This window comes from Lynx canadensis, chromosome X (assembly GCF_007474595.2).
Source record: "Lynx canadensis isolate LIC74 chromosome X, mLynCan4.pri.v2, whole genome shotgun sequence".
In the NCBI taxonomy this organism is placed as follows: Eukaryota; Metazoa; Chordata; class Mammalia; order Carnivora; family Felidae; genus Lynx; species Lynx canadensis.
This window is the reverse complement of record NC_044321.2, coordinates 12,042,711-12,114,799: the sequence shown is the minus strand read 5'-3', so window position 1 is coordinate 12,114,799 and position 72,089 is coordinate 12,042,711. Positions and strand designations below refer to the sequence as shown.

Genomic DNA, 72,089 nt, shown 5'->3' with positions numbered 1-72,089 from the left:
TTTGTCCTTCATCAATATTTTTTTAGTATTTTAATTTTTTATTAAAAGATAATTAACCTACAGTTTTATATTAGTTTAAGGTATACCATACGATGATTCAAAATTCTATCGGATAAAGGGCTAGTGTCCAAAATCTATAAAGAACTGACCAAACTCCACACACAAAAAACAAATAATCCAGTGAAGAAATGGGCAGAAGACATGAATAGACACTTTTCCAAAGAAGACATCCAGATGGCCAACAGGCACATGAAAAGATGCTCAACGTCACTCCTCATCAGGGAAATACAAATCAAAACCACACTGAGATATCACTTTATGCCGGTCAGAGTGGCTAAAATGAACAAATCAGGAGACTATAGATGCTGGCAAAGATGTGGAGAAACAGGAACCCTCTTGCACTGTTGGTAGGAACACAAACTGGTGTACCCGCTCTGGAAAACAGTATGGAGGTTCCTCAAAAAATTAAAAATAGACCTACCCTATGACCCAGCAATAGCACTGCTAGCAATTTACCCAAGGGATACAGGAGTGCTGATGCATAGGGGCACATGGACCCCAATGTTTATAGCAGCGCTTTCAACAATAGCCAAATTATGGAAAGAGCCTAAATGTCCATCCACTGATGAATGGATAAAGAAGACGTGGTTTATCTATACAATGAAATACTACTTGGCAATGAGAAAGAACGAAATCTGGCCATTTGTAGCAATGTGGATGGAACTGGAGAGTGTTATGCTAAGTGAAATAAGTCAGGCAGAGAAAGACAGATATTATATGTTTTCACTCATATGTGGATCCTGAGAAACTCAACAGAAGACCACGGGGGAAGAGAAGGTGGAGGGGAAAAAAGTTACAGAGAAGGAAGGAGGAAAACCATGGGAGACTCTTAAATACTGAGAATAAACTGAGGGTTGATGGGAGGTGGGGAGGAGGGGAAAGTGGGTGATGGGCATTGAGGAGGGCACCTATTGGGATGAGCACTGGATGTTGTATGGAAACCAATTTGAAAATAAATTTCATTAAAAAAATTCTATATATTCTTAGTGTTCATCAAGATCATAAATATTTTTATTAATTCAGTATTTGTGAAGAGTATGGGCCAGTTATTTTACAGAATATCCCTTGATATGAGTTTGTCTAATTTCTTTTATTAAAAATTTTTTAAATGTTTATTCATTTTTGAGAGACAGAGAGAGATAGAGTGTGAGCAGAGGAGAGGCAGAGAGAGAGGGAGACACAGAATCTTTGGCAGGCTCCAGGCTCTGAGCTGTCAGCACAGAGCCCGACACAGGGCTCGAACCCATGGACCACGAGATCACAACCTGAGCTCAAGTCAGACTCTCAACCGACTGAGCCACCCAGGTGCCCCTCTAATTTCTTTTTTTATGTTTGTTTGTTTGTTTGTTTGTTTGTTTGTTTTGAGAGAGAGAGAGAGAGAGAGAATGCTTGCACATGAGCTGGGAAGGGGCAGAGGGAGAGGGAGAGGCAGAGAGAGAATCTCAAGCAGACTCCATGCTGTCAGCATGGAGCCCAATGAGGGCTCAATCCCACAAACCCCCGAGATCATGATGTGAGCAGAAATCAAGAGTCAGGCACTTAACCAACTGAGCCACCCATGTGACCCTAAATATATATTTCTTTCAATGTTTTTTTTTTTTTTTTTGAGAGAGAGAGAATGCTCATGTGTGAGGGGAGGAGGGGCTGAGAGAGAGGGAGAGAGAGAATCTCAAGCAGGCTCTGTGCTGTCAGTACAGCACCCAACACGGTCCTCGATCCCACCAACCATGAGATCATGACCTGAGCTGGAAATCAAGAGCCAGATGCTTAATTGACTGAGCCACTCAGGTGCCCCTGTCTAATTTCTCATGATCTGATTGAAGTAATGCATATCTGGTTGGAATACTACATAGGTGATGTTGTGTCTTTGTCAGAGTCTCATATCTGGACGCACATGATGCCTTATTGGTGATACTGACTTTGGTATTTTGTTTTGTTCATTTGGTCTGCTTCCTTCCTGTTTACAGGTTTTCCTTTTGTAACTTAAAGGAATTAATGAGGAGATACTTTGATACTATATAAACATCCTATTCCTCATTAAGCTTCCTTCCTCCTCAATTTAGCAAGAGAATTTAAAATAAGCCTCACGATTAAAAATAAAATAGTCTCAATGACACAAAGAAATGAAAAGATTTTTCATGCTCATGAATTCAAAGAAGAAAAATTGTTGAAATGTCTATACTACTCAAAGCAATCTACAAATTTAATGCAACCCCTAATAAAATACCAATAGCATTTGGCACAGAACTAGAATAAAAAAAATCCTAAAATGTATATGGAACCACAAAAGACCCCAAATAGTTGAAGCAGTTTTGAAAAAGAAGAACAAAACTGGAGGTATCACAATTCCAGACTTCAAGTGATGTTACAAAGGTATAGTAATCAAAACAGTATGGTACTGGCTCAAAAACAGATACCTAGATCAATGAAACAGAATAGAAACCCCAGAAATAAACCCACAATTTTATGATCAATTAATCTTTGACAAAGCAGGAAAGAATATGCAATGGGAAAAAAGACAGTCTCTTCAACAAATGGTTCTGGGAAAACTGGACAGCTACATGCAAAAGACTAAAACTAGAGCACTTTCTCACACCATATACAAAAATAAACTCAAAATGGATTAAGGACCTAAATGTGAGACCTGAGACCATAAAAATCCTAGAAGAGAGCACAGACAATAATGTCTCTGACATCCTATAAGGGGTTAGTATGCAAAATATTTAAAGAACTTATACAACTCAACACCCATAAAACAAGTAATCAAATTAAAAATGGGCAGAAAACATGAACAGATGTTTCTCCAAAGAATACATCCAGATGGCCAACAGACAAATGAAAAGATGCTCAACATCACTCAACATCAGGGAAATACAAAACAAAACTATAATGAGATGTCACCTCACACCTGTCAGAATGGCTATAATCAAAAATGCAAGAAACGAGTGTTGGTGAGGATGTGCATTGTTGGTGAGAATGCAAACTGGTGTACCACTGTGGAGAACAGTATGGAGGTTCCTCAAAAAGCTAAAAGAACTACCCTATGGTCCAGTAATCACACTACTGGGTATATACTCAAAAAATACAAAGACACCTATTCAAAGGAATACATGCATCCCTATGTGTATTAGCAGCATCACTTACAATAGCTAAATAATGGAAGCAGCTCAAGTGTCCACTGATAGATGAATGGATACAGAAGTGGTATGTATGTGTGTGTGTGTGTGTGTGTGTGTATATATATATATATATATATATATATATATATATATATACACACATATATCATGGAACCTTATTCAGCCATAAAAAAGAATGAAATCTTGCCATTTGCAATGACATGGATGGAGGTAGACAGTATTATGCTAAGCAAAATAAGTCACTCAGAGAAAGACAAACACCATATGATTTCACTCATATGTGGAATTCAAGAAACAAAACAAAAAAAAGGAAAAAAAATAAAAGAGACAGAAAGAGAAACCAAGAAACAGACTCTTAACTACAGACAACAAACTGATGGCTACCATGGAGGAGGGGGGGAGGAATGAGCTAAATAGGTAATGAGGATTAAGGAGTGCACTTGTGATGCACACTAGGTGATGTATGGAATTGTTGAATCACTATATTGTACACCTGAAACTAATAAACACTGTATATTAACAAAAAATAAATTAATTAATAGTCTTGGGGCACCTGGGTGGCTCAATCAGTTAAACATCCAACTCTTGATTTTGGCTCGGGTCATGATCTCACAGTTCATGAGTTCAAGCCCCACATTGGGCTCTGCACTGATAGCATGGAGCCTGTTTGGGATTCTCTGTCTCCCTCTTTCTCTGACCCTCCGCACTCACGCTCTCTCTCAAAAATAAACATTATATAAATAAATAAATAGATAAATAAATAAATAAATGTCTCAGAACTCTTGACATGCACAGAAATTATCTTCTTGCTACATGTTTGTATTGAAGTTGTCTTAGATTATATATACTCAGGTGGGCAGGAACTAGACTGTGAAACTTACTTGATAAGAATGCAACAGTGATATGGGTTCATAATAACAATGAAAAATTCTTAGCAGCAGTGAGATATGAGCTTAGGTTGAATATTTCAGGTATGATACATCCATTCTATGAAATGCTATGCAACCATTTTTTAAAAATCAAAATAATTTTATATATATTGAAATTGAAATATCTCCAAGGAATTTTCATGGGAAAAAAGCAGGATATATAAAAGTATGCACAGTATAATCCCATTTACGCTTTTTAAAACTATATTTGTACTTTTACATATTAATGTATGTAAATGTATAATGACTTGCCTGAAAGAATACACACCAAACTGCCAACAGTAATTATCTCTCTAGAGGCAAATGGAAAATTGGAGAGGGCATGGTGCTTGCTTTGTGGGGAATAAGACATTCACTTTTTAGTCTAGATACCTCTGCTTATGGAACAGGAATGTATCTATGTTTTACTAAGATATATATATATATATATATATATATATATATATATATATATATATTTGAAACATTTATTTGCTAAAAACACCTACATTAGCATGATTTTTAAGACCTACATTAGCATGATTTTCAAGATTTCCTTTTTTGACAGTCTGATTACTATTTATATGAATAAAAGACCTTATAGATAAATGAAGTCTCCTTTGCCTCTATCTCACTGATATATATGTGATATATATATGTATATGTTATATGTATACTGTGATATGTGTATTTATACACACACATACACACACACAAACACACACATATATATGACATGTATGTGGTACTCCTGAAAAATTAAAAACTGAAAAACAATTTTCTACCATTCTCTAATATTCCCAACTATTTAACCTATAGAGATTTCAGTTCATCAAATTTAACTTGTCAGTGCTCTAGCAAACCACTAATGTAATTAGCCTCCAAGAACATTTACTAAACAGACTTCAGACATTTGCTCAGGGAAGTAGAGATGTGAAATAGTGCAGAGTTAACACAGTCACTTTTGGTCTTTTTTATTGTGATTTATGTGGAGAGTGTCACATAGCACTTAGAGTGGCTGCTATTTTTTAACTTGTTATTCATGGAAAATTTCAAAAATATACAAAAGTAAACCGTACTTCAATGTATCCATCATCCAGTTTTAATCCATCAACTCAGTTAATTTTGTTTCAGCTTCTACTGTTGGGGTACAATTCCCCATAGGTCTCTTGTGTTTCTGTAGATTTTGTGACCAGAGGTGCTGACTGCCTTGTTATGAACTATCTTTTCAAGGATGCTTGTATAGTAAGCAGTATTGGAGAATTAAGATAGTGTCTCTCTTCAGAGCAGAGGGCAGATTTGTTTACTGACCAGTATGGCAAAGATAACAGCTCCCAACAAGGCAAGGTCAGGCAAGTGCCCATTATATAGTGCCCATTATAAAAGATTCAGGGGGTGCCTGAGTGGCTCAGTCGGTTAAGCGTCGGCTCTGGATTTTGGCTCAGGTCATGATCTCATAGTTCATGAGATCAAGCCCCACAGCCAGCTCTACACTTCTGCACGGAGTCTGTTTGGAATTCTCTCTCTCCCTCTCTCTCTGTCCCAATCCCCCAAGCCAAAAGAAATAAATAAACTTCAGAAAAAAGATTCAGGCTCTCTAAACTCAGTGAACTGCCTGCTTGCACAACATCCACCTGGGCCACTTCCCATTGCCCACTGGGACTTGGAAAGCAAGAGGGATCTAATGTGAACATGAAAGTCATGCTGGTTGCTGTTCAGTGAAAAATAAAGTCCTTTACCTCTGACCCAGCTTCTTCTGCCAACATTTATGAAACTGTGGCCAACTAACTTGTGAGCTTGCAAGTCAGGTAAGATCTAGGACTCTTCAAAGTTCTTGACATCCACTTCCTCTTTCCCATTTTATTTTGAACAAATCACAGACACTACATTATTCCATCCATAAATATTTTGGTAGGTAGAAACTATTTTGAATATTCTTTGAAACTATTAAAATCAAACGTGATGGAACTTAATTCCATACAAGTGTTTATATACATATGCTAACACTCCAGGGATCAAGTTTGGTAACTACAGGCCCATGATCTCTTCTCCCAAAGAGATTCTTGGGACTAAATATATTTCAATATCTAGACTTCTCAAATTTTTAGAATGTCATAGAGAATGTAAACTCTGTACTAAATAACGTTTGCAGTGGGCTTGGGGCAGCCCACAGTAAGTGAACACTGGCATTTAAAAAAAATTTTTTTTAAGGTGTATTCATTTTTCAGAGACAGAGACAGAGCATGAGTGGGGGAGGGGCAGAGAGAGAGGGAGACACAGAATCCGAAGCAGGGTCCAGGCTCTGAGCTGTCAGCACAGAGCCCAACGTGGGGCCGAACTCACAGGCCACGAGATCATGACCTGAGCCGAAGTTGGACACTTAACCAACTGAGCCACCCAGGTGCCCCTGAACACTGGCATTTTTGCCATGAAACACGAATATTCACGCAAAGTAGGATAGAGACTATAATCTTTCTTCAGTTTAGCTCAAACTTTGTCACCAAATATGTTACAAAAAACTATTGCCTGCCAGAGTTTAAGAATTTTCAGGACTGCAGATAGGAAACTATGGACCTGAACTTCTTTCATCAGGTTCAGGATTTAGGCCCTCAGCATCTTGATAAGCAGAACCATTAAAAAAAAAAAAAAAAAAAACTTTTCACAGACTTTTTGTTAATGACTTTGGCCTCTTTTAAAAATAGGGTCAAAATGAAGTTCTTTAAGGCATTGATAAGATTTCAAATCACATGTACTATATTTGACTATATTATGATGTGTGATATTTTATCATGTTTCCATTTTGTGAGCATTAAACATTTGTGAGTTCTCCTGATCAAAGCAGAAAATGAATGATAAAGTCATTTGATGAACTCAGATTTTTAAAAAAGTCACATACAAAAATTAGAAGGCAGGATGTTTAATCAAGGATGAAGAAAAACGGGACCTGGCCCAGATCAAATCATGTCTGTAAAGTTAGGGGTTATTTATAGCTGTGTTCACACAGCAAAAGGAACAAGACTGACAGTCTGTACACAAATTGTGTTCATGTAAGACAGAGAAAGCAGAATGCCCGGGAAGCCTTTTTTCTTCTGCTGTCCTGCGAAGGAGAGGGATGTAGAGATTGATACACTTAAAGCTAACATGGATGAATTTAGAACAGATAAGAACATGGTCCCAGAACACTTGACTTCTCTAAATAATACCTACCTCTTCAGCTTTCATGGATTACATCTTTGAGTAGGAGGAAAGAATATCACATTATTTATTGAATATCTACTATGTATCTGACAACTTGCCAGGTGATTTTTGTACTGTTATCCTAATAAGAATAAAGAAAGTAAAGTTCAGAGAGATTGAATAATCTGAATGAATGAATGAATGAATGAATGACTATGTGGACAAGCATTTGTTACAGTTTGCTAGGTGCCAGACATTGTTATATATATATAACAATTTATATATGTGTATTATAACTATATATATATGTGTATGTATACATTTCAAATAAAAAAAATTTTTTTAATGTTTATTTATTTTTGAGAGAGAGGGAGACAGAGCATGAGCAGGGGAGGGGCAGAGAGAGAGGGAGACACAGAATCCGAAGCAGGCTCCAGGCTCCAAGCTGTCAGCACTGAGCCCCATGCAGGGCTCAAACTCATGAACTGCGAGATCGTGACCTGAGCCGAAGTCGGATGCTTAAGTGACTGAGCCACCCAGGCGCCCCTCAAGTTTTTTTTTTTTTTTTTTTTTAACATTTATTCATTTTTGAGAGTGAGAGAGACAGAATGTGAGTGGGGGAAGGGCAGAGAGAGAGGGAGACACAGAATCTGAAGCAGGCTACAGGCTCTGAGCTGTCAGCACAGAGCCCGACGTGGGGCTAGAATCATGACCCATGAGATCATGACCTGAGCTGAAGTTGGACGCTTAACCAACTGAGCCACCCAGGCGCCCCCATATATATATATATTTCAATACACAGATGAATGTATTGAATGAATGAATGAATGTATACATAGATAAAAAGCCCAGGACTCCAACTTTCAGAGAGCTTCCAATTTAGCAGGAAAGACAGATATATCAGCACATAATTAGAGCATAATTTGACACGTGTAGCTGTTGTGGCTCATGATTTAAAAATCAGACTATGGCCCTTAGAGATTCAGCGGGAAAAAAAGAAGGGAAATATTTTACCAATCAGAAGCTGGTGATAACCTATCCGAGTTCCTAAAAACACAGAAATTTAAGGTGTTCTTTTATATTTATATACACAGTAAGATGCCTTCTGAGAACTGCACTATGATGGACACAGAAGAGAGTCTTCGTGACCATTGAGTAGGCAAGGGGATACTGGTGTCATAAACAGGCAAATTCAAAAAGCTACAGAAAGGGGTGCTGATAGCTGTGAGGGTGTAGAGGGTTACAAGGTCAATGTCATTCCCTTTTATAAGTTCTCCTAGCTTATTTTATTCATCTCCTCATTCCAAGGATTGACAGAAAGCTATTCAACCTATAGTTTGAAGAGTGCTCCCCCTTATTGGAAAAGAGAAAGATCATTTGCCCAACTCTCACCACTCAGAAGCTCTGCTGATACCACATATTTCTCAAAGATTCCAGACAATAATTTCATCTACTGGCTCTACTGGCTCTTTTGCTTGGCTTCATGCAAAGAACACAGGCTTTAGGTTAGATTTCTCACCCTCTCTGAAGTACAGTTCCTCCCTAGTATACAGAATTTTTTTTATATATAACCTAACATTTAAAAAAACCCAAAAACTTAAACATGAGACAATGACTTGGCAGAGAACTCATTGATCATTAGATAATGGCATCCTGGAGTTATTATTTTGAAGAATGTAAAATTGAATGATGCCAAAAAGAATTAAACTCAGAAATAAATACAGGATCCTGTCACAAGAAAAGAGGCATATTTGTACAAATGTAATTGAGGTGACAGCAAAAGCAAAAAAATAAGATAATTAAGAGCAAAATAATGCAATTACAGTTGACCCTTGAACAACACAGGGGTTAGGGGCACTGACTCCCTGTGCAGTTGAAAATCAGCATATAACTTTTGGCTGCCCAAAAACTTAACTACTAATAGCCTACTGTTGACTAGAAGCCTTACTGATAATATAAACAATCAATTAACACTTATTTTGTATGTTATATGTATTATATACCATATTCTTATAATAAAGTAGACTAGAGAAAAGAAAATGTTGTTAAGAAAATCACAAGGAAGAGAAAATAAATTTACAGTAATGTATTTATATAAAAAAAACAACACACATGTAAGTAGATCTGCATAGTTCAAACCCATGTTCAAGGGTCAACTGTATAATCTACAGTCAAGCACACCTCCCTCACCACATCACTATGGGTAATTTGTGCTGCTACCTTAGATGCTGGCCTTAAAATCAGGTGACACAGGTATCAGTTTCTTTGCCAGTTTGGATGCTGGCCCCAAGTCTCTTCCTTTACTTCCCTCTGGAGAGGAAACATGTTACATAGGCTTTGATAGGTAAGAGGAGGGAGACCTTCCCAGGGAGCCTGGAAGGCACACTGCCTGTCAAGATTGGCCTGGTGAAACCTCAGATGACAAGAAACCACCCAGAACTGACCAAATTCCTGGGGTTGGAGAAATACCACAGAGCAGGAGAGGGGCTTCAACTATGACCCAAATGACAAAACGTGCATGTTTCAAAGTTTCATCAAGGACCAGTCATGAATTCAGAAAAATCCAGCATAGGGGCACCTGGGTGGCTTAGTCGGTTGAACATCTGACTTTGACTCAGGTCATGATCTCATGGTTCGTGAGTTCTAGCCCCATGTCGGGCTCTGTGCTGACAGCTCTGAGCCTGGAGCCTGCTTCTGGTTCTGTGTCTCCCTCTCTCTTTGCTCCTCCCTCACTCATGCTCGGTCTCTCTCTGTCTCTCAAAATGAATAAATGTTAAAAAAAATCAAAAAGAAAAGAAGAAAAATCCAGCATAACTAACCTTTAAGGAGACAAGAGCAGTTGCCAAAGATCATGTTCACAAAGTCATCTCTCCTAACTGTGGGAGTTGAGTCACCTCTGCTCCCCTTGGCACTGACATTGAGACTTGGGGGACAGTTGGTATAAGTTCTTTTCCAGCCACTTCATGATTTTTTCTTATGTATTTATATGATCAGCAAAACCTTGATTTCATTCATCTCAGATAAGCAGTATTTCTTCCTTTCCACAAGCTCTTCCTCATGTCACCACTGTCTGCTTAGGAAATTCTTCCTCATCACTCACCTCCCCAAACAACTTTCAGCAACACAACTCTCAGTAAACTTTCCTGACATCTACTCTACTCCTATACTCCAAAAACCACACTCAAGTACTTGCATTATGAAATTTTCCTTAATGGTTTTTTCCTCCGTGTGTATTTCCTTCACGAATCTCTAAGCTCCTTCAGTCATTAACAAAGTCTTATTCCTTTCCGGGGTGCCATGAGTGTATTGTGAGGTGTGGCACCAAGTAGACAGAAAATTAATGTTTTGGACTAAAGAATAAAGCATTAAAAAGTCGGGGCTTAAATTGTTTAAAATCACATTAGTGTGTTTCATTTTTGTGTCCCCAATATTTTGTGTTATACATTTTGTAATTTTCTTAAATTCTTATTTAGGAATGGTAGGAAGCTTCTGATACAGCTCTCAATGATTCCTACCTCCTGGCATGCATACTCTTGTGTAATACCCCCTCCCCCACTTTGAGTGTAGGGTGGACCTAGTAACCAGTACAATATAGTAAAAGCAATGGGATCTCACTTCCAGGTTTAGTTTACAAAACGTCGTGACTTGTGTGTGTTCTCTTGTTGGCACCCTCTCCCGTCCTCCTGCGTGCTCCCCATGATGAGGCCAGTCACCATGAATGAGATGTTCTATGGAGAGGCCCACATGGCAAGGAACCAAGGGAGGCCTCATGAGAAACTGAAGGCTCAGTTCAACAACTCATGAGAAACTGAATCTTGCCAACAGGCACACGAGTGTGAGCTTGGAAAGTAGGTCCTTTACAGTTGGGGCCTCAAGAGAACTGGAGACCGTGAGATGCTGAGGCAAAGTGTCCAGTTAACCATGCCCACTTGCCTGACCTACAGAAACTGCGGGATCAGAAATGTGTTTTGTTGTAAGTCACTAAGTGTTGGGTAATTTGTACACAGCCATAGATAACTAATACATTATTTATCAATCAGCTAGGGTTCACAGATGATAAAACCCAACAATAGCAAAATGCAGTTTGCTTTATTGTTAAGCATAATTATTGGTTTGCAATATGTATCAGCAAATTGTTCTTCAAAAATTCAAAACTGTGTTTTTCATTCACCAAAATGCCTCAAAGCTCACTTTATCAAGTCAACTTTGCATTGATTTGGGCTTCTGAAAAGCACCAGTTAAAAATTCAGGGTACTTGTACACATTCGTCCCCTAAGCATTTATCAGGTGAGTATCATGTGCCCTGAGTTTGAGGCACAATTTCTCCCTAGCTTATATAATTTTCTTTGAATATGGAGGGTACACTGTTGAAAAAGAAAGTTCCTGTCCTCAGAGGGCTAATATCTAGTGAGGTGACAGACATCTAAACAGATAATTACTTACTTTCATTTCAAGTGATAGAAACCGTAGAGGAATGTGTGCATTGAAGGCCTATGCCCGCTGCAGCAAGGCAACTAATCCAACCTGAGAAGTGGAAATGTCCTTCAGAGCCTCATCAAGGATAGATGAGAGTCATAGAGATGAAGAGGAACAGGAAGAAGACAGCAGGCCAAGTGGATGGAATAAACCAAGGGATTTATCTAAATAAATTCTCCAGAACATTACCTTTGGTCAAATAGCACTAAACACACTCTTAATAAGTCAGCTATTCTTTACAAGAAATGTGTGCCCCATTATTAAGAAGAAGAAGCAAAAACAAATGGGGGTAATTCATACAACTGGATCAAGGCAATTAGAAACTGGACTCAGGATGATTTCCTTAAGTGCTTGAAGCCAGGGCCTAGTTCATAAAACTAGACTTGTCATCTCTCCTTTATTTATGATTCTGAAATGAACTTTAAACTCTGAATGAGAAGATAATCAGGAGCTTCACAAATTAATGGCCATATAATTTCATTTCTGAAATACTTAGGCCCTGACTTCCCTCAATTAACTTAATAATTACCACAAAGAAAGCTCAAAGAACAGCATCCAAGGTGCTTTGAAAACTAAACAAAAACCAGCTCAGACTAAAGATCAGTAAATGAAATAAGCTTCTAGAGCTGGTGTACAAATTAATCTTTAATTGGATGTTAAAAGTGTTAATCAAATAATGATTAAATATGATATATTTAAGTATGATATGTTTAAACTCTGGTCTCTCAAGGTTCAATTTCCTTAGCAAAATGCTTAACTCTTCTTATATTTCTTGAAAAAAAAAGCCTTCCCTATTCTCCAAATGAAATATATTTAAACCAAGGAATCCTTGCTTGATTCCCAACATGTTTTTTACTTTCATAGTAATTACATTTTATACTAATTAGCAATAAACAAGATACCTTCCTGTGTTTCAGTTGAACTAAGTTCATAAGCTTTAGAGGCTGAGCCACTTAAGCATGGCTGGAACCAAGTAAAATACATAGCCTCACCTATGGTATATTTAATTATTGCTGCACAACTTGGTCGTTAGACATGTTCTCTCATTGAGGACTGAATGATTGTGTGATACAGGACCACACAAAAATCTCAGATTACAAAGAAGCTGGAGGTGGAGATGGATAGGATCATGTGAATTTCTCTCTCTTCTCTCTAGCCAGGAGGGAGAGGAACCTCTGGGAGATTCTAGGAATCATTAAATTGTTTACATGCCGCAACACACACACACACACACACACACACACACACACACACACACACACAAGCACACCTCTACATATCCCACAGTCTCCAATCCCACAGGTCAGCCTTATATACTCTACTATAAAAAGAATAATGTGCTTCACCTGAAATCTGTTTGCTTGAAATTCTGAATTCAAAATTCCTTTGGATGAATGTAATATTTACCGTTAGGTACTCTACTATATGTTTGGCACCTTTTAAATGTTATCTCTTAAAATACCTTCTTGGAGGGCCTTCATCCATCATGTAATAAGCCTGGTTGTCTATACCACCATGTTGGAGAGGTGACATAGAGACAGAGACGCCCAGGATCCCCATCTGTTCCAGCCCCCAACTGTTTGAATTTCCCCAGCACAAGCACCAGACCTAAGAGTGAAGGAGTCTCTGAGATGGCCCCAACTCCAACCACTATGACTGAAACCATCTGCTAGGTCTCAAGAGAAACTGCCTGGCTGTGTCCAGTCAACCCCCACTATGGGTAAGCAAAATAAGTGATTGTTATTTTTTAAGCCCCCGTTGTGGGGTGGTTTGATACCCAGCAAAAGATAGCCAGAATAGTCTTTGAATAAGAACATCTGTGTGGATCTTCTGTCATTGCACCGTGTTTGTGGTCATCTCAAAGATATGAACTGTTTGGCAGCCACATCCTAACTTCCACCTCCAGCACTCAGTGTATATTCCTCTTTTAGCTGCACGTTGAGCCTACCAAGACAACCTTGCCAGAGAGAAAGGGACTGTTGTCAGGTTAATGAGGAATGTAGCTGCACTCACCCTCCCAAATGCATGGGTGCCTGTGTTTATCAGCATTTCACCTTGGCTTCCAAGATTTTCCTCCCGGACATATTGCTGTTCTGAGACACTCTTTACTTCTAGCCCTTCCAGCCCCATTGCCCTTAACAGGAACACACACTTCCAGACCTTTATCTGTTATTATATTCCACTTGAACTACCGCCAGACTTGAACTGGCAATGCAATTTGGGAACCCGTTCTAAAACTATTCACCAAGAAAAAAATGCAGAATATTTTATCTTTTAAGAAAACATCCCAAATTAAAAACTAATCTGCTGGCTCAAGGAGGTGTATTTCTCAGTTTCAAGAAAGTGTTCATACATGCTATAAGAGTTTAAGGTTACATTGTAACCATGAAGAATTATTTTGGCTTCAAAGAAGCATTTCTGTTATAAACTGTTAAACACACAGGCACACACATACAAGAATGTACAAAACTTAACAACAAAAACTTGCCTTGCTAAAAGGCAAACAGAAGCTATGCCAAATGTCCCTCTAGTAGACTACATAAATGAATAAGACACACATTAACCAACTGATAAATGGTAGGTTATCACTGGAGGAATCAAGGCTTACTCAGTAAACTTTCCCAGCAGGACCAATCCAATGTGACCCAGCGGGAATCTCACAAGCTCCAGGGAGCACTGCAGAGGCATGAGGCTAACTGCTGTAAATGGCAGGCTGTTCTCCTGTAAGGGTCTCTATGAGGAGATGGGGGAGAGAGCGATAGAAAGAAACACTCTAGTTTATGAGAAAATTCTCATTTTAGTGTTTAGCTCTTTTTTATTTTCCAAAGTGTTTTTGAAGTAAATAAATGTGTGCCTCATTGGGGCACAATCTCAGCCTGCTAATGTCAGGTTTAGAAAGGCAACCTGGCATATGGAGAAGAATGGGCTTTCAAAACAGCAGGGCTCTCTGCTTCCTGCTCCTGCTACCCACCTGCTGTGTAAACTTACATAAGTTATATAACCTCTCTGATCTTTGATTCTTTTTCAGTAAAATGGGGATTATAAGGCATGTGATTGTGGTAGGGCTTAAATGAGAGAATATTATAGCCAGTAGAGTCTTCTGTGTGTACTTGAAGAAAGTGTGTATTCTATTTTTCTGCGATAGAATGTTTTTTTAATGTTTATTTATTTTTGAGAGAGAAAGACAGAGTGCAAGCAGGGAAGGGGCAGAGAGAGGGAGACACAGAATCCGAAGCAGGCTCCAGGCTCTGAGCTGTCAGCACAGAGCCCGACACGGGGTTTGAACCCATGAACCACCAGATCATGACCTGAGCCGAAGTTGGATGCTCAACTGACTGAGCCACCCAGGTGCCCCTGGAATGTTTTATATATATCTTTTAGAGTCACGTATTCCCAAGTATGCTTCAAGTAAAAAATTTTCTTGTTGAAAAAAAAAAACTTTTACTGAGGATATTTGTTTAAAATAAAGCATATCAGAGGGGAGGCCGTGGGGGGATGAGTGAAATAGATGAAGAGAATCAAGAGTATACTTACGATGAGCACTGAGAATTGTTGCATCACTATCCACCTGAAACTAACAGAACACTGTATGCGAACTGTATTGGAATTAAAATAAAAAACTTAATAAAAAAATACTGTAAATTGCCAGTTTTGTACTTAGAACACACGAGATATTAAATTCTTAATTATATACAATTAATTGCTAATGTTTCTTATTAAATTTTATTATTCTATTTTTCCATTTTGGAACATTATTTTATACTATTAATAAAAGGTATTATTTAAAGTAAACTTTTAAAAACTGTCTGGTCAAAGAGTCAAGAGACCTGGTTCTAATCCCAACCCTGTTCTTTTCTACAACATATAATCTGCCCAAGTTGTTTTCCACTCATTTATGAGTCCCACTTTACTTTTGGTTAAAAACAAATAAGGGGTTTGGATTTGATGATATTGTCTCTCCTGACACAAACATTTTATTTTTTATTTTTAAAAGTAGGCTCCACATCCAGTGTGGAGCCCACCACAGGGCTTGAACTCATGACCCTGAGATCAAGACCTGAGCTGAGATGGAGAGTCAGACATTTACTGACTGAGCCACCCAGGTGCCCTGTGACACAAACATATCAGCAACTTGATAACTCTAAGTTCATCTGAATCTAATTTGTTTTCTTTGTCCAAGAAGGTTGACTTGAGCAATAAAAGCAAAAATTAACAAGTGGAACTATGTTAAACTTAAAAAGCTTCTACACAACAAGGAAACCAACAAAATGAAAAAATAAGCTACTGAATGAGAGAAAATATTTGCAAATCATATATCTGATAAGGGGTTAATATACAATTATATATATACATATGTTTATTTATTTATCCATATATATTTATTTATTTATCCAAATATATAAAGAATTTATATAACTCAATAGCAAAAAACCCAAACATTCTGATTAAAAATTGGGCAGAGGATCTGAATAGGCATTTATCCAAAGAAGACATACAGATGGCCAACAAGTATATGAAAAGATGTTCAACATCACTAATCATCAGGGAAATGCAAATTAAAACCATAATGAGTTATCACCTCACACCTCTTTTGTTAGAATGGCTATCAACAAAAATACAAGAAATAAGTGTTGGTGAGGATGTGGAAGAAAGGGAACCCTTGTATGCAGTTGGTGGGAACATAAATTGGTGTAGCCACTGTGGAAAACAGCATGAATATTCCTCAAAAAATAAAAATAAAAATAAAAATAAAAATAAAAATAAAAATAGAACTTCCTTTTGATCCAGCAATTCCACTTCTGGGTATTTAACTGAAGAAAACAAAAACATTAATTAAAAAAGACAGTACTTGGGTGGCTCAGTCAGTTAAGCATCCGACTCTTGATTTCAGCTCAGGTCATGATCCCAGGGATCCAGCCCTGTGTCAGGCTCTTTGCTGAGCATGAAGCCTGCTTGGGATTCTCTCTCTCTCACTCTTCCTCTGCCCCTCTCCCCTGCTTATGCACATGCTCGCTCTCTCTCTAAAATAAATAAAATTTTAAAAAGATATATGTACCCCAATGTTCACTGCAGCACTTTTTGCAATAGGCAAGACATGGAAACAACCTAAGTGTCCATTGATACATGAATGGATAAAGACATTATGGTACACACACACACACACACACACACACACACACACACACACACTGAAATATTATTCCATGAAAAAGAAGGAAATCTTGCCATTTGTGACAACATAGATGGGCCTTGAGGGGGCTTTGCTAAATGAAATAAGTCAGAGAAAGATAAATACTATGTGGAATCAAAAAAAAAAAATAGTTGAGCTCATAGAAACAGAGAAGATGGTGGTTGCCAGAGACAGGGAGGTTGGGTTGGGCAAAATGAGTGAAGGTGGTCAAAAGGTACAAACTTCAAGTTATAAAATAAATAACCCATAGGGATGTAATGTAAAGCATGGTGACTATAATTAATAATGCTGTTTTGCATATTTGAAGGTTGCTAAGAGAGTAAATCTTAAAAATTCTCATCACAAGAAAAAAACTGTAACTATGTATGGTGATAGATGTTAACTAGACTTATTGTGTCGATTATTTTGCAATAAGTACAAATAACAATTCATTACATTGTACACTTGAAACTAATATAATTTATTGGTCATTATATGTCCATTTTTTAAAAGTTGCCTTAATAAAGCATTAATTAGTGGCTTATGCTAAGGCCAATGGTCTAGAGAGCAGCGGTATGCCGGTAAACCTTAAAAATGTTGGCTCTCTGGGAAAAAAACAAAAAGAAAAAACCCTGTTTATAGTGTTTGCCACTTTCCATGTTATAAATATTCCCACCATGGCTAATTTGAAGCTATGAGTGAGACATCACTACAGGTGGAATAGGAAAGAGATATATACAACTGGCTCTCATGGCGCTTTCTCTAGCATATCACTGTGCCAAATCCAATGGACTGCACTGCTCACCCTTCATTCAGTTCCTGAGTAGTAAGGACATCACAAAGAAGAACAGCTCCAGGGATCAGGACACTTTATATTTTCAGCTTCAATTTAGGGCAGATACATAAATAAACCCTTGTTACCACACGAAATGCACCACTAAATTCACTGCCATTTTGGAAAAAAGAACAAAGGTTCTGGAGACCATGAAATACTGAATTGCAAACTCAATCTCCTTTTCTTACACTCCATTTTAATTCTTCACCTACTTTAAACTGATAAGAACAGATGCTACACTTGACCTTAGCCTAAAGGCCAAGAAGCAATTCTTCACCTACTTTAAAACATTCCTTAACATCAGACTATAAAAGCAACAAATGACTTCTAAAAGTTCTAAGTCAGAAAATTAGTAAAAGCAAATTTTGTCTTTTCAATTCCTTAATGCCCATATGAATGAAATTTGTCAAATCAACTCTCTCATGTGAAAAGTCAATCATCAATTGAACCATGGATGGACTCTGATTACAGGGTTCCCACAGATGTTGAAGTTTAGAAAGCCCCAGTCTACAGGGCAGGGCTACGAATGAGAAGCAAGCATAAGCATGCTTTAACACCTCATACATCATACAATCTGTCAATTGCCAAAGAACTAAAGCCCTGCAATCCATTCTAGGAGAAATCCTCAGGATGTAATCCACACCTTATTTTCTCACAAACTTGACATCTTTGATCATCAGACTTCTCAGTCCTCAGAGATGTGAAGTTGAAGAAACCTTCAAGAACCCAGTGTACTATTACGGGTAATGACAGATGATATCTGACAGCCCAGCATACTGCCTTGTACAGTAGCTCCTAAAATTCACCTAAAGATTTAGAAAGGAAGATCCTACTAACTTGCACCCCTGCAAAGTGTTTAAGGTTCCTAAATTATCACCCTGAGTCAACATGGAAAGACCATTTTGATCTCACTATCTTCTGTGTGATGTAAGGAAAATATATGATATATTTTAGAAACATTCTCATCAAGAAGTTTTTAAAAGTACAATTTTTAATCTCTAAAAAAATTGACCCATATGAAATAACTTATTCCTTGGAAATGTGCTATTGCTGTAGCTCTATACATTAAGGTACTAACATATAGAATGCTTACTGAGTACAAGGCATTTTGGAGATAAAGACTCCTAAAACAATATAGGGAATGTTGCTGTTGTTCTTCCCAGATCCCTTTACTCAGTCCATATATCCAACCCATACACACTGTGAATGTTGGTTATTAATAGCTTGCAGCTGCCTCCTTCCTTAAAAAATACAGTCATTGCTTGATTGGGAGCTGTGTCACTGGGGAAGTCATTTCCTGCAAGAAGCAGCTTATTCTCATTAACTTAGAGACAAGGATGTACAAAAGTCCTCCCATTCCCACATTCACCTAAAGATGGAACCAACTTTGTGATACAATTTGTGCTCTAGAACTCCCCAAAGGATCAGAATGAGATAGTCTCCAGCTGATATCACAACCCTGCTTGACTCCTTCTCTTGTCCTGTACTGCTCCCCTCAATTCCCTTCTGAGAAAACTTCCTCAATAAGGTATTTGCAAAAAAAAAAAAAAAAAAAAAAAAGTCTACATCTCAGGGTCTACACTTGAAGTATCCAACCTAAAACAGACTTACATCTTTTTTTTAAAAGAATATAAGACATATGTAAATGTTAGCTCAACTATTAATTGACTACTGATTGCATGTAGAGGATTAAAAATGAAAGGGGACTTAGATGATATGTCCATTTCCAGCTAAGACAGAATAATAGGTGCCAGATTTAATTTCTTGACAGATACACCCAAAAAATGGAGATAAGGTATAAAAAATGTTTTTTATGACATTAATATCAGGCAACAAAAGACAATGATCTCCAAAAGATACACAAATAAGCAAATGAGATGCACCCTATGATTGCTCAAGCTTACTGCAGGAAGGAAAAAACCCAGAACAGTCCTGACAGGCACCCAAATTTAGAACAGAGAGCTGGGATCCAGGGAAGCCAAGGCAGTAAGTTATCAAAGAAGAAAAGGCTACATAGAAAGAGAACTCTGGAGATCTGCAGAGGGTCCCCTCTGACTATTCAGCTGAGTATAGATCAGTACATGCACATGAGGAAAGGAACTCCAGAGAAGTTTAAAGGGATAAATCTCTGAAGAACTCACAGGACCAGGAATAGTGCTCATTCCTACCAGGCTGGATGGAAAACTTGAAATTCATAGGGAAGTGGGTAGAATACTGAAAAGGGTTTTGTCTCAGTAGTAGGGGAGAAATAACACTAGACTACTTAATGCTCTGATCTCACCTAACAACACTCAAAAATCAATACTCAAAAGTATAAAACTGTTTCCAAGTAACTTAACTGCCTCCCAGAACAAAGCTCAAGAATATTTACAGTAATCCAAAAATATATGGCACCCTATAAGACAATAGCAAAGAAGCAGGAAAATGACCCAAAATTAGAAAAAATTCAATGAATTAAAACTCATGCAGAAGTAACACAAACACAAGGAAAAAATTATAACTGGATTCCATATATTCAAAATATAGAGGAAAGACCGAACATATTAAATAGACACATGGAAGATTTGAAAAAGACCCAGTTCAAATCCCTAAAGATTAAAATTATACTGTCTGAGATGAAACATACACTTGATGGAATTAATTGGAATTAATTAAGTAGCCACGTTAGCTACTGCAGAAGAAAATATTAGTAAACTTAAATACTTACTAATAGGAACAATTCAAAATGAAACATCCAGAGTTGGGAGTGTGTGTGTGTGGGGGGGAAATAGAATCAATGGTCTGTGAAACAACTTCAAATGGACAAATATATATATACGTAAAAAGAGAAGGGGAATGCAGAACACAAAAAATATATTTGAAGAAATATGGACAAAAATTTTCAAATCTGATGAAGACTTTAAGCCCACAAATTCAAGAAGCTAAACAAATCCTCAAGTGCAAAAACATGAAGAAAACCACATACGACACTTATAATCAAAAATTTAAAAACCAGTGATAAGGAGAAAATATTAAAAGCCGCCAGAGGAAAAAATACATAGTAAGTATGGGAGAAGAAAGATAACAATGATAACAGATTTCTTTTCGTAAACAATGCAAGCTGAAGGAGAGTGAAATGATATCTCTGAAGTACCAAAAGAAAAAACTGTCAACCTAGAATTCTATACCCAGCAAAAATATCTTTTAAAAAAAATGGAGGGAGCACCTGGGTGACTTAGTCAGTTAAGCGTCCGACTTCAGCTCAGGTCATGATCTCACGGTTTGTAGGTTTGAGCCCCACATTGGGCTGTGTGCTGACAGTCCAGAGCCTGGAGCCTGCTTCAGATTCTGTGTCTCCATCTCTCTGCCCTTCCCCTACTCGACTCTATCTCACTCTCATAAATAAACGTTAAAAAAAATTTTTTTAATGGAGGCAAAATATTGTTTTCAGCATTCAAAAGACGAAATAATTCATTGTAAGCAGGCCTTATATATATGAAATAGTAAATAAGAAAAATGATTATGATGAAAATCTTGATCTACACAAAAACAGAGTACTGGAAATGGTAACCATATGGGTAAATTAAAAGAAATTTTTGTCATTATGTAAGTCTCTTTATAAGATAATCAGCCATTTAAAGCAAGAATATAAAAAATGTATTTGAGGTTCATATTATATGTAGAAGTAAAATATATGAAAATGATAGCACAAGAGTCAGAAGGGGAGAAATGGTAAGTTGTGGTAAGATCTTTATACTATATAGGAAGTAGTACAAGATCACTTGAAAGCAAACTGGGGTAATATTTTGTATTACTCGTGTGGGTAACTTTTTGTGTTATTTATAATACTTTATAATATAAATAAGATAAAAAGCCACAAAAGAGATAAAATGGAATCATAAAAATTACTCAATGAATCCAAAATATGAGAGAAAAGGAGAAAAAAGGAGCAAATAAAAGATGGTAAAAATAGAAAGATGGTAGATATAAGTACAGCCATATCTATCATCACATATGTGGAGGAAAGACTCTAAGATGGCCCCCAATTATCCCTGTCTCCTTGTATTTATGCCCTCCTCTTGAGTGTAGATGGAACCTGTGACTTATTTCTAACCAACAGAATATGAGATGTTACCATCACGATTGTTATATAAGACTGGAACTTCCATCTTGCAAGCAGACTCTCTCTATTAACAGTTTCCTTTGCTAGCCTTGATGAAGGAAGTCATCATATGAAGAAGTCCATGTGGCAAGTAATTGAAAGTGGCCTTCATCCTGACAGCATGCAAAGAACTGAATACTCTCATCACATTAGTTTAGAAACGGATTCTTTTTTGTTTGAGCCTCAGATGAGACCTCAACCCTGCCCAATACTTCAATTGCAACCTTGTGTAGAAAACTGAAGTAGAAAGTAGAAAACTCAGCTAGGCTGTGCCTGAATTTCTGACTCACAGAAACAGCGAGATAATAAATGTGTGTTGTTTCAAGCTGCTAAGTTTGTGACAGTATTATTCTACAGCAATAAATAACTAATAAAACATTAAATGTAAATGATTTAAACACCCAATGAAAATGGAGATCATCAAATTGGATTAAGAAAAAAAAAAAAGAGGGGCGCCTGGGTGGCTCAGTCGGTTGAGCATCTGACTTCAGCTCAGGTCACAATCTCACGGTCCGTGAGTTCGAGCCCTGCGTTGGGCTCTGGGCTGATGGCTCAGAGCCTGGAGCCTGTTTCCGATTCTGTGTCTCCCTCTCTCTCTGCCCCTCCCCCGTTCATGCTCTGTCTGTCTCTGTCCCAAAAATAAATAAACGTTAAAAAAAAAAATTAAAGGGGCGCCTGGGTGGCGCAGTCGGTTAAGCGTCCGACTTCAGCCAGGTCACGATCTCGCGGTCCGTGAGTTCGAGCCCCGCGTCAGGCTCTGGGCTGATGGCTCAGAGCCTGGAGCCTGTTTCCGATTCTGTGTCTCCCTCTCTCTCTGCCCCTCCCCCGTTCATGCGCTGTCTCTCTCTGTCCCAAAAATAAATAAACATTAAAAAAAAAAAATTAAAAAAAAAAAGAAAAAAAAAAAGACCCAACTATATGCTACGTTTAAGAAATGTACTTTAAATATAAAGACACAAGTAGGTTAAAAATAAAAAAATGGAGAGGTGCCTGGGTGGCTCAGTCAATTAAGCATCTGACTCTTGATTTCAGCTTAAACCATGATCTCATGGTTCCTGGGATTGAGCCCCGCATGAGGCCCTGCACAGACAGCATGAAGCTTGCTTGGAATTCCCTCTCACTTTTTCTCTCTCAAAATAAATAAACAAACTTTAAAAAAATGGAAAAATATATACCATGTTATTCTGATCTAAAAAAAAAAAGCAGGAGCCGCTATATTATTATAAGGCAAAGTAGATTTCAGAGTAAATATTAACAAGAGTACAGGGTCATTTCATAAAGAGCGCAATTCAGCAAGAGGACATGACAATCTTAAATTTGCATGCACCTAATAAAAGAATTATTACATGAATTAAAGACTGATACAAATAGGGGCACCTGGGTGGCTCAGTCCATTAAGTGTCTGACTTCAGCCTAGGTCATGATCTCACAGTTTGCAAGTTCAAAGCACAGACCCTGCTTCAGATCCTCTGTCCCCCTCTCTCTGCCCCTCCCCTGCTTGTGCTCCCTCAAAAATAAATATTTGGAAAAATACTGATGTAAGTATAAGGAGAAATAGACAAATCTATAATTATACTCAGAGATTTGCCTTTTCTCAATAATTGAAAGAACAAACAGACAAAAAAACAAATAAGGATACAGAAGACTTGAACACCACTATCAACAAAATGCCTAGTTAACCTTTATGCAACATTTCAAAATATTGCAAAATACACATTTTTCTTCAAGTGCATAGAGAACATTTAACCAAAACAGAGTATATTCTGGCCCATCAAACAAATCTTTTGTCTCTTTCTCTGTGGTACTACTAAATTATAGGTGCTGAAATTTCTATTTCTACCCTTAACCTTAATCACTGAAATTGTCGATGCGATTTCACAGGCAAGATGATGAGAAGGGCAAATCTCTACTATAAAGTGTGCCAAAATCTCACTTTGGGAAAGGAAGACTTTATTTTTTTTTAACTTTTATTTACTTATTTTGAAAGAGAGAGAGAGTGCACAAGTGGGGGAGGGATGGAGAGAGAGAGAAAGAAAGAGAGAGGATCCCAAGCAGGCTCCACACTGTCAGCGCAGAGTCTGACTCGGGGCTCAAACTCACAAACCGCAAGATCATGACCTGAGCTGAAATCAAGAGTGGGACGCTTAACCGACTGCACCACCCAGGTGCCCCAGCAAAGGAAGACTTTAAAGAGGCAGATAAGATGGAGGTTGGGGGGACACTAGTTCACCTTTCTGAGAGTTCTAAGAGTCAGCTGAATTAGAGGTGTGTTCTTCTTCTTCTTTTAACATTTATTTTTATTTTTGAGAGAGAGAGAGAGAGCAAGCAGGGGAGGGGCAGAGAGAAGGGGACAGAGAGTCTGCAGCAGGCTCTGCACTGACAGCAGCAAGCCAGATGTGGGGCTTGAACTCGGGAACAGTGAGATGATGACCTGGGCTGAAGTAGGATGCTCAACCGACTGAGCCACCCAGGTGTGCCAACATGGTGTGTTCTAAAATGGAACCCCAGGGGCGCCTGGGTGGCGCAGTCGGTTAAGCGTCCGACTTCAGCCAGGTCATGATCTCGCGGTCCGTGAGTTCGAGCCCCGCGTCAGGCTCTGGGCTGATGGCTCAGAGCCTGGAGCCTGTTTCCCATTCTGTGTCTCCCTCTCTCTCTGGCCCTCCCCCGTTCATGCTCTGTCTCTCTCTCTGTCCCAAAAATAAATAAACGTTGAAAAAAAAAATAAATAAAATGGAACCCCAAGTGGTCTAGACTAATCTATGCTCATAACAGATTTAGTTTTTGTTACCAAAAAGGCTGAAGTCTAGTTACTTTTGGCTCAAAGACATTATGTATATTGTAAAAGTTTGTTCATATAAGATGGCATTTAGATCATCAGTAATACTAGATTAATATTAGATTAGTAAACAAAATCCTCCAAGAAACCCAACATCTCAAAAGGAGAGATATTTCTATCCATATCTTTCCTGGTGACATTACTATGTCCAGGGGTGGGGAAAACATTTGGCTTGCAAGATAATTTAAGATGATGCTATATAACGTTACTTGCTCACCCCATGTGAAATCAATCAATAGTTTAATTCAACACTGCTACAATGTTCAATTGATGACTAGCTGTAAAACCAAAGCTATTAATGGGAAGATAATTCACACAAAGTTGCAATGATAGTGAATAAATGAGAAACTCCATAAAAAGGAAAAATGATGTGTAGAGGCTGCTTTTAGGCAACCTGGGTAAGGTAAAGAGGGCCCACAGCGACTATCGACTACCAGGCTGAATGCAAACAGGCTCATCAGGCAACCCACTTCAAACTATCCATAAGCCCTAACTGACCAATAGGCTACTTACAACCGAGCACAGGTACCAAAACAGAAAAACTCTGTACATTCCCATACTCCCTCACTCCCCCCCTATAATTATAGCCCCTCATCACTGTCTCCTGGCAGACAGTCTCTCCTGTGCTGTCCTACCCGTGCTCTCTTGTGTGTATTCAGTAAATATCTATCTCCTTTGTTCTACCTTGGGTGAATTCGTTCACCACCCACCCCACCAGCCTCCACCCAGTCAGGTTGCCCCACACATGTTATTTCTCTTTAGGGTTGCTATAGAAAATCCTCAGGTATGTGTGAAGCATAATTGATTAGGTGGCAGTTTCTGGAACAGGTGACAACAATCCTTAAAAGCTTCAGGTTATTCAAACTCACTTTAGTGCTCAGTAACTTTGGGCAGTTTTGCAAAGAAAAGGGTAACATCTGGGTAACTATAACATGGGTTACTTTTTAAAGAGACAAATCTTTTGCAAATTGATACGACCATTCTGGAGGACAATATTTATCCAAATGAAAAATGTGTGTACCTTTTAGTCCCCACATACTCACTGCTCAGATATGTCTACAAAAATGACTCCTCGGGCATCTGGGTATTGTATGGAAACCAATTTGAAAATAAATTTCATATATTTTAAAAAAAATGACTCCTTGGATATGCCCACGAAAGATATGTATTGTCAGAACGCTTTTCTAGAAAGTAACACAAAATCAATGCAATCTGGCTTAAACAATAAAGGAGGTTTGTTGGCTCAAAGACTTGGAAAATTCGAGTGTAAGATGTTTCATAGTTTGGGTTGGTTTGGGGGATGTGAAGGAAACACCAAGGAAAGGGTAGAAAAGTGAGACAGGTGAGAAGAGAGCCAATGCTGGGTATATTATCAAGCTAATTTCCACTGTGGACAACTGGAGTTTAATTCCAGGGAGGAACCCTTGAGAGCCGGTGTAAAACATATGCCTTGGAGGTAATCCACCCTAGGGGGGTGAGGTACGTAATGAGTCACTGGTTGAGAGCTGCCCTTCAGGGACATTCCTTCCATTCTGCTGAGTGGATGGCAAAGGGGACTCCAGCAGTAAGAGAAAGCCCTGAGGCAAAGAGTTTAGTACTGACAGTTAGAAATCAGGCCAGCGTGCGCTGAAGTGGTAAAGACAAGTGGATACGGGCAGGGCACTGATAGCATCTGCCACAGGCGGACTTCAGGGTTGGGCGATCCAGCAGCCGAACAACATCATACTCTCTCCCCTCTGATTTCCAGGGTTAGTTTTCTCCAACCAATATTTTCCATAGTGTTCATTAAATGATTAGCAGTCCCATTTGGGGATATAGATACTGCAGGATATAGAAAGCACTTCAGTGTCAATGTTCCAAGAAACAATGCTCATGTTTAGCCTAATAGGGCTGAATTAAGGCCTCTGATTTTGCTACATGATTTATTTTATTTATTTTTTAATATTTTAACATTTATTCATTTTTTTATGTTTATTTATTTTTCAGAGAGCGAGAGAGAGTGTGAGCCGGGGAGGGGCAGAGAGAGAGGGAGACATAGAATCGGAAGCAGGCTCCAGGCTCCGAGCCGTCAGCACAGAGCCCAACATGGGGCTTGAACCCAAGAACTGTGAGACCATGACCTGAGCTGAAGTCAGATGCTTAACCGACTGAGCCACTTAGGCGTCCTGTGATTTTGCTACATGATTTAAATCAATCAGCATCAACCCCCAAAGATAAGGATGGGATGTGTTCCCCAGATAGAAAAGCTGTGTACTATTGAGAAGGGAGAGGCTGGAAGTAGATGCTAGGTAGTTCAACCACAAATGTATAGTAATACATGTGTAAAGATGTTAATTGCAACCTTCTTTTCAATAGTAAAAATCTAGGAACATCCAAAGTACATGTCAATAGGGGACTTAAGTTTAAACAAATTATGGTAATTCTTATTATGGATCCTTTGCAGGAGTGGACCTTTATGTTGTAATATAGATGGGCCTCCAAGATGTATCATTAAACCAAAAAGGCATGTGTAATTCAGTGTGTAAAGCAAATCACTTCTGTAAATTAAAAAGCAGGTAGATGAATACAAAATTTGTTACCTTAAAGCCGAATCAGCCAAAGACTACCAAGGATAAACTTGAAGTATGACAAGGTTAGATTTATTGTCTCGCTCGATGCAGCGAGGGAGGGTCCTCTGGGAGAACCACGGAGTGCTGCTCAACAACAAGGAAGAGAGAAACATCTTTTATAAGATTTGGGTTCTCACTGAAGGATTATAAGGAAGGTTTAAGAGAGTGGTGATCAGTTCTGGGTTGGTTACTTTTCTGAAGTAGTGTTAGAAGGGGAGTTCAACTAGGGATTGAGTGCTGTCTTGAGGTTAGGGGACTTTAGCAGGATTGGGTCTCTTGATAATAGATGGATGTAGCAAAAGTGGGGCTGGAGGGCTGTCATCAGTAAGAAACCGGGAGCCACTCACAAGGGGTGCCATTTCGGCATATTACAGCTGCTGCACAATCATTGGAGAAAGAATGTTTTCTGGTAACTTTGCATCTGAATTTATGTGTCTATCTCCCTAGTTTTAATGATAGAAGGACTTCCTTTCCCCCCACCAAAATCTGAGATGATTTTTCACTCCTTCAATCCCAGATAGGTTTTTACTCTTTCTTAAGGGATACTAAGAAACTGTTAACAGCAGTCACCTTTGGGAAAAAAAAAAGGGCTGGGAAAGTGAGCAAGAAAAGATGTCTGTGCTATTTGTTTGTATCTTTCTTTTTTACCTACATTTTCTAAACATGTACATATGTGAAGTTTGGTATGTTTTCAGTGTTAACGTACATTCTCTGAACAGTGAGAATATGACCTTTTTTGTTTGTTTTCCTTCTTTGTATTTATCTGTATTTTGTCAAGAATCAGTGTTACTTTTTTAATTTTTTTTATGTTTATTTTTTTATTTTTGAGAGAGAGAGCGCACCCGCACGAGCGGGAGAGGGGCAGAGAGAGAGGGAGACACAATCGGAAGCAGGCTCCAGGCTCCGAGCTGTCAGCATAGAGCCCGACATGGGGCTCGAACTCACAAATAGTCAGATCATGACCTGAGCAGAAGTTGGATGCTTAACTGATTGAGCCACCCAGGTGCCCCAAGAACTAGTGTTATTTTAAAATAACAATAAATAGACACTCCCTGCCTCCCAAAAGGTCAAGTCTGACTATTGCCACAGTATAAACCTGGAGCCCAGAAACGAATCTGGCTAACCTATCTCCCTTGCCTTCTAATGCTGCTACTCCTGCCTCTCTTGGGTTATTTATTCTATGTCCGATCCTCATTCCACTAGCTCTGCCCCTAACAAAGCAAATTTGGAGTGAGACCAGTGAGAGAGTGAGCCTACCGCCTCACAGGGTGCCTGGATACTGCACTGAGAGCAGAGAGCACGATTCTAATTATCAACCTCAACAATAAGATCCTGCCTCTCTTTTTCCCCTAACTCAGCCTTCCCCAAAGACCACACAGCTGTCAGTACCAGCAAATGATGTGTTATTGTTGCATCCTCCCCCTGCTAAAGACAAACATGTTGTAATATTTCAATAGAAACGTAATTGAGGATCAGGTATGCTCGTTTTATAATACACCATGAGGTGACTCATAGTATAGATAACTTAGGGGAGAAACCAAAAGACAAAGATACTTGTACTTTCTTGTTCAATCAAGTGCCTCACACAAATGCCTCTGCTAAGCGCTTCCCCTATTCCCGAAGGGATTTTTCATTTTAAAAGATTGGCTGAGAATGTTATAATTTGGGGGACTTGCCACAAAAGTATACTGCTTGTAGTCATATGTCTAGGATGAAGAACCAGTGGCATGACAAAATAGAATAACTTTCTTGTTGAGCCATTATAACAAAACCAGTGACAATTATGGGGAGCTTTCTGTGGGAGCATTCATTGAGTGGTTTTAGGACGTTCTTACCAGGCCATTATTCTTTTTCTCATTAAACTTTTGTTTTAATGGGTCTCAAAATTCTGTGACAGATTTTTGGTCAAGTTGTTTCCATTAAAAAGTATTGATTTTAAAAACTAATAACTTAAAACTGCCACACACACACACACACACACACGCACACACACACACAAATGGTCCACAAAACATTTCCCTTTTCTTCTGAAGGTTTTATGATGCATTATTATCATTAATCAGTCTTCTACTATTAAACTTAAATGGCCAGTTGACACAAACAGTTGTGACACCGCTCTTCCACCACTGATTAAGGCTGGCGTGGCAGGTACTGGGGATAATATTCTTTTAGTCTTCTGAGATTTCTGGGCAGATTTGGTGACCTTGCCAGCTCCAGCTGCCTTCTTGCCTTCTTTGATGACACCCAAGGCAACGGTCTGTCTCATGTCACGAACAGCAAAACGGCCCAGAGGAAGATAGAGAAGCTCTCAACACACACAGGCTTGCCAGGAACCATATCAACGATGGCAGCATCACCAGGTTTCAAGAACTTGGGACCATCTTCCAGCCTTTTTCCAGAACGATGATCAATGTTTCCTTCAGCTCAGCAAACTTGTAAGCAATGTGAGCTGTGTGACAATGCAGTACAGGTGTGTATCCAGCACTGATGTGCAGGCCATTATTTTTAAAGGGACTGATTTGCTAGTAATATGCAAGGAGTATTATCTACTCAAAAGTTGTATGAGCTTTTCAAGAGCCAAGTTCAACTACTGTTTATAAACAAACAGAAAAATCTGTTATAATATTGAGTCTCTGAAATCAAATTTCAACTATTTTGCAAACAGTTGAGAAATAATGACTTCAGTTGTTTTCTTGTCTTTTCTGCTAACAAGGACCCAAATTATCAGCACCTCTATCTCTGACCTTTGAGGAGAGGATAATGATGTTCCAAAGACCACAAAGAGTATACATGTTGTCATTCTGCCAACTCACAGCTACAAGCTTATTAATTGAAAAATCTCTGTAGATTGATACACAAAAGTTCAAGCCATTAAAAGTAAACAAAATAAATTTTTATTTTCCAATGTGTCATTTTCAATGAACACACCAAGTATTTTGAAAGATAATCTGAGCAACTGAAAATAGTTTCCATGGAAATGGTATCTTTCATAGGAATCTGTTTCTTCTTTAGTTACTGGGGATATCATACCAATGAAATATTTTAATGAGGCTCAAATAAGTACAAGAAATATGCAATGCATTATTGCATGGGCAGTTTTCAATAATGTACTGGTGAGTTATTAACAGAAAGACTTATTCTCAAGTGTTTATTGACATAATTGATGAAAACCACTATCAAGCAGTAGGAGTTATCATAGTCAGAAGATCTGAGCTAATCTCAGACCACCATTTTTTAACTGTGTAAGTACGTCTATCATTCATTGTATCTGAGCCTCCTTGAAAAACAGAAACAGTATTTTTATCCTGGCTTTACCTAACATGGAATTTCTTAGCCAAAGAAAAAGAGCAATCTACTTTTGATCCAGATATATGGCTGTAGTGGCATTGAAATATGTTCACAAATTATCTGATACTCCTTCTTTCAAAAGGTAGAAACTAATTCCTTTTCCCTTAAATGCAACCTGTATTTAGTGACTTGCTTCAAATGAATAGAATGGTAGAAGTGACAGTCTATGACATCTGAGCTTAGGATATAAAAGGCATTGTGATTTCCTCCTTACTCTCTTCCTTTGATCAACCACTCTGGGGGAAGAGAGCAGCCATGTTGTGTAGATACTCAAGCAGCTCCATGAAGAGTCTCACATGAAGCAAAACTAGGACCTTTTGCCGACAATTGACAAGGAACTGAGGCCTTCTTCCTACAGTCCTTGCATGACTGTGGCAATCGATTCTCCTACCCCAGTCAAGCCTTCAGATGAGGGTAGCCCATGTCTTAACTGCAACTTCATGAGACAACCTGAACCAAACCCATCCAGCTAAACTATGCCTGAATTTCTGACTCACAGAAACTATGGGGTGACAAAGTTTTATCATTATAGGCCAATAAGTTTTGGGGTAATTGTTATATAGTAATAGATAGATAATACTCTGGTCTAACAGGAAAAACACAGCTACAAGTACAATATGATTCTCTTTTTAAGTATACATGGGAAATTTCCAAAGAAATTTAGAAAGAAGTGAGAGATTTGACTTAGAAGCTTACAATAACATTCTTTAAGAGCTTCCACATACTGTGGGTTATAATGCAGTTAGAAGAAGCTGTAATTTTCCACCAGTCACAATGAAGGCTCTGTAGCCCACAGAAGACCCTGTGAGGAATGACAACGCATCTCTCTCAGTGGAGACTAGTCACACATGTGGGATAACGTCACAAGCATCCTTAAACTCAGGCTCTATATTCATCATTGCAGATGTAAAGAAAATCTTAGGCCAGCCTACAGTTATTAAAAATCTTGGGGCGCCTGGGTGGCGCAGTTGGTTAAGCGTCCGACTTCAGCCAGGTCACGATCTTGCGGTCCGTGAGTTCGAGCCCCGCGTCGGGCTCTGGGCTGATGGCTCAGAGCCTGGAGCCTGTTTCCGATTCTGTGTCTCCCTCTCTCTCTGCCCCTCCCCCATTCATGCTCTGTCTCTCTCTGTCCCCAAAAAAATAAATAAGCGTTGAAAAAAAAATCTATATCATAAATATCCTTTCCCCTCCAAAAAATCCATGCCTACCAAAATGATATAAGAGAGCCAAAACTGCAGAAGAATGGAGTTAAAACAATAGCAGCAGTCTTCAAGCTGGGGTTATACAAAGACTTTCCAAGGGATACAAGGGCATAAATAGTTTTGAGGAAATCAATTTCAGCTCAACTTCTCTATATATGCAATCCCTCCTAAAAGTGGTGGTCTTCTTTCCTTCCTCTCCTTTCACAAGCATCCTTTTCCATGTTTCAGGCATAGACATATTTCTATGAATTCTCAAATCTTACCATTAGGCCTTACCCCAGAGTGTGAAAACTTCAGGGGCACACAAACAAAGGGATAGTTTAACTACTGATGTTTGCAAACTTCATTTATTCAAATCATCATAAACTCACAGCAGGGCTTCTCTCTTTCTTATACACATTTTTACTGAATAAGAATCATATTAAGGTGTTCTATATTTTAAAATATTGTAACACAGTTAAAGGATTGTGGGATTGATAGCATTTTCATTTAGCAACCTCACCTGTCAATTCCATCAACTGTTATAAAATAATTCACTGCTCCTGAGGATAAGTTCTGTGACACTGTTGCTGAACAAAGATACAAAATTGTTGTTATGGTATCATTTATTTACAAAAGATCCAGACTTAAAAAAAATCTTATTTTTTTAAATGATGAAGATTAAGAGTATTAGGAAAAAGGTACTGTCATTAGAGCTGGTTTTGGAACACTTTGACATATTAGTTTTCCTTTCTTGAAAATACTATATGATTTAAAATTAAAAAAAAAATTTTAACATTTTTACTCATTTTTTGAGAGACAGAGCATGAGCAGGTGAGGGCAGAGAGAGAGGGAGACACAGAATCCGAAGCAGGCTCCAGGCTCTGAGCTGTCAGCACAGAGCCTGACGCAGGGCTTGAACTCATGGACCACGAGATCATGACCTGAGCCAAAGTCGGATGCTTAACTGACTGAGCCACCTATGTGCCCCCAAAATACCATATGATTTAGACAAGGTTGTGAATCTAGGAGCACAGTTTATTCCTTACACAAATATGTATTGAGTAGCTTCTATTTACCAGGCACTGTTTTAGATTCTCAGACACAGTGGTACCTAAAATAAGCAAAAATCTATGCTCTCATAGACCTTATAGAAAGGACAAACAATAAACAAGATAAGTAAATGTCATAGTACATTAGAAAGTCATAAGTGTATAGAGAACAAGAAAAAAGGAAAGAAGGACAGGGAATTCCAGGGGTCACTGGGGATTTTAAATTAGGTGGTCAGGGATGGCTCCATTTAGAAGATGACATTTGCACAAAGACCTAAAGGAGATGAGGGAACAAGACTTATGAATATTTAAGGAGAATATGTGCTGAGGTGGGGGAGGGGAGGAAGAGGGAGGAGGCAGGTGCAAAGGCCATGGGGCAAGGTATGTTCAAGGTATGTTGAAGGAACAGCAAAGAGGACAGTGTGGAGAGGAGCAGCTGAGAGAGAGAGAGTAGAAGAATGAGAGGTGACAGGGGTAACGTAGTGCCAGACCATGTGAAATCTTATAGGCTACTGCAAGGATTTTGACTTTTACTCTGGCTGTGGGTTTTGTGAAGTGACACAATCTGACTTAACATTAAGCAGCACAATAGCTGCTATATTGAGAACAGACGGTCAGGAGCAAGGGCAGAAGCAAAAAATCCAGCAAAGCAGTCACTGCAATAATCCAGAAAGAGACCAGAGATGCTTGGTGGAAGGTGGTAGCCGAAGAGGTGATAAGAAGTGAGTTTCTGGATATATTCTGAAGGTCAAGCCAATAGGATTTGCTGATGGATTGGATTGAGGGTGTGAAAGATAATATTCCTGTATTTATTAGAAAAATTAAATTGATAGTTAAACAGCTTTCTGAGAAGGAAACTCCAAACTCAGATGGTTTTACTTGTAAATTCTATCACACTTACAGAAGGGATCACACCAATCTTACCAAAACTCTCTTAGAAAATAATGAAATAATACTGCCCAATTCATTTTGTGTGGTCAGCATCATCTTAATTCTAAAACATGAAAAAGGCAGCCCAAAAAAGATATTTATAGACCAATAACCTTCATGAACATAGATGCAAAAATAACCTTTAACAAAATATTAGCAAATGGAATCCAACAATATATCAAAATGATAATACATGATGACCAAGTAGGGTTTATCTCAGGAATGCAAGATTGTTTAACATTTAATGTCAAAGCAATCTACCATATTAACAGAATAAAGGAGAAAAACTATACCATAATTTGACTAGGTGCAGAAAAATAATCCACTCACTCATCATACAAACCCTTAGCAAACTAGGAATAAAAGGAAATTTATTCAACTTGATAAAAAACATCTTTTTGGGGCGCCCGGTGGCTCAGTCAGTTAAGCGTCTGACTTCGGCTCAGGTCATGATCTCACGGTTTGTGGGTTCGAGCCCCTCATTGGACTCTGTGCTGACAGCTCAGAGCCTGGAGCCTGCTTTGGATTCTGGGCCTCATTCTCTCTCTGCCCCTCCCCCACTTGTGCTCTGTCTCTCTCTGTCTCTCTCTGTCTCTCAAAAATAAATAAACGTTAAAAAAATTTTTTTTAAACCATCTTTTAAAAACCTGCAGCTAACTTCATATTTAATACTGAAAGTCTGAATGTTTCTTCTGTAATACTAAGAAAAGGCAAGGTTGCCACTGTCATCACTTCTATTTAATATTGTACAGGAGGTCTCAGGCAATTCAGTCTGGCAGAAAATTAAAATTAAAAGAAATAAGAGGCAGAAAGACTAAAAAGGAATATATTGGCTGATGACAAAACTATTTACATACAAAAGCCTAAAGAATCACAAAATAAATGCTAGAACTAATAAATGAATTTAGCAGTCACAAGATATGTTAATTTAAAAAATCAAGTAATGTCACAAACAGTTGGGAAATGAAATTTAAAAATGGATCCCATCTATAGCATCAACAATTACAAAGTCATTCTAACATGTTATATATAATATATATAACATAATTATAACATAAAACATAACATAATAAATCTAACAAAAGCCTTCTAGGGTCTCTACATTTTAAAATATAAAGGATCACTGCGAGAAATCAAAGAAGATCTAAATAAATGTTGAGATATATCATATCATAGATTAGAACATTCCATATTACTAAGATGTCAGTTCACCCAAATTGAATCTATAGAGATACAATGCAATTCCAATCAAACTCTCAGCAGAGTTTTTTATAGAAATTGACAAGGTAAGTATAGAAATACATGAAAAATCAAGGGATGTGGAATAGCCAAAACAACTTTGAAAATAAAGATCAAAGTTAAGAACTTACACTTCCTAATTTCATGACTTACTACAATGCTAAAATCATTAAAACAGTGTGGTACTGGTCTAATGACTGACAAATAGATCAACAGAACTGAGTAGCGCCCAGAAATTGACCCCCAATTATATGGCCATCTTATTTTTTATAATGTCACTAAAGGAATCCAAATGGAAAAGAAGAGTCTTTTCAACAAATGCTGCTGGAATAAATGGGTATCCATATGGAAAGGGGAAAAAAAATAACATCAGCCTTCCACCTCACACCATACACATATTGATTTGCAATATATCCCAGACCTACACATAAAAGTAAAAGCCCTAAAGCTTTAGAAAACATATTATCTGACAAAGGACTGGCATCCAGGATATACAAAGAACTAAAACTTAATAATTTAAAACAAAACAAAGTTTTTTTTAAACGGGCAAGATATTTGAATAGGCACCAAATGTTGGCAAGGATTTGGGGCAATCAGAGCTCTCATATATTGTTGGTATGACTTTAAAAGTAATCAATCCATTGGGCAAAAGGTCTGGCAGCTTCTTATAAACTAAACATATACCAACCTTATGATGAAGCAATTTCTCCTAGGTACTACCAAAGAGAAATGAAAATCATGTCCACAGAAAGATTTATACACATATGTTCACAGTGGCTTTATTTTTAATAGTTGAAAGTAGAAAGAGTCCAAGTGTCCATCAATAAGGGAATGTATAAGCAAACTATGATATGTTCATATAATGGAATATAACTCAGCAATAGAAGAATTGAGCTACCAATACACTCTATAATATGCACGCATCTCAAAGACATGCCGAGTGGAAGAAGCCTTACAGAAAGGAATATATATTGTATGATTCCATTTATACAAAGCTCTAGAAGAGGCAAATCTTATCTATAGGGAAAATAATTAGGACTGTGGTTTCCTGGTGGGGAATAGGGTGTTAGGTGAGGACGGTGTCTGCCTGGGAAGAGGCATGAAGGAACTTTTTGGAGTGATGACAATGTTCTATACCTTGATGGGGGTCTGAATGCATCCAAAACTCAGGGATGAGGGCACTTGGGTGGCTCAGTCGGTTATGGTTTTGGGTTTAAGCCCCGCGTGGGGCTCTGTGCTGACAGCTCAGAACCTGGAGACTGCTTCAGATTCTGTGTCTCTCTCTCTCTCCCTGTGTCCCTCCTTCACTCTCTCTCTCCCTCTCTCTAATAATCCTAAAATTTGTATGGAACCAGAAAAGACCCCGAATAGCCAAAGCAGTCTTGAAAAAGAAAACCAAAGCAGGAGGCATCACAATCCCAGACTTCAAGCTATACTACAAAGCTGTAATCATCAAGACAGTATGGTAGTGGCACAAGAACAGACACTCAGATCAATGGAACAGAATAGAGAACCCAGAAATGGACCCACAAACATATGGCCAACTAGACTTTGACAAAGCAAGAAAGAATATCCAGTGGGATAAAGACAGTCTCTTCAGCAAGTGGTGCTGGGAAAACTGGACAGCAACATGCAGAAGAATGAACCTGGACCACTTCATACACCACACCATACACAAAAATAAACTCAAAATGGATGAAAGACCTCAATGTAAGACAGGAAGCCATCAAAATCCTCGAGGAGAAAGCAAGCAAAAACCTCTTTGATCTTGCCCACAGCAACTTCTTAGGCAAGATAAGCAAAAGCAAAAATGAACTACTGGGACCTCATCAAAGTAAAAAGCTTCTGCACAGCAAAGGAAACAATCAGCAAAACTAAGAGGCAACCAACAGAATGGGAGAAGATATTTGCAAATGACATCTCAGATAAGGGGTTAGTATCCAAAATCTATAAACAACTTATCACACTCAACACCCAAAAAACAAATAATCCAGTGAAGAAATGGGCAAAAGACATGAATAGACACTTCTCCAAGGAAGACATCCAGATGGCCAACCGACACATGAAAAAATGCTCCACATCACTCATCATCAGGGAAATACAAACCAAAACCACAATGAGATACCACCTTACACCTGTCAGAATGGCTAACATTAACAACTCAGGCAACAACAGATGTTGGCAAGGATGAGGAGAAAGAGGATCTCTTTTGGTGGCAATGCAAGATGGTGCAGCCACTCTGGAAAACAGTATAGAGGTGCCTCAAAAAACTAAAACTAGAACTACTCTATGACCCAGCAATTGCACTACTAGGCATTTATCCACAGGATACAGGTGTGCTGTTTTGAAGGGACACATGCACCCCCATGTTTATAGCAGCACTATCCACAATAGCCAAAGTATGGAAAGAGCCCAAATGTCCATCGATGGATGAATGGATAAAGAAGATGTGGTATACATACAATGGAATATTACTTGGCAATCAAAAAGAATGAAATATTGCCATTTGCAACTACGTGGATGGAACTGGAGGGTATTATGCTAAGTGAAATGAGTCAGTCAGAGAAAGACAAAAATCATATGACTTCACTCATATGAGGACTTTAAGACACAGAACAGATCAACATAAGGGAAGGGAAACAATATACAAACAGGGAGGGGGACAAAACAAAAGAGACTCATAAATATGGAGAACAAACTGAGGGTTGCTGGAGGGGGTGTGGGAGGGGGGATGGGCTAAATGGGTAAGGGGCACTAAGGAATCTACTCTTGAAATCATTGTTTCACTTTATGCTAACTAATTTGTTGTTTTTTTTTTTTAATTTTTTTTTTCAACGTTTATTTATTTTTGGGACAGAGAGAGACAGAGCATGAACAGGGGAGGGGCAGAGAGAGAGGGAGACACAGAATCAGAAGCAGGCTCCAGGCTCTGAGCCATCAGCCCAGAGCCTGACGCGGGGCTCGAACTCACGGACCGCGAGATCATGACCTGGCTGAAGTCGGACGCTTAACCGACTGCGCCACCCAGGCGCCCCTATGCTAACTAATTTGGATGTAAGTTTTAAAAAACAAAAAATAAAATTAAAAATAAGTAAGTAAATAAACATTGCAAACAAACAAAAAACCTCAGGGATGTACACTTAAGATTTGTGCATTTCATTGCATGTAAATTTTACATCAAAAGGAAAACTTCAGGCAGATACTTAACTCTAATTGGTAGCATGAATGCTGCAGGACATGGAGGGAGCATACAGATGTTTTCAATTTTAACACATCAACAGATAAGATGATTTGATACAGGTGGTAAAATACACTAAACTATAAGTGGGAGGAACTAGGTGATGGTATGCAAATAATCACCATAAAATTCTTTCAACTTTGCAGTATGTTTGAAAAATTTCACAATAAAATAATTTTAAAAATTAAAAGCACACACATGGCAATGTTAATATTCCTTCAAGATAATCAAGTTTTTTTCCCCAAAAAGTACAACACTGGTATACTGATCTGGAGTTCAGTATAAAATAACGAGGCAGGTCTGATTCATCAGGCACTCATTAATTCATTTAAACATTAAGCAGTTATTTATTGAGCATCTACTATGTGCCAGGCACTAGAAAGAAAGCCAAAATGCAGAACAGCCCACTCAATAAATAATTATCTACTTTCATCCACAGTAACCTACTTGGAAAGGAATGCTTTGGGGAAATGAGCTATGGCAAGAAAACCCTTCATTCACAGCTATTTTTTAATATTATATTTTGCTCATTAAAGAAGCTATTTTCAACATGGAAAATCAACACTGTTAAATAGAAAATCACCACACAAATGCCAGTGTCAATTTTAAATTGCTCCTTGAACATATTTTCAAACTTCGAAGCAGAAAAATTTAGACTTAAAGGAAGAGAGGGCCTCACTAACATAGGATTTTTAAAATGCGGGTATTATGCTAACAGATTGAGAGAGCTCTAAATGTCATTTCCTCACAAGAAGCTATTACGCACGGTGCTTGCACAGAGCTGGAGGACCTAGCAACAGTGGGGAGAAAGAGGTTTCCAAGGCGAGAGGGCTGTTTGTTTCAGAGCTAAACTTTAAATTGCCATGCCTGGAGGTCTTGACCGGGAAAATGAATAGCGGGCCAGTGCCTCAGCCTAATAACAGGTCTTCTTTCTCTGAATGACACTGGATTTATTAGACACATATTTTCCAATACATAATTTTCCAGTGTGATTCAAGTTACATCCTGAGGTGGGGCTCAAACACTGATGAATGTTTTTGTAGCAAAATACACTCTGGTCTATGGATCCATTGTTTCTCTTGGGTGCAAAAGCACAGGTTTAAGCTGGGAATCAGAAATGGCGCCAGTCATATATTGCTCTAATTCATATTACAGCAGCCAATGTGACTCTGAACATTCCAATGCTAGGAAACATGGTCAAAGAGTGAGGCAGGAGTGAAAATTTGCCAACCAGAGAATCGGAAGCTCTTGCTTGACATTCACTCTCAAGCAGCACTGGGTGCTCTGAAATGTACTTAGGCTTCAAGACTCTTTTCACCTTCTTTTTCCTCGAGGATGGTCCTACTCCCTGTTTTGCCCAAATTAGCCAGCAAAGCCTCTGTTATTTGAAAGCGTGGCTAAAACATTTCCTTTTCATTTAAGGGCCTGGAGGAGGAGTGCCTTGAATTTTATCTTCATCATCTTTCCTTCCATCTCTTCTCTCTTCCCTAAGTATCAGGGTAGCTTTGAAGTGGGGGGTGGGGGGGTGGGGATGGTGGGAGTGGTGGGGGTGGTGGGGTGGGTAATGTCACAAAAAGTGCTATTTTATAGATAGAAGTGGAACTAGGGGGAGATACTTGTCAGTGTTTTCTGCAGAGGTGAAACATGGGTGGGGCAAGTAACAGTTGTGGATTCTCGAAATTCAGATTTTGAGTATTTTTATCTCCTAGGCAGTGAAGCCACCACGTCCTTCTTTCTCTGCTGCTTCTGTGAAACACTGTCCAGTGTCTACAATATGATCCCAGAAACCAGCTTCTCCCTCTCTCCCTCGATTCACCAAAGTGTTCCCCAACAGTCAAAGGGAATAATAAAGTACACTATAGACAGTTCTTGTCCCCTGCATAAAATACAACACACACACACACACACACACACACACACACACAGATGCTTTCTCTATGTTTGTCCCGAGGGCTTCACCACATCACTGGCTCTAGCATGTGAATAGAGACTATAAATAAGGACATGTTGCTCCATGAGACAAAAGGAAAAATCAGGCTCAGAACTCAAAATTTCCTCCTATTTCAGTCTGATTCTTAATATCTCTATCTGGCTTGCTAGGTCACAGGGTCTTGAGATTTGGTGTCTCAAGTTATAAGACAAAAACATCTAGGACAAAGTCATAGGACAAATGCCCTTTACTCCTACCAATCCCCACCCTACAATTCGCATCCTAAAACTGAGCAGGCAACAGGTCCTTGTCTTATCCACTGCTCTCATTTCTCCAGATGGCTGTCTTAAAATTCTCTTGACAAGAAGAAAGTATCTCTCCTATTTAGTTTTGCCTCGAAGCACTTGTGGACTAAAATCACTAGCTTTCCCCTCGATCTTCATTCAGCCATTGAGCCAACCCAAACCTCTTTATATTACCAGTAGCCTTTGCTTACTCCACTTTTTAGGTATAATGTCATTTGTATTCTTTTTATAGCAACTCAAAAAGCCATACTAAGGATTTATTTTGTTTTTTCTTGGCCACTGTTCAATGAAAAACATAATCAAATTCTTCCCTCAAGAGATAACATTTGTTTTTATAAGCAATACTTTCATCTCATAATTGCTGCTGTAATAAGGATTCTTTTTGGTCTCAAGTGATCTAAATTCAGCTCAAATATACTTAAGCACAAGAAGAGGGAATCTTGGGGCTTATTTCATTGACAAATCTAACAGTCACCTGGCAGGAGCCCAGAAGAGTCTCTTTCCATTTCTTGCCCCTTTCTTCTGCTGTGTTGATTTTCTTTTTTTGTTTTGTTTTAAACTTTAAAGTTTATTTATTTTGAGAGACAGTGTGCATGAGAGAGGGAGGGGCAGAGAGAGCCGGAGAGAGAATTCCAAGCAGGCTCTGTACTGTCAGCTTGGAGCCTGACATGGGGTTCGAACCCACGAACCATCTGTGAGATCATAACCTGAACCGAAATTAAGAGCCAGACATTTAACCGACTGAGCCACTCAGGTGCCCCAGTTGGTTTTATTTTCTAACAGTTCTCCCCAAGTGGTGACAAAGATGACCACCAAGAGCTCTGAGACCAAATCCTACCCTGTAGCCCTATCATCAGAGAGAGAGACAGAGAGAGAGAGGGAGAGACAGAGAGAGAGAGGGAGAGACAGAGATGCATTTCTAATAGTCCAGCCAAAATCCCAAGGAAAGTAATGGAGATCAGCAGGCAAGGGTTTCCCTCATGGGATCTGAGCAGAGCAGCTGAGCTTTGGGTCAGAGGTAGGAGAACATTGCAGTTAGAAAGACAGCAAGTTCAAAGACATCAGCTCTGATTTGCTGTGGGCTATGTTTCATCCCACCAGCCTGATTTTAGGCAAGTACAAGAAGATCCTGCCAGTCTGGCAATTGGTGGGTTCCAAATCAGGAGTCTAGGGATGAACTCACACACTGGTGAGACAAAAAATGTACAAACAACTAAAACCTTCTGAAAACAATGCCCTCTCCTTTGTTCTGTAACCCAGAAGAGTGTGTAGCCACGAAGATTCCAGACAAAGTAAAAACGGGCCTGTGCAGGCCCCTAAGGACTTGGAATTCTCCGAGGTTAAGAGACAAGAGACCCATGCAAGATTATCTGCAGTGAGGTTTGGTGGCAGTGTCAGCTATTCATTTATTTCAAATCTCCTTAAAAATGATATGAAATAGACTCTAGAAACTTTCATACTTCAAGTTCTACAGTTTTAAATCAAGTTTTTGTGATTTTCATTTAAACCCAGGATGACGGTGGTTTCAAAATAATTATCCCTGAAGTTTTATGAAAATAACGCAGCTGTAAGAGTACTCCTTTTAAAACCTCAATTTGAAATGAAGTGCAGACTTTCTAGATTTTAATGCATCGTAAGCCCCCAATTTCATAAAGTCGCATCCACTTTTCAAAGCTCATATCGTCCCGTGGAAGCAGCCCTTTGGAAAGGGCTGAGGTATTTCATTCTTTAATGTCTCCATTTAGCCAATTATAGGCAGGTTTTCATATACCATTCCCTTAAAAATGTTACAAAAGCACTTCCTAGTATGGTTCTAGTATGGATGGAAAAATGTTAAAGGCATTAATTTCATGGAAGTTAGAGGACATTTTTCAGAAATTTTCAGATCAGAAGATGACAAGAAGGTAAAAAATAAAAACATTTTCCTTATATTTAACGTGGCCTCAATTGCATGAAAACGGCTAAAATGTTGACAAAAGAGATTACCTGTGACTTTAGGAAAAGCTACACATAAAATGAAGATAATTGTTGTAGGGGTGGAAGACAGTTTTCACTTCAAATGATATATACATACATTGAGACATTCACACCAGAGTGACAATTAAATCCTCAATATTGCTACACAATAAGAGTGGACAAACCTCTAAATGTCACCAGCTTTCTTAACTTTCAAGAATTTCAGGCTTAATAAAACTAGAAAAGGTAGGAATTAAGGAAAAGTCAAAATGTTGATTTAAATTAAAAATGCCATTATGTAACATAGAAAAAAATGAAAGTAGGGATAAAATTCTAAATTATTTCCTAAAAATGTTGCTTCTACCCTTTCCAAATACTGGTTTGATGTCTATATCTGAGAACATGATCACCAATCTTCAAAATGATCCCCTAGTAATCCCTGTCTCTTAGTTCATGCCCTTGGATAGTTCCCTCTCACACTGAATAGGGCTGACCTATATAATCAATAAGATATTATAAAAATGATAGAGTGTGACATTGAAAGTCTGGGTCATAAAGACATTGTAGCTTCTGTCTTGCTCTCTCTTAGATCACTCACTCTGAGGGAAGCCAGCTGCCATGCATCATGACACTCAAGCAGCAAGTAAAGAGGCCCATGTGGCAAGGAACAGAGGCCTCCTGCCAAAAGCAATGCGTGTGCACCATCTTGGAAGTGAACCCTCCAGTCATGGTCAAGCCCTTAGATGACTGCAGCCCCAGCTGACACTTTGACTGAAATCTTAAGCTAGGTCCCCAGCTGGAACTGCACAGCTAAGATGCTCTCAAATTTTCAACCCACAGAAACTATGAGATAATTAATGTTCGTTGTTTTAAGTCATTAAGTTTTGGAGTAATTTATTTTGCATAACAGAAAAAGAATACAGGAGAAGATGGTGGCGTAGGAGGATGCTGGGCTCACCTCGTCCTGCCGATCACTTAGATTCCACCCACATCTGCCTAAATAACCCAGAAAACCACCAGAAGACTAGCAGAACAGACTCTCCAGCGGCAAGCATAGACGAGAGGCCCACGGAAGAGGGTAGGAAGAGCAGAGAGGGGCTGTGCGCTACACAGACTGGCGGGAGGGAGCCGGGGTGGTGGAGGGGTGGCCGCCCGGCAAGGCAGAGCCCCGGAGTCTGGCTTGCAAAAGTGGAGGGGCCGGACGGAGTGTGTTCTGACAGCCAGTGGGACTTAACATCTGGAATGTTATAAGTCAACAGCTCTGCTCTCGGAGACCGGGAGGGCGAGAGGACACTGGGAGGGAGAGGTGTTGAGCCCCGGAAGACAGAGCTCAGCTTGGAGGGGAACAAAGGTGCTGGCCAGCGCCATCTCCCTCTCCCATCCCCTAGCCAAAATCCCAAAGGGAACCAGTTCCTGTCACCGAACTTGCTTCCACCGCACAAACACCCAACGCTGTGCTTCTGCAGATACATCCCTCCGACGGGCCTGCCTCCCTCCCGGTGCCACAGGGCCCCTCCCGAAGCGGACCACCGAAGGCAAAGCCAGCTGAGCCTGCCCCTTCCGCCCCTGTGCACCTTGCGGATCCACCCTGGCTAATACGCCAGACCCCATCGAAGCAACACCACAAGCCTGGCAGTATGTAAGTAGCCCAGACAGAGGCACCCCACTCCATGGTGAGTCCTGCCTCTGAGAGAGGGGAAGATAAGGTACACACGAGTCTGACTGTGGCCCCAGCAGTGGGCTGGGGACAGACATCAGGTCTGACTGCGGCCCCACCCACCAATGCAAGTTACTCCAGACAGCACAGGGGAAGAGCCCTGCAGTTCCACGCCACCCCAGGGACTATCCAAAATGACGAAAGGGAAGAATTCCCCTCAAAAGAAACTCCAGGAAGTAGCAACAGCTAACAAACTGATCAAAAACGATTTAAACAATATAACACAAAATGAAGTTAAAATAATAGTCATAAAATTAATCATTGGATCTCAAGAAACAAGAAAAATCCCAAATACAAAATCTAACAGCACACCTAAAGGAAATAGAAGCAGAACAGCAAAGACAGCCTAAACCCAGCAGAAGAAGAGAAATAATAAAATCAGAGCAGAAATAAACAATATAGAATCTAAAAAAACTGTAGAGCAGATCAACGAAACCAAGAGTTGGTTTTTTGAAAAAATAAACAAAATGGATAAACCTCTAGCCAGGCTTCTCAAAAAGAAAAGGGAGATGACCCAAATAGATACAATCATGAGTGAAAATGGAATTATTACGACCAATCCCTCAGAGATACAAGCAATTATCAGGGAATACTATGAAAAATTATATGCCAACAAACTGGACAACCTGGAAGAAATGGACAAATTCCTAAACACCCACACACTTCCAAAACTCAATCAGGAGGAAATAGAAAGCTTGAACAGACCCATAACCAGCGAAGAAATTGAATCAGTCATCAAAAATCTCCCAACAAATAACAGTCCAGGAACAGATGGCTTCCCAGGGGAGTTCTACCAGACGTTTAAAGCAGAGATAATACCTATCCTTGTCAAGCTATTCCAAGAAATAGAAAGGGAAGGAAAACTTCCAGACTCATTCTATGAAGCCAGTATTACTTTGATTCCTAAACCAGACAGAGACCCAGTAAAAAAAGAGAACTACAGGCCAATATCCCTGATGAATATGGAAGCAAAAATTCTCAATAAGATACTAGCAAATCGAATTCAACGGCATATAAAAAGAATTATTCACCATGATCAAGTGGGATTCATTCCTGGGATGCAGGGCTGGTTCAACATTCGCAAATCAATCAATGTGATACATCACATTAACAAAAAAAAAGAGAAGAACCATATGATCCTGTCAATCGACGCAGAAAAGGCCTTTGACAAAATCCAGCACCCTTTCTTAATAAAAACCCTTGAGAAAGTCGGGATAGAAGGAACATACTTAAAGATCATAAAAGCCATTTATGAAAAGCCCACAGCTAACATCATCCTCAACGGGGAAAAACTGAGAGCTTTTTCCCTGAGATCAGGAACACGACAGGGATGCCCACTCTCACCGCTGTTGTTTAACGTAGTGCTGGAAGTTCTAGCATCAGCAATCAGACAACAAAAGGAAATCAAAGGCATCAAAATTGGTAAAGATGAAGTCAAGCTTTCGCTTTTTGCAGATGACATGATATTATACATGGAAAATCCGATAGACTCCACCAAAAGTCTGCTAGAACTGATACATGAATTCAGCAAAGTCGCAGGATACAAAATCAATGTACAGAAATCAGTTGCATTCTTATACACTAACAATGGAGCAACAGAAAGACAAATAAAGAAACTGATCCCATTCACAATTGCACCAAGAAGCATAAAATACCTAGGAATAAATCTAACCAAAGATGTAAAAGATTGTATGCTGAAAACTATAGAAAGCTTATGAAGGTAATTGAAGAAGATTTAAAGAAATGGAAAGACATTCCCTGCTCATGGATTGGAAGAATAAATATTGTCAAAATGTCAATACTACCCAAAGCTATCTACACATTCAATGCAATCCCAATCAAAATTGCACCAGCATTCTTCTCGAAACTAAAACAAGCAATCCTAAAATTCATATGGAACCACAAAAGGCCCCGAATAGCCAAAGGAATTTTGAAGAAGAAGACCAAATCAGGAGGCATCACAATTCCAGACTTTAGCCTCTACCACAAAGCTGTAATCATCAAGACAGCATGGTATTGGCACAAAAACAGACACATAGACCAATGGAACAGAATAGAAACCCCAGAACTAGACCCACAAACGTATGGCCAATTCATCTTTGACAAAGCAGGAAAGAATATCCAATGGAAAAAAGACAGTCTCTTTAACAAATGGTGCTGGGAGAACTGGACAGCAACATGCAGAAGGTTGAAACTAGACCACTTTCTTACACCATACACAAAAATAAACTCAAAATGGATAAAGGACCTAAATGTGAGACAGGAAACCATCAAAACCTTAGAGGAGAAAGCAGGAAAAGACCTCTCTGACCTCAGCCGTAGCAATCTCTTCCTCGACACATCCCCAAAGGCAAGGGAATTAAAAGCAAAAGTGAATTACTGGGACCTTATGAAGATAAAAAGCTTCTGCACAGCAAAGGAAACAACCAACAAAACTAAAAGGCAACCAACGGAATGGGAAAAGATATTTGCAAATGACATATCGGACAAAGGGCTAGTATCCAAAATCTATAAAGAGCTCACCAAACTCCACACCCGAAAAACAAATAATCCAGTGAAGAAATGGGCAGAAAACATGAATAGACACTTCTCTAAAGAAGACATCTGGATGGCCAACAGGCACATGAAAAGATGTTCAGCGTCGCTCCTTATCAGGGAAATACAAATCAAAACCACACTCAGGTATCACCTCACGCCAGTCAGAGTGGCCAAAATGAACAAATCAGGAGACTATAGATGCTGGAGAGGATGTGGAGAAATGGGAACCCTCTTGCACTGTTGGTGGGAATGCAAACTGGTGCAGCCACTATGGAAAACAGTGTGGAGGTTCCTCAAAAAAATTAAAAATAGATCTACCCTATGACCCAGCAATAGCACTGCTAGGAATTTACCCAAGGGATACAGGAGTGCTGATGCATAGGGGCACTTGTACCCCAATGTTTATAGCAGCACTCTCAACAATAGCCAAATTATGGAAAGAGCCTAAATGTCCATCAACTGATGAATGGATAAAGAAATTGTGGTATATATACACAATGGAATACTATGTGGCAATGAGAAAGAATGAAATACTGCCTTTTGTCGCAACGTGGATAGAACTGGAGAGTGCTATGCTAAGTGAAATAAGCCATACAGAGAAAGACAGATACCATATGTTTTCACTCTTATGTGGATCCTGAGAAACTTAACAGAAGACCGTGGAGGAGGGGAAGGAAAAAAAAAAAAGAGGTTAGAGAGGGAGGGAGCCAAAACATAAGAGACTCTTAAAAACTGAGAACAAACTGAGGGTTGATGGGGAGTGGGAGGGAGGGGAGGGTGGGTGATGGGTATTGAGGAGGGCACCTGTTTGGATGAGCACTGGGTGTTGCATGGAAACCAATTTGACAATAAATTTCATATTTAAAAAAAAAGAAAAAGAATACAGAGGATTTTAGTGTAGTTTGAGTCTTTAAATATCTTAGAACTCTCTTATTAAAATCAATTGATGAATCGTTAATTTGATGGATGATGTTCTTTCTGTCCAAGGATTTTTTATGATTGTCACATAGGGCGCTGTCCTTTTATTTTATTTTATTTTTAATTTTTTAATGTTTATTTATTTTTGAGAGAGAGAGAGACAGACAGACAAAGTGTGAGTGAGGGAGGGGTAGAGAGAGAGAGAGGGAGACACAGAATCCGAAGCAGGCTCCAGGCTGTGAGCTGTCAGCACAGAGCCCGACGCAGGGCTTGAACTCACGGACCGTGAGATCATGACCTGAGCTGAAGTCGGATGCTTAACCGACCGAGCCACCCAGGCGCCCCTGTCCTTTTAATAATAAGTACAAACCCAGAAAAATTAAGATTATTTGATAATCCTTCACAGAACAAATTATTTTATTACTATAAATAACATGTCCATTTTCCATAGAGCTGAGCTAAGCATCCCTAGTTCTAGAAGATAAAATTGAAGAGGTTTATTTCCTGTTTATGCAAGAAATACCATTTTCTGAAGTGTCTGCAAAAGCATCAGGTACTTGGGAGTGGTGGCATTTTCATTAAAGATCTAGTATTTGGAACTGCCAAAAAGTTTTCATTTTCTCTGATTATCATGAATAATCAGAAGAGATGAATATGAGAACAGACTTGGTAAGACAGTTAAATCCAAGCACAGACATTCAAACACCTAAGCATGGCCCTATAGCAAATAAAAAAAGATAAATATAAGACACAGTCTCAATGAATAGGTGGAGCACAGGGGATTTTTAGGGAAGTGAAACTATTCTTCTGTATGATACTGGAATGATGGATACTTGACATGATACATTTGTTAAAACCTATAGAATGTACCACACCAAGTGACTACAAATAAAAACTTTGGACTTTGAGTGATAATTATGTGTCAATGTTGGTTCACTGATTATAACAAATGTACCACTGTGGTGGGGGAGGCTGGGAGAGGCAGGGAGGGAGGGGATATGTGGGAACTCTTTGTACTCACTTTTGCTGTGAATCTACAATTGCTCTAAAAAATGAAGTCTATTAATAAGAGGAGAAAAAGTTTCTGCCATCCAGAAACTTTAGTAATTTGTTCAACAAACAGTCCCTTAGTTTTTCATTTTCTATCCTTTTGCATTCCACCTTTCTGTGTCTTTAGGTTTTATGTGCATCTCCTATAAACAGAATATGGTTAGATTTGGGGTTTATTTAATCTAAGAAGCACTGTCTTTAAAGAGGAGTGTCGAACCACTTATATTTATCGTTACTACAAATATATGTGATTTCTTCTTATTGAGTGTCCTATTTAGATTCTTTTTGCTTCTTCTTTTCTCTGTTTTCCATTTATTTGGGAAATATACATCTTATTTCTATTATTTTAAATTTTTTTGATGTTTATTTATTTTTGAGAGAGAGAGTGAGAGAGACAGAGCATGAGCAGGGAAAGGGCAGAGAGAGAGGGAGACACGGAATCCAAAGCAGGCTCCAGGCTCTGAGCTGTCAGCACAGAGCCTGATGTGGGGCTTGAACCCACAAGCTGTGAGATCATGACCTGAGCCGAAGTCAGACGCTAACTGACTGAGCCACCCAGGCCCCCCTTATTTCTATTATTTTAGTAAAAAGATTTAATATACTTATTTGACTTCAAAATTTTGACTGTAATCTCATGTTTAGACTCCTCCTGACAATTCAAGGTACTTAGAACCCTTTAACTCCATATGGACACATCCTCAATGTTCCATGATAGGTCATATAATATTTAATTCCACTTTATTTTGAACTTTTCCTCCCCCCATAGTCATTATTGCTGTTACGATTTTGAGGGTTTTTTTCAAAAAATAGTCATTGGTTATTTAGGGGCACCTGGATGGCCCAGTCAGTTGAGTGTGCGACTCTCGGTTTCAGCTCAGGTCATGAACTCACAGTTCATGAGTTCCAGCCCCACATGGGGCTGATGGCATGAAGCCTCCTTAGGATTCTCTCTCTCTACCTCTCTCTCTCTGCCCCTCCCCTGTTTGTGCTCTCTCTCTCAAAATAAATAGATACATAATTTTTTTAATGTTCAATAAAATAAAATAAACAGTCATTGGTTATTTAAAATCACCAACATGTTTGCCAATTTATTTGTGCAACATGACTTCTTAGTATTGATCTTTCTTTCTAGATTCAATTTCCTTCTTACAGAAGTACATCCTTTAATATCAAGGGTTTGTGAATGGTCAACTCTCTCAGACTTTATTGGGAAAAATCTTTACTTCATTTTTAATCTCCACAGATAGAAGTATGATTTTTACAAAATGTTCCTGCTAGTTATTTGATTGTTCTTCCTTAGTCTACTTTCTCTGACTCTTAATTCCCCCTCATTCTTGTACTTCTTTCTAAACTTACATTAGCATATGTTGAGCATTCTTTTTCTGTCTTTCATGTCCCTTTAACCTCTATTTCACATTTTCTCTTATTTTTATCTATGTAAGCTGAATTCTGGGTAAATGTTTAAATCTATATTCCAATTCCCTATTTCTTTAGTTGTCTTACCAGTGGTTTAACTTGGCTCAGCCACAAATAGCATTTATATAGTCAAATTATTAAGCTAACTAAAATTATAATGAAACTATGCTGGGAAAATTGGTGTACAGGAAATGTTCATGTGTGTGGTGGGGATGAAAAGATCTGAAAGAGCTAAGCCCTGATCTAAGATAGTAGAAAATAATCAGATAATTCTTATAAATTAAAAAAAAACCTGCAATATAAGCATGTTATTTAAAGCTATAGAGGGGCGCCTGGGTGGCGCAGTCGGTTAAGCGTCCGACTTCAGCCAGGTCACGATCTCACGGTCCGGGAGTTCGAGCCCCGCGTCAGGCTCTGGGCTGATGGCTCAGAGCCTGGAGCCTGTTTCCGATTCTGTGTCTCCCTCTCTCTCTGCCCCTCCCCCGTTCATGCTCTGTCTCTCTCTGTCCCAAAAATAAATAAACGTTGAAAAAAAAAATTTAAAAAAAAAAAAAAAAAAAAAAGCTATAGAGATAAACACCAAAAAAAAAAAAAAATTAAGAAGTTGAAAATGTTGCCTCTAAAGAAGGAAAAGGGGTGAAGTGAGGAGATGGAACTGACATTTAGTCATAATAAATCTTGGAAAGTACCTGTCTCTTTAAATTACACACAAAAATAACTGATTAAAAAGAAAAATAAAATTTAAAAGAAGGTGGCTGTGTAGAAACAAAACTATTGAGTTGTGCAGATTTAAAAATCATGTAAGAGGAATGAGTGGACAGAGTACAGAGGAGTTTTAGGGCAGTCAAACTATTCTGTATGATACTATAATGGTGGACACACATCATTATACATTTGCCCAAACCCACAGAACGTACAACCCAAGAGTGAACCCTAATGTGAACTCTGGACTCCAGGTGAAAATGATGTGTCAGTGCAGGTTATTGATTGTAACAAATACACCACTCTGGTGACAGATATTGATAATGGGGTAGGCTGTACACGTTGGAGGTACGAGAGACCACGGAGTATATAGGAAATCTCTGTACCTCCTACTCAATTTCACTATGAACCTAAACCTGCTGTAAGAAATAGCGTCTATTTTTAAAAACTCAAATAAGAATTAGCATATTATGCCAATTGTGATTTGAAAGTACAATAGCCAGGAAAAATGACATTTTCTAGGTACTTGCAGTCAATTCTACATTTTTGCTAACTATAAGCCTTTTACCATTAATTTGCCATGTTGAAATTTATAAAAAGAAACCCCTAACCTACATTTGTTTCTATTCCCATATTGTAATTTATAAAGTTTACAAAATATATAAATACCAGTGGGAAAACTCACGTTGATAAAATGGTTTGATATTTTTAAGTGATGTAATTTGGAAAATGGTTTTGTTTAGCATTTTTCACCCTTTAGAAAAATAACACTTTTCAAACTACAGCAGTAAATAATCAATTTTACTGGTAACTCAACAAATTTGGAAATACTTGTCCACCATTAAATTGTTCTGTCTACTTGCCTGGTTAAGAAGACAACTTTCTGCCCAAAGTGTCACTAATGACCCATGGAGAAACAAGAAGGTGGTGAACTCTGATAAAGCACCTGTTACGGTTTTTCTAGTGACTTGACAGAGGTTTGCTAATGGAAAATTGGTTCAGTAATAAGATGAATAAGTTCTGGAGACTACACAGCAATGGTGACCATAATTAACAACACTTTATTGTATACTTGAAATTTGCTAAGAGAGTAGATCTTAAATGTTCTCACACACAAAAATGTTAACTATGTGAAGTGATGGATGTGTTAACTAACTGCATTTTACACAGCCTACATATCAAATAATCACCTTGTATACTTTAAACTTCCACAATGTTATTTGTCAACTGTATCTCAATAAAGCTGGAAAAAAAATCAAAAGCAAATTTGACCCCCAAAAAAGAAAAATTCTATTTCCGAGGGGTGGAGTGAGGGTGGGAAGAAGTGAAAGGTTTCAAACCAGCATTGTTCAAAAGGAATATAACGTGAACTATATGTGTAATTTTAATTTTTCTAATAGCTACATTAAAAAGTAAGAAAAAGCATGTGAAATTAATTTGTATAATATATTTAATTTAATCTAATACATCCTAAGTATTATCATTTCAACATGTAACCAATATAAAATATTGAGAGATTTTACATTCTTTTTTTGTACTGATTCTTTAAAATCTAGTATATATTTTACACTTAGAACACATCTCAATGTACACAAGCCACATTTCAAGTGCTCAGTAACCACATGTGCCTAGTATCTACCATATTTGATAGCATAGCTACAAACTATCACCGTTTATGTCCAAGCAAGACTCACGTTGCAGAAAGAGAACTATGAAAAATGTCAGAAAAGTAAGAAAGACTGATCAGAGGCGTCTAAGCTCTTCAGACCAGAGGGCTTCCCTTTCTCTCAGTGTCCAAAAGGCCCCTTGATTAGGACTGCCCTAGAGCAGGGGTCCACAAACTTTTCCCGTAAAGGACCAGATAGTAAATATTTCAGGCACTGCTGGCCATACAGTCTTTGTTGCAACTACTCAACTCTGCTGTTGCAGCATGAAAGCAGCCATAGACATGTTCAACACATGGGCATGGTTATATTCTAATAAAACTTTATTTATGGGCACTAAAATTTGAATTTCATATAATTTTCACACGTCATACAAATTTTTTTCAAACATTTCAAAATGTAAAAACCATTCTTAGCTCATGAGCTCCATCAAATCAGGTGATGGGCCAGATTTGGCCCACTGTCTCTAGTTTGCCAACCCCTGACCTACAGGATGGGGATTAAGGAAGAGAGTGCTAAGAGGCTGTCTTAATTACAGATATTTTGTTGAAGACTAAAAATTAGAACTTTGGAAGCTAGAGGAAAAGAGTATAAAAAGAACAAAGGACTTAGTGTCCGGCCATCTCTGTTTTGACCCTAATTCTGACATGGATAAGTTCTTGTACCCCATATCATTGATCTTCTCTGGTCCTCAGCTTCTAGCTGTCAGCTAGATAATTACCATTGCAACCGCAATGAGTCCAACAGTAGCTCATATATTCACATTGCATTAAATCAAAACTGGTAATATTTTGAACAAAGTCTGTGCAAATTTACCATTTAAAATACAAGAAGAATGGCTTTGTTGAGAAATTTATAGGATTACAGAAACTAATAAAGAGCTTTTACACTGCTATACTAATTTGGAAACAATTCTTACTGTAAGTAAGTCAATAATCATCATTGTCTATGCATTATAATAAGAAGAAATTGTATGTAACCACCCTGGAATGTAATTCTAATTATTATTTATATTTTAAAGAAATAATAGATGAGTATTTTAAAATACTCTAATTTTCAGACTCTCAACTATAATTAGTCCCAATATGTGTAGTTGTGCAGTAGTTCACATTATTTCTTATTTTGCCTTATTTTACAGACCTTCCATTAAATCTCAAGAAGGCAAGCTCAGCCAAACCCTTAACCTAATGTAACATAACTTCTTAGACATAAAACCTGAGCTTTCCTTAATGAATTGGATTTTCAGAATTAAAGTGCAAATAGATAATTTGTTGATCCTATTTCCCTATTAAACATTAAGATGACTTTCTCCATAATGACCTATCCCAAGAATTTCAACAACAAAAAGCAACAGAATTAGCTACAAATTCCAAGTTGAAGGAGATAGTATGGATTGGCCTCCCCAAAACTACTCTCACCTTTACCCCTTTTCCCTTGACTTTCTCTATCATAAAAACTAAAAAAGCTAAAGTTGATTAACTTCCATTATTGTTCAAGTTGGCCATATAACGTGGTTCTCGCCATGAGATAAGGCAGAAATCCCTGAGCAGAGTTATTTTACCCGAATAAAAATAGGGGAAGCCCTTTGTCCTTCCTTCTTCTCCCTGCCTGGAACATAGAAGTAATGCCTGGACACATCACAGCCATCTTGCCACTCTGGTGAGAAAAGTCACTTGCTAAGTATGGCAGAATAGGAAGCTACAAAGAGCCTGGATCCTTAGACACAGCATCCTTGAGCCCTGGAAAACAACCTGGACTGTCTCCCTTGTTTTGTGAGACAAAACTGGACTGTCTCCCTTGTTTTGTGTCTCCTTTGTTTTGTGAGAATAATAAAAATTCTTCTTACTTACACAGCCACACTATTTGCTAGGTTTTCCAGATTTGGGGGCTTTTTTTTTTTTTTTTTTGCAGCTAATTTTATTTGTAACTGATAAACAAGTAAAACAAGGCAGGATTTACTTGATGTCTATTACATACTAGTGATTTTCAAACTAGAGCAGACATCAGAATCAACTGAAAGACTTACTAAAATTCAGACTGCTGGACTCCTGCCCCAGGGTTTCTAATTAAGTAGGCCTTGGATGGCTCATAAGAAATTGCATTTCTAACAAGTGCCCACATGACACAGCTGCTCCATCAGGAGTTACACTTTAAGAACCACTGGATTACACAATAGAATTTCATAACATAACATCAGATCACACTTTCCAAGTTCCTGTATCCCCACTGCTTTGCTTTGTAAAAAAATAAATTTCTGCCTCATCTCCAGACCAAATACTCCTTAGTAATCTGCACTCCAAGTGTAAAGTAAGTCACAAACAGATGAGCAGATATGATAGTTCTGCTCCTGCCTGAAGCTAGAAGATAGGGAAAGAGCCGCCTAGCACTTGCCAGGCTAGAGTATTTGCCATGTCATTTCCTGGCACATAATTATGCTGCTTGCTGACAACTATTCTACTTTCTGTCCTTCCGTAAATTGTAAATGACAGTTTGGAAGCTGTTGGCTGAAAATTCTGAAAAAGAAATCTTTACAAGGAGAGGCAAGGATAAAATCATGGTCAATTTAGAGTGGTTGCTGATAAGCTGGCCCTGAGAAGCATCCTCAAGTTAGCTCACTATGAAAGAAATGGAATTTCCTGTCCCTTCCTCTTCCCCACCCCCACTCCTACCACTTAGAGTCTCAAAGCATGTGATCCACTCAACAATCCAAATTTCACTGGAGAGAGTTAGAAAGTCTAGTGCTTGGAGGCCTTCTGCTGCCTGCTCGAATAACACACAATTGAATTTTATAGTTAGGGTAGAAAGAAAAGCTCCATCCATGCCCACATGTCACCCTAAACCCATAGCCTGCCCCCTCCCCTCCATGTCCATTGCAAAGAGCCATCCTTTGAGAGAAGCAATTCAGCTGTTTCCCAGGTCTAATATTTGGTCTACTTTAACTCCCCTCCCACGACCTGGTCAAAATAATCCTTCTTCCCTCGTGGCTACTTGTTTTTAATGTTTATTTATTTATTTTGAGAGAGAGAGTGCACACGCAAGCTGGGGAAGGGGCAGAGACAGAAAGAGAGAGAGAATCCCAAGCGGGCTCAATCTCACGAACCAAACTGTGAGATCATGACCCGAGTAGAAATCAATAGTCAGATACTTAACCGACTAAGCCACCCAGGTGCCCCTCTGCTCTCACAGCTACATTTTTTTTAAAAAATGTTTATTTTTGAGAGAGCGAGAGACAGACAGAGAGAGACAGACAGACAGACGGAGTATGAGCAGGGGAGGGGCAGAGAGAGAGGGAGGCACAGAATCCGAAACAGGCTCCAGGCTCTGAGCTGTCAGCACAGAGCCCGACGCCGGGCTCAAACTCACAAACCATTAGATCATGACCCTAGCCGAAGTCGGGCGCTTAACCAACTGAGCCACCCAGGTGCCACTCACAGCTACATTTTTTAAACCATGCGTTGTTAACCAACCAGGGAAGATGGATCCATCTAATTCACGTACTGCCCACTCCCTGTTGTGTTCAGGATCTCAGTGAGGGGGGACAAAATAACTAGCCTATGTTAAATAACCAAGCCTGGCCAGGCTTCATAGAAATACAGAATTCAGGGACCAGAGTAAAGCTCATTTATCTTCCTAGGAATGACATCTAAGACCCTGACCTTATTTTACCAGTGCCCAGCCTGCTAAGCTAACAACTCATAGGTTCCCAGAATAGACTTTCATGACTGCTTATATTCCTTCAAACATTTGCAGACCTTAGCACCAGAGATTTCTGGCTTTAAACCTTTTCCAGTATCTACTTTAGCCTTTCAACAAGTTTTGATTCCTTGCCATCTCCCATGAGAAGCCTGAGAATAAGAAACAGCATATAGAACCATCTCTTACTATACCTTCTTGCTCTAATATAGCTTTTCAACCGCAACCAGAGCTCCTAAGTTTCCCTTTATTTTTTTAACTTTCTTTTTTTGTAATATATATATATATTTTTTTTTAATTTTTTTATTTTTTAATTTACATCCAAGTTAGTTAGCATATACAGTGCAATAATGATTTCAGGAGTAGAATCCAGTGATTCATCCTATACATATAACACCCAGTGCTCATCCCAACATGTGTCCTCCTTAATTCCCCTTGCCCATTTAGCCCATTCCCCCGCCCATACCCCTCTAGCAACCCTCAGTTTGTTCTCTATATTTAAGAGTCTCTTATGTTTTATCCCCCTCTCTGTTTTTATATTATTTTTGCTTCCCTTCTCTTATGTTCATCTGTTTTGTATCTTAAATTCCACATATGAGTGAAGTCATATGATATTTGTCTTTCTCTGACTGACTAATTTCACTTAGCGTAATACCCTCTAGTTCCATCCACATAGCTGCAAATGGCAAGATTTCATTCTTTTTGATTGCCGAGTAATGCTCCATTGTATATATATACCACATCTTCTTGATCCATTGATCTGTCAGTGGACATTTGGGCTCTTTCCATACTTTGGCTATTGTCGATAGCAGTGCTATAAACACTGGAGTGCATCATCAGGGAAATAAAAATGAAAACCACACTGAGATATCACCTCACACCAGTCAGAGTGGCTAAAATGAACAAATCAGGAAACTACAGATGCTGGAGAGGATGTGGAGAAACGGGAACCCTCTTGCACTGTTGGTGGGAATGCAAACTGGTGCAGCCACTCTGGAAAACAGTGTGGAGGTTCCTCAAAAAATTAAAAATAGATCTACCCTATGACCCAGCAATAGCACTGCTAGGAATTTACCCAAGGGATACAGGAGTGCTCATGCAAGGGGCACTTGTACCCCAATGTTTAGAGCAGCGCTTTCAACAATAGCCAAATTATGGAAAGAGCCTAAATGTCCATCAACTGATGAATGGATAAAGAAATTGTGGTTTATATACACAATGGAATACTATGTGGCAATGAGAAAGAATGAAATATGGCCTTTTGTAGCAACGTGGATAGAACTGGAGAGTGTTATGCTAAGTGAAATAAGTCATACAGAGAAAGACAGATACCATATGTTTTCACTCTTATGTGGATCCTGAGAAACTTAACAGAAGACCATGGGGGAGGGGAAGGAAAAAAAAAAGTTAGAGACAGAGGGAGCCAAAGCATAAGAGACTCTTAAAAACTGAGTATAAACTGAGGGTTGACGGGGGGTGGGAGGGAGGGGAGAATGGGTGATGGGCATTGAGGAGGGCACCTGTTGGGATGAGCTGGGTGTTGTATGGAAACCAATTTGACAATAAATTTCATATTAAAAAATAATAATAAATATAAACAAACAAACGAACAAACAAACAAACAAACATTGGAGTGCATGTGCCCCTTTGACTCAGCATTTTTGTATCCTTTGGATAAGTACCTAGTAGTGCAATTGCTGGGTTGTAGAATAATTCTATTTTTAACTTTTTGAGGAAGCTCCATAATGTTTTCCAGAGTGGCTGCACCAGTTTGCATTCCCACCAGCAGTGCAAAAGAGATCTTCTTTCTCCACATCTTCGCCAACATCTGTTGCTTCCTGAGTTGTTCATTTTAGTCACTCTGACTGGTGTGAGGTGGTGTCTCATTGTGGTTTTGATTTGTATTTCCCTGATGATGAGTGATGTTGAGCATTTTTTCATGTATCTGTTAGCCATCTGGATGTCTTCTTTGGAAAAGTGTCTATTCATGTCTTTTGCCCATTTCTTTGCTGGATTATTTATTTTTTGGGTGTTGAATTTGAGAAGTTTATTATAGATTTTGGATACCAACCCTTTATCTGATATGTCATTTGCAAATATCTTCTCCCATTTCATTGGTTGCCTTTTAGTTTTGTTGATTGTTTTCTTTGCTGTGCATAAACCTAACCAAAGAGGTAAAAAAATCTGTACACTGAAAACTATAGAAGGCTTATGAAAGAAATTGAAGATGATACCAAAAAATAGAAAAATATTCCGTGCTCACGGATTGGAAGAACAAATATTGTTAAAATGTCAATACTACCCAAAGCAATCTACATATTCAATGCAATCCTTATCAAAATAACACCAGCATTCTTCACAGAGCTAGAATAAACAATGTTAAAATCTGTATGGAACCAGAAAAGACCCCGAACAGCCAAAGCTACCTTGAAAAAGAAAACCAAAGCAGGAGGCATCACAATCCCGGACTTCAAGATGTATTACCAAGCTGTAATCATCAAAACAGTATGGTACTGGCACAAAAACAGACACTCAGACCAATGGAACAGAATAGAGAACCCAGAAATGGATCCACAAACATATGGCAACTAATCTTTGACAAAGCAGGAAAGAATATCCAATGGAATAAAGACAGTCTCTTCAGCAAGTGGTGCTGGGAAAACTGGACAGCGACATGCAGAAGAATGAACCTGGACCACTTTCTTACACCATACACAAAAATAAACTCAAAACGGATGAAAGACCTAAACATAAGACAGGAAGCCATCAAAATCCTCAAGGAGAAAGCAGGCAAAAGCCTCTTTGACCCTGGCCACGGCAACTTCTTATTCAACACGTCTCCAGAGGCAGGGGAAACAAAAGCAACAATGAACTATTGGGACCTAAGTTTCCCTTAAACCAACCCCAACCACTATGTCTAGCTCCATCCCACAGTGTGGTTCAGTAAAGACAGAACGTCTCCCTTGAAGCACCTGGGTGGCTCAGTTGGTTAAGCATCTGACTTCAGCTCAGGTCATGATCTCACGGTTTGTTGGGTTCAAGCCTGGCCTTGGGCTCTGTGCTAATAGCTCAGAGCCTGGAGCCCGCTTTGGATTCTGTGTCTCCCTCTCTCTCCTTCCCTCCCCAATTCACACTCTTTCTCTCTCTCAAAAATAAATAAAAACACTAAAAAAATGAATAAATGTTAAAAATAATTTAAAAAAGAAAGAACATCTCCCTTTTCCACTGAGCCACTTAGGGTACAAAACAGGAAGATCCAGAAAACTTGGGGATGGATGAGATGTGTCTGCCCTTCAGAGTTTGCAAAGTATGCCTAACAGCTGAGTAAACTGGAAAGCCAAAGATGTAGTTAAAAAAATTTTTTTGTGGTACAGATTCCAATGCCTTTAATGAAGTAATAGAGTATAGATATTCAGTGTGTCAAGAACATAAATGATAAATGTGCAGTGGAACAACACACCAAAGGTAGGTGACTACACATGAATCATTCCAACAAATCCATGAATAAAAACATATGCCAATATATTAGTCCCTACAGGACAACTGGATATGTCCTGTGTTTAAAAAAAAAAAAAATTTCTAGGGACTCCTGGGTGGCTCAGTCGGTTAAGCATCTGACTTCGGCTCAGGTCATGATCTCATGGTTTGTGGGTTCCAGCCCCGCATCGGCTCTGTGCTGACAGCTCAGAGCCTGGAGCCTGTTTCGGATTCTGTGTCTCCTCCTCTCTCTGCCTGCCCCTCCATGCTCATGCTCTGTCTCTCTCTGTCTCTCAATAATAAATAAACGTTAAAAAAAATTTTTTTTAATTTCTAGATGAAAGTTGAGATTTAATGAAAGTTGGATCTTTAGTACTACTACTAAGAATGACTCTCTTTATAGGAGTGTTTACTAAGTGCTACAAATCTTCTACTTGCTTTGCATGGATTAATTCATTCAATCTTCATGACAACCCGTGTGTCGATATTATCACCATTTTGCAAATGAGGTGAGGTAAAACAATTCAATACCTCATCCAAGGCCTCCTAACTAGTAAGCATGAGATCTGAGTTGAAACCCAAGCAGTCTTTCTGGAGAAACTGAATTTCATTATTGTTCCTGGACTCCTCTATAAATGTACTATATCTGAGATTCTGCAGAACTACTAAAACCTTCTGAGGGGCTCCTCAAAACTTGAAGGTGCACCCTAGGCCCCTGTATGTTGTGAAGCACACTCTAGTGCCATCATGCTCCCCAGCATCCGGTCCAGAAACACTTGTCAGACTTTAGAGATCACCTTTCACAAAGCTCCTAACATGTAATTTGGCCTCTAACTGACTCAGACTTTGGGAGAGATCGGAAGGGGTGTGAGAAGAATCAGATTGCCCTGCTAAGCTTAGGCAACTATCAATAGAAATAAAACTATCATAAATGCTGTGAATCAACAGACTTGGGTTCTGGTACTGACTCTACACTTGCCCGGCTATGTAAACAAACAAAGCCACCAATATTTATTGAACATTGTTCTGGCTATCTACTTCTTAGGAACAAAGTACCCCCAAATTAGTGGCTTAAGAAAACAACATCATTTTGTTATATCTCATGATTTTATGAGTCCAGGATTTGGGCAGGGCTCTGCTGAGTGATTCTTCTGATTCCCATGTTATCAACTGGGATTCCTCAGTGGTATTCAGCTGGTGGATGGGAGGTCTGGAGGGTCCAGGATGGGTTCTTTCACATGTCTGCAGGTGATGGCTGCAAGGCTAGCCTCAGTTAAGACTGTTGAGTAGAGTGCCTGTACCTGGCTCCTCCAGCATGATGGAGTCAGAATCCTTATCAGGTGGCTGGTGTCCCTCAGGGTGAGCATTCTAAGAGGCTTGGTAAGCTGCAAGGTGCATTATGTCCTAGCCTCAGAGTTCCAGAATATCACATCTGCCATAAGCTATTAATTAAGAAATTCACTAGTCTAGTCCCAAACCAAGTGGAGGAGAAATAGATTCCACCTCTCAGTGGGAGGAGCCACAAAGAGAGAAGGCATCTTTAACTACCTCAAGCACCCACTTTGTGCCATGCACTGTTTTAGTCAGTGGGAATTCTTTGGAGACAAAGACATATAAGGCCCATGCTCTCCTGGGTTAGATGTGTGCTTTTCAATATAAAATGGAACGTTTTTCTTATGGTATTGTCTTTTCTCTGACTGTTCATTTAAGATAGGACCCTTCTTGATCCCCCAGGAGGACAGACTGGTGCTATAAAGAGCCAGGATAGTAAATATTTTTGGCTTTGCAAGCCATACCATCTGTTGCAACTACTCAACTCTACTGTTTGTAGCTCAAAAGTAGCTATAGACCATTTGTAAATAAATGGGCATGACTGTGTTCCAATAAAATTGTATTTACAAAAACAGGCATTGGTCCCGATTTGGCTTGTAGACCATAGATTGCCAAACTCTGGCCTAGCAGATAATAGATATTAAAATAAATACTGGTTGAATGGATGAATTTTTAAAGCCTGGAATTTGAAGAAGAAACTATACATGAATACTTGTATGAACTGTCATCCCTTCAAATGCTCATCTGTTCCTTTTCACACAGGTGTAGAGAAGCCCAAACTGACATTCAGGTCAGCCCCATAGGATCTCATAGACACCAAGGGTTGAGTCACAAAGGGATTAGGCCATGAGACCCACAACCTAAGCCTGGATTAGGAAAAGCAGTTCAAAAAGTTTCAAGTATACAGATCAGAATTTGTAGGAGATCAGGAATTCAGGTTAAGAACTTAGGAACAAAGGGACAGTGTGTCAGTTTTAGCAATTGATTTTATATACCATGCTTCATCAACTATAAGATACCGTTTATGGAGGGAAACGCTGCCAATTAAATAATGAAACACTCTACTTGTAAAATGCATCCAAATTTTGGAGGTGTAAAATGTGTGTGGGGGGGGAAGAATGCCAGAGAACTGATAAAATATCATAAATTTCCTCATTCATTTGTCCAGAAAACAAACCAAAGCAAAGTACCATTTATACAGTGCCTATAAGTCCTAAGCACTTTCCATAAATATTCCTGTGCAATCCTCACATCCATTTAAAGTGGCTCATTATCTTCTCTGCTCTCTACACGCCTGCCTCCCTAAACACTTTTGGTTTGTTGGACAGGCCATTCTCTTCCCCCCACCAGGTGCCTTGAGAATATTATTGCCTCTCTCTGCACCCCTAGCCCTTTCCCACAGTTCATCCCTACACAGCCTTCAGGCATCTGCCCTCTTGTCTCTGTCTCAAGAAAACATTTTGTAAGCAAGATGCTCATGTTAGCAAATCTAAGATGTCATTAACTCTAAGACACACAATTATTATACCACTAAGAAAGAAAACCACACTGACAATTAAATCATGACCCACTAGCAGACATAATACACATCTCAGTTTCACAGATGTTAAAATGTGGGAGGAAAATGTATGCTTTGGAACTGATGAAATCTGTAGTTTGATGCAAGTCAGTGATTTTCAGAAAGACTTGATATATGTGCTGAAAAGTAATGTCACCTTCCACACTATTTGTCTTTCAGAACAATGGATGAGATGAAGAAAATTTTATTCACAGGAATTCCTAGGGAAACTACAAACAGCGGGAAGACTCAGAAAGCCTGCTCCTTGTTGGAGAACTTGGAAGGTAGAGGGAGAAATATGAGCAGAGAGTAAGCAAGGGTGGTGGGTGGAGGGAGAGAAAGTCAGCTAATAGCTGCCAAGATAATGGGAAGTTCAGGAAGCAGTTGAAAATCTTCCTCTAGGAGAGCCCCAAAGCTGGATTAAATCTATAGGCTAACCAGCCCATAATGGACTTCAAAACAAAACAAAACAAAACAAAACAGGGGCACATGGGTGGCTCAGTTGGTTAAGTGTCTGACTTTTGATTTTGGCTCAGGTCATGATCTCACATTTCATGAGATCAAGCCCCTCGTTGGGCTCCATGCTTTCTGCATAGAACATGCTTGGGATTCTCTCTCTCCTCCCTCTCTGCCTCTCTCTCTCTCTCTCCCTCTCAAAAATAAATAAGTAAACTTAAAAAAAAAACTGGCAGAGGAGCCTTGAACTCTGGTAAGCTCAGGGCAGGATCAAGATGACCAACATGAATTCAGCCATGGGATTCTGTGGAAGTCCAGCGTGGAACTGAGAACACAGTGGGAAGAGCCCCACATTTGCTCAAGTGTGCAGCTATAGGGTTTCAGCCACATTAATCTCCCAGAGCAGGAGGTGGATTTGAGGTGATCCAGGACACATAGGTTCGTCTTCTACCTGCTTGGAATCAATTTAGGGATGCATAGCTGGTAACCACTAATATTTGCTAGAAATATTAATGCTGTGTGCTATAGACTGAATGTGTATCCCCGAAATTCATATGTTGAAACCCTAACCTCCAATGTGATAGTATTTGGAGGTAGGACCTTTGGAAAGAAATTAGGTCTAGATGATGTCATGAGGGTGAAGCCTCCATGCTGAGACTGATGCCTTTATGAGGAGATGAAGAGACCAAAGCGAGCACGTGCTTGCGCGCTCTCTCTCTCTCTCTCTCTCTCTCTCTCTCTCTCTCTCTCTCCACCATGTGAGCACACAGCAAGAAGGCAGCTATCTATAAACCAGGAAGAGCGTCCTCACGAAGAACTGGACCATGCTGGCATGCTGATCTCGCACTTCCACATCCAGAAATGTGAGAAATCAATGTTTTTGCCTAAGCCACCGAGTCCATGGTATTCTATTATAGCTGTCCAAACTGACTATGACACTGTAATTTGCTATCACAACATAATGTCTTCACGAGACCCAGGCACCTCTGACAATGAGTGACCAAGCTCCCCTGTACAGATACACACATCCAAGCTGAGGTGGCAGAATGAACGTGCTTTCCAGCCAAGTTACTCTCACATTGACTTCAAACAGAAACGAAAGCAGAGTGTCTTCCTAATGGGGCCCAGGAAATTAACCCCAGCCAGGAGGGAGACACAGAACACTCCAAAAAGCAGAAGATGTGAGCTCGGGCTCTGGTCTGTTTACATTCCTCCTAAGTGTAGGTAGCAAGGGCTCAGTGGCATGGGTTGGCAGCCCCAGACAGACAAAATCCTCTAGCACTAGAGGGCTCTAGACTGACACAGGGGTTCAGACACAGGATGGCTAGCTAAGGGTGGGCAGGTAAGGTACCTGCATAAAGGAAGCCAGGTGGGGGCTGTGGAAGCCGCATTTAAAGGGAAACCAGAATCAGAACTTGGTGAGTATTACCTCATGAGGCAGTAACCACGTACTCCCAGATTTTCCTATGAAAGAGATAAATTGAATTCCGACGTCCATGGTAATTTTCTGGATCTTTAAATATTGGCAACTAATTTAATGTTCTTCATAATCCTCAGAGACTAGTCTGAAGAATTGATTTCTCCATCAGGTTTCCTGTTTACCATCTCCAGGCAGGCCTTTCAGGGAAGTGTAGCCCTCTGCCTCACCTTCCTATCCTTACAGGACCCTTCCGTAATCACTTCAGATTAAAGGCCACAGAAGAGTAGTGCGACTAAATGTACACTATGATGCTTAAGGCAGGGATAGAGGAACTAATAGAGGATGCTGGTCACTACCTGGTAGCAAGTGCAATTGATTGTTCCATCTCAAGGGCTATCTTCCACCAATTCTCAGGAAAGTCAGAAAAGGGCAGGGTGGGGATCCACACAGACAGCAAACAGTGGCCCTGGCAGCAGGAAGAGCCTATTTGAGGACTTTAAGGCAGTAAGGCACTCAGTCTACTTGGGAACTAGAGGAACACCGAGGTGGCTGGATGAGGGTAAATGGGTAAGAGTGGTGGGAGATGAGTCTGGGGTAGTAGGCTAAAGCCAGACCACAGGACCTGGGGGCACAGCCAAGTGAATGGGCTTTGTCCAAGAGCTGTGGGGAGTTATTGGATAGACAGAAGCAGGGGCACGACCTGACTTGATTTGTGTTTCACAAACATCACTTTAGAACAGGGTTTCTCCACATAGGTCCAGACAATTCTTTGTTGTGGGTGCTGTCCTGTGCACTGTAGGACGTTTAGCAATATTCCTGGCCTCTACCCACTAGATGCCAGGGGGTATAGCAACCCCCTCCCCTACTGTAACAAACAAAAATGTCTCCAACATGTCTAAGTGTCCCTGGGGGGCAAAACTGCTACAGTTGAGAACCACTGCATTAGACAATGGGTCCAAAGGACACCAATGGTTGTGAGACCAGTTAGAAGGTGCTTACAGAAATCCAGGGAAGAAAGAGTTGTGACTTAAACTAGGGTGTAGTCTCGAGAATAATAATCATAGTTGCTAGCTTGCCTTACAACTATTAGCACCATGTTACAGAAGAGAAAACTGAGGACAGAGAGCTTAAGAGACTTGTCTCCAATGGGACAGTCAGGACTCAAACACAGGCAGGTGGGATATATTTTGGAGCCAGAATCAACAGGACATAGTGATGGCATAAGGTGGAAGAAGACAAAGGGGAATGGCAAGGCTACTCCGGTTTGGGACATAAGTAATGGTGGGGGACGTGACATTTACCGAGTAAAGAATGCTAAGAGGAACAGATTGCGGGGGGCGAGGGGGGGCAGAGGAAGGAAAAAATTCCATTTTTGAACAATGTTACATTTGAGGTTCCCATAAGACATCCAAGTAAAGGAATCAAATAAGGAGTTGGAGTGGCTTAGAATTATTCTGGATAAAAATCCTGGATTCATGCCCATTTAGAGTTTTAGTTCCAGTTGTGGGTAAGATCATCTACATAGAATAAAGAACAAGAAGGCAAGCTGTATAAGTTTCCTATTGCTTTTTCTGTTCCCTTTCGCTTTCTGCTCCTCTCCTGAAAAAATCATCCGGCGGACTAGCAACTCTTTTAAGGAGATATAAAGGCCAACTTTGGCCCTTCAGTCATTCCACCCTATGCCATTATTCAAGAGACCACCATTATTTGGCATTTTCTTTCCAGGAGACCTGTAACTCAGAGAAGTAGGAAAAGCTCTTGTTTTTCATATTCCAGGCCATAAATAGCTCTCAAAAGCTCAGATTGGTTAAGTAGAGGTGGTATAATTAGTGGCTAAGAATTCCATCTCTGAAGCCAGAATACAAGGGCTTGAATCCCAGCTCCATAATATATCAGCACATGAACTTGGGGAAGTTACTTGAGCTCTCCAACCTCAGTTTCCTCATCTGTAAAATGGGCTTCACAGTAGCTCCTGAAGCTTGTTGGCTTGTTACAAGAGAATACATGGACATAGCAGGGTGCCTTGTCCATAATAACAACTAAACATTAGCTGTTCTTATTAATTCAGATGAACTATAACTAAATGGGCCATGTTGCTTGTAAAATTTTTGAGCGAAGTCAATTCAAAGCACTGACAGACCGAGAAAATAACGACAGTCCCTCAGCCTAATTGGGTAGAGAAATGCTAAAAGGAGGTGAATTTCTACAGTGTGAGAAGATTGTGGTTACCCATGTGGTCAGATGCTGTCAAGAGCCCTGAAAGAGCTCTTTGCCTCATCTTCACACTTCATATTTCCTAATGCATAAAATCCCATTTGCATAGGACAAAGCCTTCCATTCCTGTGTTCAAGGGTCTGGGGAGGAGAAAGATGATTAATTTGATCCCCACGAAGTATAACAAAAGCAATCAAGAGGTAAGAGGCAAACCCCAAAAGATGAATCTCAGCTCCTTCTCAGATCTGTGGACAAGGAATAATGTCCTTGCTTTTGGACAATAAATGAATTGTTCCTTTGGAGCTGAGATGATAACAGAGATACAGGCCTGGGAATTAAGGCTGGACCACAGAGGCTGTCATTTCTACTGTGTGTCAGAACCACCAAGTGAGATTCTGAATGATCCCTATCATTCAGGTAGGGCCCCACTCTCAGAGATTCTGAGCCAACTGGTGGGGTACAACCATTCTGCAGTACTGTTTGGCAGTTTCTTACAGAGTAAATATACATCTGCCCTCTGACCCAGAAAATTCACTCCTAGGTATACACTTAACTGAAATGAGTGCTCACGTGAGTCAAGACATGCACAAGAATGTGCATACCAACTTCATTTAGAGTAATACAAAAATTGGAAACAACCTAAATGTACGGTAGAATGGCCAAATAAAACGTAGTAGCTGCATGCCACAGAACAGGACACAGTAACGGAAAAGAGCAAACCTCTGATACAACAGCATGGATGAACCTCACTCATAACATTGAGTGAAACAAGCCAGGTACAAGCGTATCTACTATACGATTCTATTTACATGAAGTTCAGAAATAGGCAGGACTCATCTATGGTGATAGAGGATGGAAGAGTGGTAACCCCAGGGGGAAGGTGGTGAATGGGAGGTATGCTTCTGAGGTGCTGGGAATGACCTGGGTAATGGTAACAAAAGTGGATACATAGGTAAAGATTCATTATGTTGTATACTTAAGATTTTTGCTCTGTGTGTGTATATTTATTTGTTTATTTTAAATCTCCATTGCAAATAACCTTTAAAATCTTAAAAGCTTTGTCCTTAAGTAGCAAATTTAACCATGTCATTCTCTGCTCTTACAAAACCAACCATGAAGCTTCTGTGAGGCCGACAGAGACAGCACTAAGTGCATCATTTAAAATTCCTAGTAACGCTATTATCTTTACTAATTCAACTTTCCTGCACCCCGCAATTGTTCGTGGGAATTGAGAATTCTCTTGTCAGACTTTAAACTCTGCAGGTGAGGCCCATGTGTCCAGACAGAAATCTATGGCATAAACAGTTGACCTCTTACCATTCCCCTGGGTTAGAACGTTCCCTCTCTTCACTGCAACTCCAAGCAAGGAATTATGAAATATTAGAACTATGTAGGAGCCTGAGAAATAATACACTCTGAGGTCCAGAAGGGTGAAGTAATTTGTACTATGTCACCCAAGAAATCAGTAGTCTCCTGACACTCTCTCTACCTTGAGGCCCTGACACTTTGCCATTAATGTGCATTTCTGAATATAGAAACACCGTCCCCAGTGCTACCTGGTGAACAATGCAAACGATAGCAGAGGTCTTGGAAGGTTCGGGTTTTGTCTACTGAACACTTTTGCACACAGGCATTAGCTAAAAAGGCAAACTCTTTAGCGTTACCCTCTGTTGATATGGCACCAATAATGCTAGGACCCTCATGTGTGTCCAGTCACTCTCCATCTGAGGGTGCCAGACTACACCAAACTCTCTCAATCTGAAAAGTGAGGAGTGAAAGCAGGATAGAAATGTCACAGTGCAAAAGACACTGAGCAGATAAAGGGCTGTGATCTGAATTTGCCTCCCAGTTGACCTTAAATAAATCATTAATCAGTTTGCTAATCTATAAAATGGGAACAGGAGCTATGGTTCAAATATTTCACTCATTGGGGCACCTGGGTCGCTCAGTCAGTTAAGCGTCCAACTCTTGACTTCAGCTCAGGTCATGATCTCACATTCATCGGATAGAGCCCTGTGTCGGGCTCTGTGCTAACAGTACTGAGCCTGCTTGGGATTCTCACTCTCCCTCTCTCTCTCTCTCCCTCTCTCCCTCTCTCCACCCCTCCCCTGCTCTCTCTCCCTCAAAATAAATAAATAAACTTAAAAAAAACCCAAATATTTCACTAATTATTATAAGTATAAAATGAGACAAGGTTTATAAAACTACCAAAAGCCTCTACCAAACACACAAGGCTTCCTCCTTTTTTTCATGCTACTAAATGTGTCTGTGAAGTCAAAGGAGGAGAACAGAGTTGGAAATGTGCTAATGGATGGTTTCTCTGCTAAAATATTTTCCCGCAAAAGACATCTTGTTAATAAGCTACTGTGTATACTATAACATATATTTCACAATTTATCTACCTCCTGCAGGATGTCAAAATAATTGGCCTATAATATTTCTAAAATATAGTCAGCCATATCTGGATTTATTATGTGAATATACATTTGCATAATGATGACTGAATTTACACACCACGCAACTTTCCCGAATTGAGGCTTCCATTACTCTTCCATTACTTTCAAAATCACAAGTCTTGTTACAAAATGCAAGAGTCTCTAAGCAGGGTTACCATTTTCTTCAGCATAAAAATAAGTGATGGAGGCAGTGTTCCAACCGTTAGCCTGGAGATGAGAGATTAGTAACCGCTGATAACAAACTTGGAATTCTTCCTGCATTGGTCAGAAAAGACATGGTTACAGATTTGCTGCCCAACTCGGTCATGGCAGCAACCCTAGCCTCAGTAAGTTGGCAGAACACTTGAAGCAGAAGCATTGCTGCCACTACCATTTTATCTGCTGGTGGGAAAGACTTTGTCTACCCCAATCCAAGAGGGGTGGAAATAGGGAGGAGGGTGGCCCAGTAGATCCTGAGCTGGCAGTGTCGATTGGCTGTCCCAAAGCCATTCCCAGCCCCATTCTCCCTTGATGCCTCACACTACAGAGAGTGAAATGTCAAGTGCTTTCACATATTCCCTTGCAGCTTTGTGCTACTATATGACCCAGCTGTGGCCATAAGACACAACTGAATTTTTACAATTTTTTTTGTCCAGAGGGTATATTTCATTAGCAATATACAGTCAAATCACTGTAGGTTTTTTGGGGTTTTTTGTTTGTTTGTTTGTTTGTTTTTAGTTTTAGAGCAAGAGCACAAGCAGAGGAGGGGGCAGAGGGACAGAATCTTAAGCAGGATCTATGCTTAGCACGGAGCCCAATGCAGGGCTCGATCCCACAACCCTGGGATCATGGCTTAAGCTGAAATCCAGAGTCGGACTCTCAACCAAATGAGCCACTCAGGTGCTCCAAAATCACTGTGGTTTTAAAGTCTTTTGAAATAGTCTTGTCTCTGTACTTTTGCAACTAACTAAACCTTTAGACTTGTTTATTTTGTCTTTTTAGTTTTAAGAAATTCTTTTCAAATTTAATTTTGTTTAGAGCTATGTAAAATATTGACATGATTTCAAAGTCCAATCTACAAAACATAATGTAGCAGAAAATCCAATTTCTATCCCTGTCTCTTTAACATGGTTTCCTCCTTCTTCCAATGTGTAGATAATTTTAAAGTTTTTGGCTTATTTTTCCACTGCTTTTGGGTTTTTTTTTTCTTTTCTTTTTAAATAATTTTAGATTTACAGAAAGTTGTAAAGATAATATGAAAGTTTTCGTATACTTTTTATCCAATTTCCCTTAATGTTACATCTTACTTAACCATGGTACATTTTTCAAAACTAAGAAATTACCATTGGTATAATACTATTAAGTTAACGATGAACTTCTTTCAGATTTTATTATATTGTTATTGTCCCAGTGATGTCCTCCTTCTGGGCCAGGATCCCATCCAGGATCCTGCACTAGATTTAGTTGTCATGACTCCTTAGTTGTCTCCAATGTGAGACAGTTTATCAATCTTTCTTTGCCTTCCATGATTTTGACACCTTTGAAAAGGACTGGCTAGTTATATAAAGTTCTTTGAGTTTAAATGATGGTTCTTCATGGTTAAATTCAGGTGATGCATTTTGGGTAAGAAAACCATAGAAGTGATGCTGTGCCCTTCTCAGTGCATCCTATCAGGAGGTACACGATTCAATTAACGATTAATTCAATTTTGAGGTAGGGGGTAGGGTCAGAGAGAGAGAATTCCAAACAGGCCCCACACTGTTAGCACAGAGCCCGACTCAGAGCTCAAACCCACAAACCACGAGATCATGACCTGAGCTGAAGTCAGATGCTTAGCTGACTGAGCCACCCAGGCACCCCAAAACTTGCTTTTTAAAAAAGCTAGGTGATGAGTACGTGTGGGTCACTGTATTAGACTCTTTTGTCTGTGTTCGAAATTTCCATAACAAATTTTTTTTAAACAGCTTTACTGGCTGGGCGCCTGGGTGGCTCAGTTGGTTAAGCATCCAACTTCAGCTCAGGTCATGATCTCGGGGTTCACGGGTTCGAGCCCGTGTCGGGCTCTGTGCTGACAGCTCAGAGCCTGGGGCCTGCTTCAGATTCTGTGTCTCCCTCTCTCTCTGCCCCTCCCTTGCTCATGCTCTCTCTCTGTCTCAAAAATAAATAAAACATTAAAAAAATTTTTTTAAAAACAGCTTTACTGAGGTATCATTCACATACTCTATCTGCTTAAACTTTTATCTGCTAATTTAACATCCATTATTAATTTGCCTAAAACAATTATTACTGTAGCTTTTGCCAAATGGCAAGTTTCTATTTCCATCATTCTTTCCATATTTATTATTAAAATCTCATCAAAAAAGAACTTCTTTTTCATTTATCATTTTACTCAATTATTTACTTATGTCAGTATGGATTCATGGATATTTATCTTATTCTATAGGTTATAATCCATTACTATCATTATTTGTTTTGTTGCTAGTATTTTCCCGATGTGGCCATTGAGGGCTCCTTCAGGTCGACTCACATGCTCTTTCAACCCATCCCCATGAGTTTTTAGCACTTTTGCTTTCTGACACCATATGATGTTTCATGTATTTTCCCTGCCCCAGCCCTGGAATCAGTCATTTCTCTAAGGAGTCCTGCTTCCTTTTTACTGGAGAATGGTATTTTAAACCCCAAATTTGGGCACTATATGTGCTCCTTGTTACTGGGGTGTCACTGAACTTCATCAAAATTATTATTATTACTATTTTGCTCTACAAAAGGTATTGTTAAGAAAATGAAAAGACAACCCACAGACTGATAAAAAAATATTTCTAAAACATATATCTGATACAGAACTTGTTCCTAGAGTATTAAAAAAAAACTTTGCAAAACTCAATAGTAAGGGGGTATCTGGCTGGGTCATTCAGTAGAACATGTATCTCTTGATCTCAGGGTCATGAGGTCAAGCCCCACGTTGGGC

The 72,089-nt window shown here is 39.3% G+C and overlaps 1 long non-coding RNA gene and 1 pseudogene across 1 annotated transcript; both read right to left on the bottom strand.

Moving 5' to 3' along the window:
* Positions 1 to 17,858: 17,858 nt before the first annotated feature.
* LOC115508000 lies at positions 17,859 to 18,036 on the bottom strand (annotated as a pseudogene).
* An 11,286-nt stretch (positions 18,037 to 29,322) lies between these two features.
* On the bottom strand, positions 29,323 to 51,126 carry LOC115507395. The gene is made up of 3 exons (XR_003966639.1): positions 51,115 to 51,126; positions 44,554 to 44,560; positions 29,323 to 29,657 (listed from the first exon to the last, which is right to left on the bottom strand). It is a non-coding gene; the product is annotated as an uncharacterized LOC115507395 (long non-coding RNA).
* Between the last annotated feature and the right edge of the window lie 20,963 nt (positions 51,127 to 72,089).